This window comes from Colias eurytheme, chromosome 11 (genome assembly GCF_061535395.1).
Source record: "Colias eurytheme isolate Ceu_HAF_F1 chromosome 11, ilColEury1 Martin Lab GWU primary, whole genome shotgun sequence".
In the NCBI taxonomy this organism is placed as follows: Eukaryota; Metazoa; Arthropoda; class Insecta; order Lepidoptera; family Pieridae; genus Colias; species Colias eurytheme.
Genome location: NC_142990.1, coordinates 5713553 through 5771799, shown reverse-complemented (window position 1 = coordinate 5771799; position 58247 = coordinate 5713553). Strand labels below are relative to the sequence as shown.

Below are 58247 nucleotides of genomic sequence, written 5' to 3'. Positions count from 1 at the left end.
GCAGATTTGACGTATAATTAAAAACACTTTATCATAATCTTCTTATATATAAAATTCTCGTGTCACAATGTTAGTCTGCATACTCCTCCGAAACGGGTGGACCGATTCTCATGAAATTTTCTGTGCATATCGGGTAAGTCTGAGAATCGGCCAACATCTATTTTTCATATGTACCACGGGCGAAGCCGGGGCGGACCGCTAGTTTAATTATAAAATGATAAACGTGTTTTCGTTAAATTTATTATTAGAGAAAGCCCAACGTATGGCGGGTTACTTATTAAAAACGTGACAGGGCCGTACCCAGAGGCGAAGGATCGGTATGCCGTTGATTTTGTATGTTTAGTAAGATATTAATGTAGCAAGAAATTGTTTTACTATGTAAAGATGATATATAAATACAATTTTATAAGAATTTTAGGTATCGTCCTAATACTTATTTATTGTCAAAAAATATTAGAAACACTACTTCTTTTTTATCTTTTTCAGTTAGATTTGTTTTGAATCAGTGCTGTTCCGGTTTGCAGTAAAGTTCTTGGACCAAGTATATTCTTATTTTAAAATACACAAACAAAATTTAAAATAAACCACTTCCGTTGTGTAATATGTAAATAAGCTAATGTATAACACATGAGCGTATGCTAATTTTCATCTCCACGTGGTTTAAATTATTACTAGGCTACTTATATGTCTTTGATCTACGCTCTGCCAAATTCTCTTTGTGTGAAATTATAATTCGAAACAGAGCGGCCGGTGGTGGAACTTCATCAAAAAATATTAAAAAATTCAAAACGAAATAGATACCTCAGGGCAAAGATACTTATTATAATTTTTTAAGTTGGTACCTCGAAATTTTTTTTGAAAATTTTGGAGTATCGTTTTGTACTCTATTACCAAGTAAACTATAACACTATCAAATGAAATCCTATTACTAGTAATCATATCAGTCATTTACATTCTAGAAGAAAATTAAGTTCAGAAAATAAAATTGTATTTGCATCATCAAAACAAAATAGTTGGACAGCTTGTAGGTATTATTTTAGTATTTTATAATTCTTATAACGTTCCAATAAACATTCGAATTGATTTTAGTGAACCTCAGCTAAACTACAGTAATTTGTTTCGACTTTTCTCGTTCTTTATCTTCCAAATGAGTCGCTTGACCTTAATTAGGATCTTCAAACTAAGTACATCTAGTGAAAAACACGAAATACTCATAAGATACGCTTGATACACTGTTTTTGTTTTCTTATGACTTCCGTGGCCTAGTTTTATTTAGGTTTATAAGTCGAAGACGAATCTAGTTTATTGAATGAACTGGTTTAATAAAGATGATTTGTGTAGAATAAATTATTGAGACTAAAAATAAAACACATTAATATTCTTCAATATTTTATATTTAAATCTATTACAATCTACATTCTCTTTTATATTTTAAATATAATATGTACAATTTGTTTTAAATTTACTATATATCTAAACTTTATTATCACATACAATGTCAGTAAACTCGACAATATTACTATTAGGGAATATGTACAATTCACTGACTCTTTCATCACCGATTGGCACATCATCATCGCTGGGAATCCTTTTTGAAGTTTTTCTCTTTGGTGTTGGAGATATATTATATCTGTTGCCGTTTCTGTATGAATCAAACTCGCTGTTGGCTTTCAGTCGAAAGTGGTTTTCTATATTCGCCTGTTTATTTTGATTGCGTGCGCAGTTACAAGAGTTTCTTGAAACTTTCATGGAGTCAATCGGCGTTACATTAACGGACTTACGCATTGAGTAAACACTTCTCTCGTTTGATGAACGGATTGATAAAACTCGAGTTCTGTAAGATTGGCCATCCTAAAAATTGCATACATCATTATATAAGCAATAATTGCATATTAATATGCTTATTACATTTTAATAAATATTACGTAATATAAGAACATTGACCAATTTTATGAATACATAACAGATAAGTATTCTTATTATTACTTTAGATGTACAATATGTATTCTCAAATAGAACAAAAATTTTAAACTGAATACGTAATACTCAGTAATACTTAATATTACCAGTTGTAGTGCAAATGTGATACTAACATAAATCGTACTACAACCTCATTTGTGTAAACTTTATTCGTGAGTATGAAATTGACCCCAATAGGGATCGTAAAAGTGGTACTTTCCCGGCCCCACCTGCTGCGGACTTATCAGAAGTAGTATCGCAAAAGCACTACAAGAATTTTATGAGACTAGCCGTGGCCGAGACTTCGTTCGTGGGAGTGAGAGTTCGTGAGAGGTAAGCGATTTTCCCGCGTAGAGGGATCCATGATTTGAAGTCAAAATTATACCAAGTTTAAATAAAATTTTCAATGTAGATACATTGAATTAGGTTGAACAGAATTTACATTTCTGCAGATTTATGATATTATGTAAGAATTGAATGAATAATATTAGCACACCGTACACGACGTTTAAAGCGAATAAATTTATATTTACCTCGTAACTATCGTTGTTAAATCTGTTTCGTTTCTGACCAAACGTAAAGCGCTGCTTGAATTCCTTTTTGAATTTTTCCTGAAACAAAAAAAAAAAACAAAAAACGATAAATATGCAATCATATCCTGCCTCGTATTATATATCTCTCGTTCCTAAATCGGTTACTTTTATTCTATAATAATAAATTGTTGATTCGTACAGTGTGGAGTCCTTCTTAAAATGCTTATCCTTTTACAATTTATTTAGTATTAAACTATTATATTTTCCATTAATATAAATGTTAATTGTGATAAAATAAAGCAACACGCTTATGATCGTATTCTAAAGCTCCATTTCATCGAAGTTTAATTACTTACGAGCCGATCCCAGAGCAATTTTTCCACTACTCTAAACAATGATATTAAAACGCTTTTATTTAACATCTCATCTCAACTGATGTATCACTCAGGGAATACCTCCATATATGTTTCAATTCATTAATCGAACCTATGTTTATTCATGAATTTTGGTAGATAGTGTTTTTAAACTGTGTAGTTGCTTGCTCTGGATTTGCACTTCATATTATGTGTGTGAAAGGTGTGCCTAATGACCTAATAATGTTATTAAAGGCAAACATTTTACCAATATTAACCTTTATTAGGTACGAATTTTAATTTAGATCTTACAGATAAGATTGTAGAGACATACCGGTACTGCAATAACAATACAATGCTAGCAGTGGTTTAATATCTGTGAAACATTTATATATATTCTATAGAGTTTTCGATCTAATTTCCCGAGAGATTTTTACAACAAGTCAAGTTTTATCGTATCGTTGGAGCAACTTGTACTAAATCTAACATCATTTTAAATTACGTGTGAGGCTATCGGGATTATTTAATATTGTGATCGAAAGAAATAATGATAAATGAAGGAACTTAACCTTAATCCAAAAAGCAGATCATCGAAATCTATGTTTGAAATTTAAAGTTGCTACTTTTTACCATTGAAATGATCAATTAATTAAATTTATAATATTATTATTAAAGGAGTACCTATGGACGCATACTCATAAAAATACATAACACGTAACATACAATTAAATAAAAATATACACTGTTATAAACTACGACCAAAGTGTGCACTTCTATTAAATTTTCCTCGGCTATGCACTACATAATATCAGCCTAGTAGTAAATTTCTACGTCATTAATTTCATTCTGTCTGGTCGAAGTGTCTGGTCATAAAGATAAGAATATTCCAATCGGATTTTAACCCTCTTATGTCGTTTTGGGTCTTCATAAGATTCAATCAAGCTTTTGCTCGAGTAGGCAGAAAAGTTGCGTTTGTAATAAAACAATGTTTAGGGCAATATTTATCTATAAGCATAATTTGTCACTTACACAAACTAACTTATTCACTTTATATTAACATAAATTTATTATTTCCTTATTTCTAATTAAAATATACATCTTATCACTTTTATGCTCAGCATAGTTTATCAATGAAATAATGTATATACAGGTAAATTAGCTTGGAGAAATTTTTGCGTTTGTAGTAGTGTATGGTCAGCAAATAAAATAAAACAACATTTTATTTTTAGTTTTTATTTTATACAGGGTTACTTGTAAAACACCAGCAACCTCGCAGGACAAGATAGCTAACATCATAAGTAACAACATTTGTTCTACGACTTTTGGCATAACGCAATAAATTATTTTTAAATGATTTTTTAAACTTTTATTGTACTCTCCTTACATTTGTAAGTCTATGTTCTATTAATTATCGGATGGACGACGCGACGCCCCCTTCCCCCTCTCGTTCGCTTTTTGTTTACGTAATTTTTGGGAGGCGTAGAGTTTATAATATTCAGACGGAAAATTAAATGAATATTTATTTTTGTATGAAAATAAAATCTAACAAATTATCAAAAGTCGAAATGTTGTTACTTATGATGTTAGCTATCTTGTCCTGCGAGGTTGCCGGTGTTTTACAAGTAACCCTGTATATATAAGGGATTTTAAATTAAACTATATGTGTTTCTCCTCTGAAAAAGATGAGACTTTATTTTAATATTTGCACATTTAACATACATATAACTTTTACATTAACAATGTTACTAAAATGAAAAATTTACTAACCTGAAAAAGAAACGACATTTAAAGTTTAATTCTTTAGTTTGAGAAGTCAAAGGCTTGCCTCGACCATGTTTTAACACTGGAGCCATATTGAATTAACAATATAAAGTTACAACACTTACACACAAATTAAACACTAGTTATGGCCCTGCCTTCATACAAAACTGCTGAATACGCCGTTCGCACGGGAATAGAAATTATTATGGTCAAATATTAATTATGAAACAAATTATTATGGACACGATATTTTATTGTTTCACGGTAGTCGCCTTGTCGTTTGCTCAAGGACGTAAAATTGAATGATATATTTTTTTTTATAAAGTCAAAACCATTTTCTTTCAAATAAAAACTTGTTTTTATTGAAAACAAAAGTGTTGCTAGGAATAAGTATAAAATTAAATAGTAATGTTAGGATATCGAAACATTTTTGTATAGGCCAGAACGATATAGTGGAAACGCGCTCTAAGATCTGAGTAATATACACACCACTACATATGCAAAAATTTCTCCAAGCTAATTTACCTGTATTTTATCATATGTAGTAGTATAAAATCAATTTAAATATAATACTTACATTATATATGGCGTAGATAAATGGATTGTAACATGAATTGCTCATTGCGAGCCAGTCAAAGCAGAAGAAAATTACATTTATATATCTGTACCTGAAAGCAGATAATAGCTAAAATTAAGAAGAATTAAATTATTACAGAAAAAACAAATCGAATGTAAATTTATTTTATTCAAATTACAATATGTTTATGCCACATAAAGGTTATAAGCAATCTGATTCTATTCGACTGACGATCAATAAAGTCGGATGTAAACCCAAAACGTTAAAATTTTACGTACAAAAAAATGAAAAAAGTCTTCGTTTATTCAATGCCTGTCGTGTTTGACAAAGTGATCAACAAGGAAATTTTTATTTTCACGTTATTTAAATGATTAATCCGACAGCTTTGAGCATCACGACGTTCATTTATTCGACATAAGTACATATTATAAGACAAGGGTGAGACATAATACAAAATTGTTCAATACCAGTTCAGGAGATTGATTATTTTGGGTAAAAAAATCGAATAGTGTAAAAAAAATATACTTTTGTATCAGCAATTATATTCAGAGGTATTGAATAATATAAAACATATTAAATTAAGCTTAATGAATGGTTGCATATTGATTTAATAGAACGGTATTTCTCTCATACAAATAACTTACTCGTTAATGGATGGAAAAAATGTTTGCAGTAACAAGTAACTTTGTAAAGGGAGCCAGCAGATCGCAAACAACGCCACCACTAAAACCAACATTTTTATAACCTAAAACAAAAATTAATGTCTACAAAATATACAAAGGCACCTATTTATTTCAAACTTAAAATTATTTTCAATACAAAATGAAGAATACTGAATTTATGTCGCTATAATTATATGATCTATTTAAACAGATTTAAATCGAATAATCTGAAATGTGGAAGACAATTTATATTAGCAGTAGTACTTTTAGTTCTCTCAGTAATGAATGGGTAAAAGTTTAAGAATCTCTATCAGAAATAAAGATATGTTGTTTGAAAATGATACGTACCCTTTTCTTATTTTTCATGTGGTTTGCATCTCTCGTCTCTTGAGCGTTTCCAGGAGCTCTAGCACCCCATAGTTTCATAGCCATATGTGCGTATGCGAATGTAATGACACATAGAGGTATCACGTACTAAACGGTGAAAAAAAATACATTATAAAAAAAGTAGAAATTAGAAATACTCATAATATTTATATAATTAGGCATTTAAATCGCATTAAAGCATAACATAATTCATTGAATGTTAACATTCTAAATGCAAAAGTATAATAAAAATAAAAAAGGAAACAGAAAAACAGAGAACGCGCTGTGAACTCATAATCTTTTTAAAAATATATTTGAAAAGAAATTTCAACAGATTTTAGCCCGTTATGAAACATCAACTCTACTTAAAAGCTTTTAATACTCGTAGACAAGCGTTTTTGCAATTCACGAAAGCACACTTGGTATTTGTGAAACTTGTTAAGGTGTTTTTTGCTATATCTAAAGAGTTTAGAATCTATATGTTGTAAATCACTCATATTCTGGTAAATCCCTTAAAATATTTTCTACTCCGATAATGAACGTGGAAAAGCAAACTTGACCTACAACTCAAATCACTTCACGATCCCAATTAGAATATTTTCAAACCCTCTCATGCAGATAAAAATTAAAACTCTTACTTACTTGAAAAACGTACAGTAAAAGGCGATATATGGCCAGTGAATTGGAGCCAAATTCACTCGCAGTACAAAACGGCTTTTCGTAAAAAACTTTTGAAACTGTAATTAAAATTGGGTAAAGATAAATTTTGACTGGCATCTCAAACTAAGATCAATGGTCTTCAGTAACTTCGGACAAAATTAAAAAACTTTTTCCCAGAAGGCGAAAATGGGTATTGTCCAATTTTTTAAAAATCAATCACAAAATCTTTCTAACCAAAAGGGACATGGATTTTCTTTTGCAAAGGTATAAAAATATTTCAACTTTCCACTTTTGTATGTACTTGAAGCGGGTAGCCTTTTACACTCAATTTGTATAAGTTGGTACTTAAGTATCTACAAACGATTTTAATAAGATCCTTAAAATATATTATTTAATTCAAAATAACAGTGTTAATGTTACTAGATAATTCATAATTATTTAAGCATAATATAAGGATATCACATTACAACACGTTTTCAATTATGAGCTATCAATTAAATTACGATCTCAATTACATAAATAACAAAAGCGTTCGCCTTCCTACATTATATCTCCTTCACATCTAGAAATAACATATTATCTGCAAGGAACATAAACATAGAAGCGATCATATTAGTCGAACGTTTGAACGCCTCCTTGGTACAGTGGTTGACGCGTGAGCGTAGAACCAAGGGGTCCTGGGTTCGATTCCCGGTGGAGACGAAGAAAAAAGAATGTCTCGGTCTGGCGGGACACAGAAGGCTGATCACCTACTTTTCCGTAGAGAAAATCGATCAGTGAAACAGATGTGTGCATAATCATATGATTTATGGGATTTATTAGGGGCATATGCCCCTTACCCCACTTGGGGACACGGGACTTCACTTATATTAGTAGAAGATTTAATAAATAAAGGCTAATATATCACCTGGGTCCTGCTCCTCTTCCATTACGACCTCCCAAGACATCGCCATGGGTGCAGCGAGAGATAGCGCCAATATCCAAATAAATACTATTATCACTTTAGCTACTCGCTTCGATGTGTGTGCACTAGAAGAAAACAATTTATTGTGTTTGCTGTGTGAATTGAAGTTATAGATACGTATGAAGCATTGTTGAAACTATTTTATTAGTAAAGATTATAATAGTTTATGGATTTTCTCAAATAAGTCATATTTTATGAATGTGAATATTCACTTGAAGACTTTATATAAGATTTTGGTTCTTAGCTACACCACTTATAAATAACTACAAATTGTATTTTATAAACAATACAATATTTTTTTCCAGATATTATGATTGATGTTTAACTTCTTTTGTACATACTTGTAATCTAAAATTGTGACTTCGGGTGTCCTTTTTTACGAGGAAAATCCTCTTAGATTTGTTTTTTACAGGGGTTTGTTTTTCAAACTCGAGCTTAAATCAAATTTGTTATTCAGTTACAGTAAATTTTCTTGTTCGAGAAACGATACCAAAATAACTACGTCTTTAAGTTAATTTTTAAAAGGTAAATGTATAAGGATTACGACTTTCGTTTCAAGAAAATGGCACTCGGAAATTGATTCGATAAAATCTTTGAAAATAATATAAAATTTAAGCGTATCTTTTCATCAAAAATATTGATAAGTAAATTAAAGAGAGATTGAAAATTTTATGAAGATATTTTCAGAATAAGTCATCTTATAATTTATAACCATATAATAATATGTGTAGAAACCAGATTATATACTATTAATACGTAATCAAATATAGATTATTTATATTACGATGGAATACATATTTTGTTCTACAACGGCTCTATTTTTTTTAGAAAAAGAATGAAATAAGACCTATGTAGGTCTTTATGGTATGTAATACCATAGACCTCGGTAAAATAAAAATAAAAAGCTTTTTAAATATTTCCTTAACAAATTATGTAGGTAATGCTCCATTTTTTTCTATGTCTATCCAGAAAATGTGAAAAACTACTGGGAAAAGCATAAAATCTAGATCGATTACTATGAAAACGCCATAATAAATCAACTAATATAAATATTAGGCACAATAAACTTCAATACGAATAGGAAACGAGAATAGGAAGGGGAAAGTCATAAATTTTTCCGCTCTGGTTATTTAAATTCCTTTCACCGTATTGGTTCTATGATTGACTGGTGTGTTCATTTATCCATAAGTTTTCACACAGTATTTCTATGGAAAAATAAGCGATTAAATACAGTTATTTAACAATTTCATAGCAGGGCAAATTGTGTTCTATAAATTTAAATCTTGGTTTAGATTTAACAAAGCTTGGTTTAGCTGTTCTCAACGACTTAAATTACTGTATTAAAACCAAGGTGTTCCTTGTACGCTACTTAGTAATATATTATTCTAAAAGCTTTACTTGAAGTGTGCAATAAAGAGGTAAGGTATAAACTAAATTAACCTGGCCAGGTTTATTAGTGCCGCATTGTGCAGTTGCGGGTTTTGTGAAATATGTTTCAAATGATAATTTACTTCTAATTAAAACATATTTTGAAATGATATCTTTAGTCGACCACTATGATTACTGCAACCGTTTTGTATTCAGTAGGTTTATTTTATTTATTTATGGTAGGTATTAATAAACGTTATAAATACATATTTTGTAAAATTATATATTATTATACGAGTATGTATTTGCAAATGTCGTACTGAATTACATTCATTACATTCTGTGAAATGGAAATAGATTTTATTGTCTCTGTTTTTGTGGTTTGGGTTAACAGTAGCGTATCTTGTGTTGTGGAAGATTTATTTTATGGATCTTGTGATGTTTACGAACGAAACAATGATCTTCAGGAGTTTATAACTGCGGTTACTGAGATAATTTACAAGAAATAGTTAGATTTTTAGGAATTTGTTTCATTACAATAGTTTGATTTCAATTTATATTTATGTTTTGATATAAAGTTTGTAGTGAGTAAAGAATCTCAAATCACGTCCTCATCCATCTGTTTACGGCATGAAAGCTTCATTTTATCAAATAAAATATGTTTTTGAAATTGATATGCGTTCCATGAAAGGTAAAAATACATATTATCCAAGCAATATAATTATATATTATACGAGTAAAGGCAAGATCATGGTGATAATTTATTTTTATAAAATTGTTCTGACTCGTTAAATTTACCAACTAAGATTAGATTTAAAACGACGAACTTCAACATAAACCTAGTACCTACCTGATTTCTGTGTAAATGCATGTAAGTGAGGTTAGTTCTACTTTAAATTTATGCATGCAAAAGCATAAAGATGGAGATGAGTACAAGTATAATAGTACATAGTAGTAGTAATAGGCATATACATTTATGTTATAGAAGACTATTTTCGTAGCTAGAGTTATAATAAAATGCATGGAAGACAGAACGAATTATGAGCCGCTCAAAGTAGAAAATTTTACTTGTAAAGCTTTACAACGAAATTGAAATCCTCGACAACACAACGAAATTGAAAAATCGCAGTTACAAGTTACCTAGGAACAAAATTAATATTCATGACTGAGAAACAGACCATTGTCTTCTATCTTATATATATATAAATGAATCGCAAAATGTGTCGGTAAGCACATAACTCGAGAACGGCTGAACCGATTTCGATAATTCTTTTTTTATTATATTCCTTGAAGTACGAGGATGGTTCTTATGTAGAGAAAACGTTAACATGTACCACGGGCGAAGCCGGGGCGGACCGCTAGTAAAATATAAAAATATTATACAAGAAAATTTGGTCACGATTTTTCACTTTTTTGGTAGAAAAAATAAAACCATTCAATGCTATCAGTATCCACGGAAAGCTGTGGGAGTGTATTCTATTCCAATTTTTACTACAAGAGCTATCAAAACTTTTTACGGCACAAACTTTCCTTTAAACGATACACGGGGAATGTGTTACAGACTGTTGTACTGGAAATAATGTTATTTTGGAGTTTCATTTATTTTAACCTAACGCTTTTTCTCGGACAAAAACAAAAAACAAAAACCTACTAATGTGGAATTTGCTAAAACATATTTTATTGTATAGTATATTTGTATTGTATTTACAATTCATAAAAATGGCATATTCTTTATTTAAATAAATAAATAAATAAATATTATAGGACATTATTACACAAATCGACCTAGTCCCACAGTAAGCTCAATTAAGGCTTGTGTTGTGGGTACTAGGCGACGATAAATATAATATTTAATAAATACATATATAGATAATAACACCCAGACCCAAGAACAAATAATTGAGTTCATCACACAAATATTTGCCCTGACCGGGGATCGAACCCGGGACCGTCGGCTCAGTAGGCAGTTACTTTACCACTGCGCCAACCGCGTCGTCGAAATTTAGCTTATACATCTTATATAATATTTTAATAAGTTTTCACAAGAATAGCGAAGTTTGCGAATAGGCTACACGTAAGGATAATTAAGTGGAAACTGTGCTGTCTTTCCTTGTTAAGCCTTACCATTAATCTTTTCCTCTCGAGGGGAAAATTTGTTCGAGAAAGGGTTTGTCACGACTTGTGAGAGCTTATTCAATTTTTTGGTTGGATACAGTTACATAATTAATTTGGGAAACACGAAATATGAATGCCCGGAATAATGTAACTAAAAATTAGGCAAATATAACATATTCATATTCTAAAATAGTTTCTTGATAATATTAAATAACTAGGTAGGTAATCGTCTTTCAGGATGATTTCATATAATTATTTTGTTTGAAGTACTTTGAATGGTTATACAACGCGCTGAATAATTCAATAAGTCAATAATAATAATAGTCAATAATTCCTGAGCAATTCCAAAGATTATGAATATTTTCGCTTCTTTGATCAATTCATCGTCTCTTGCTGTCTAAAATTTTCTCTATGTTCATATTATACGCAAATTAAACGTAACACCACGAGAATAATTTTAAAGGTTTCGCAGATAACTCAATCAAAATAGTTCTAATACTAATTACCTCAGAGGAGTTATAATAGCCCGATGCCTGTCCACGGCTATAGCAGTCAGCGTAAAAACACTGACATTCACGCTCAGAGCTTGCACGAAAGGGCAGAATGCACACATGAAGTGAGGCAGCAACCATCGTTGTAACAACGCAGCTTGAAACTGCAATAAATCACATCTGGCAATGAAAAGTCAGGCATTACTGACCTGACGCTATTAACACCTTACCACGCATAAAGCTGAGCAGTTTTTCGTACCTAGCTCATTTTATTTATTAGCAAATTTTAATATACACCGCTCTGCATTCGACAACATCTAAATTCTGTGCACTTAAAAGTATTTATAACAGCAAAATTATTGAATAGACAACTTTAAACATTTACGGTCTTACTTATAAAATGTTACCCATTCGCTATGCAATGGATTAGTTATTGCAATAACCTGTCTTGTTTTTATGAATGACGTTTCATGTTTGCAAGAGCAGGACACAGCTATGGTAAGAAATGGTTGAAATTTATCCATTGTTTAACTTTTTATAAGTAAGGCCGTTAGTAAATTAAGCAAGTTAAAATTGATATTCACGTTAAACTAAATTTCATCATACTTACTTGGAATGGTATTGCAAATAATCCTATAACAATATCAGCTAGAGCCAAATTAGCTATATAACAATTTGTGACGCTTTGCATACGTCGCGACGTAGCAACTACCCACATCACCAAAAAATTTCCAATCACAGCCAATACTGATATCGATCCGTAAAGAAATGATAGCAAAACTATCATACCGGTTGGTACATCGTACAGCGTATCTGAAACAATAACATTAATTTTACTCCTTGTAGTCTTATAACTTTTGGCTTATACCTATTCCACATTTAACACATATTACCTACACATTATTATGTAGATTTTAACGCTCATTATACCTTTAAAAAATGTCTTAGATTTGAGCTTTCCGCCAAGCCTTGCTCGATTAATTAGTAATATGTATAAGACAATGCTGTTATCTTATATTCAAAGATCAACAACCGTCATAGAACATGAAACGTACACAGAACCATTAATTAAAGTTTTTTAATTAAAAGGCAATAGTGAAGAATCATTAAAATAGTACACTTCACCTAGCAATGTTCCCAGTTCCCAGTCTTATACACAGCATCTCAATGAAAGTTCATTTTCTAAGAAAGAGAGCATCCTCAGTCTCTTTATGTGAAGTCTTAGTCTTAGGGCATAAACCACAGACATAGATAGACTACGCAAGTACCGCGATCTGTATGAAAACCAAGCGTGTCATATTTTTTGTACTGACCTTGACGCGTTATGACGTCACGAGCGCTTTTTAGTGATGGTAATTTCATTTTACGCTAAATCGATTAGGACGCCACTCGCGCGGCGATTCTAGTATCGTCCTATCCCATCGAAGTAAATCGAAAGAAATCAGATCAAATTAGATCTATGTCTAAGAGGTAATTAAATAAATGAATCGTAATCGATTACTAAATCGATTCAAGACAGAAAAATGATAATTACCATAGACAGAGGAATGATAAAATAAATTTATAAACCTTTTAATATTCTAACAAGTAAACTAATGTGTTTTAGCTTTTTTTTTACATATGCCCATTGAGTTACCGTGTACTACGTACTAGAGAGGCCATCGAAAGAAAGTAATGAAACTGTCAATCAATCAATCTTTATGTCCCGTTGCATCAATCCATTTTTCTTTTATGTTCGGGTTACTTGGAAAACTGAAAAAACAAACATAGTCTAAGCAATAAGGAGTTTTCTTAAAAAACTCCCAAGATGACACTTTAACTAATGGCGTCCATGTCATAATATTTATTTTTAGTACCTTTGTATTAAAATACTTAAAAGTTCTAGGTCAAGTCGTATTAAATGACAAAAAAAATCTATGCCTTTTTTTCTGAAAAATTGCTCCTTCAAATTATCATTTTTCTGTTCGATTATAAAATCGATTAGAATCGAGAACTGTTGCATCAAATGAACATCACTAACCACAAAATTGGACAGAAAAATGAGAACAGAAAAATGAGAAGACGCTATTCATTGCTTGTTATCATACGACTCGATCTTTACCGTGCCAAGTAAAAGCCGCAATGTATTCCGAATCATTTCGTATGATTTGGTATCCGTGTTTGTCACGATCGTTTTCCACAGATATTCTTTATTTGATTTTAAAATAAATAGTGCATATTCTGATTAGAAAATTACTTACCGGTGGAAGGAAACATCTCTGCTAACTCGGCCACTCACAGCTGTGGAGTTTCTACAGTTTATAACGGCGTAATTCGGCATTTTACTTTATTCAGCTTCACGTCTTTCCTTGGCGAACTGCAAGCGCGGACTGAGTGTAGGCCAGCGTCAAGTAAGTTTCATAATCTTAGTTTGGACACGGGAAGTACATACACTCGCTTAGTCTATCTTGATACATGTCTGTGGCATAAACGCTTAAAACTAAAAATATTTTTAGTGAATGTAGTTTTCACAAATATTAACCCTAGAACCGTACCCTGGGGTACAAATGAAAAAAAATTCAGAAAATCTTCTATATCTTTTTTTCTAAACAACGGTTTCTTTTGCGCGTTCGTGTATTTGTCGGGGATGAGGAGACACGTAGATACCGTATTCGATCAGTGGTCAAGCTATTGAGAACACGTCGTACGAACCTGTCGGGGTACTCCAGTACCCCTGGGTACTACGAACGTAAGTATTTTAAGGTTCATTTATTTTATTTTTTCGCCTTTTGGTCGTTTTATTTTATATTTTTTATTGATAAATTTAATGTACAATTATAAGTTTACTTTACATTCATGTTATATACATACTGTTATTGTTAAATAGTGTAGGAATTTGTATTTTCAACAAATTTATGATTTGCTGCATGATTTGAATACCTGAGTTATTCATTTTCTTTTTTTGATGGCAAATGATGGATGAATTTTGATTTTTTGTGGGAGGTGGAATAACAAGAAGAGCTGGTACTTGGTGAGGCATCAAAATATGAACCTGACGAAAAAATTTTAATTTTTTATTATAAAAAAACTTCACCTAGAAGAACGATTTCAGTACATAACTTTGCCAATGTCTCTACAAATAAGTAATGGAGATATTTTAGAACAACAATTACCAATAACTGCAGGGACCACTGCTGTTTCAAAATCTGAGATGTAACTGTGAATATCCACGTTATAATTCCGTCAGTCCCGCACACAGTGCAGGAAGTGAAAACTTTTAATACATTTTGATCACCAACGTAAAGTGTGTGTAAATTGTAGAAAAAATATAAAAATGCCATGATAAATTAAATTATTAGGACCTAAATGAATGTTAAGATGACCTTAATAAGTCAACATTTAATAAAAGTTAATAATCTTTTTGTAATCTTGTTTTTTTCATTGGGGTACACTTGTACCCCTGGGTACCGTTAATGAAATTTTAATATGGGTACGGTTCTAGGGTTAAAAAACTAGCGCAGTTTAAGAAGCTTTGTCTCGCACCTATTGGTCTGTATGATTATAAACATAATATATAAAGCATTATAACTTTCCTCGATGGGCTATTTAACCCGTAAGATTTTTTCAAATCGGACCAGTAGTTCCTGAGATTAGTGCGTTCAAACAAACAAACTCTTCAGCTTTATAATATTGGTAGGTTTAGATTATAATTATTAAATAATCCGTTTCATATTACTAACATCCCTATTTGAATTCTCGTATATCGGTTTATGTGTAAGGTTTAAACTTTGCACAGAGTTTGCGTTCCAATAATAACCAAGATAAACGTGTTTATTAACTCTTAAATTGTTTGATGTTAGTCTAAAGGATAAATATTGATTAAGATGCATTGTTCAGTGTTCTATATTCTATACCTACATACCTATTTGAGAAAACTATTCTGAACAACGTCATCATTTTTTATAACCGTTAATTTAATTTTTCATCAAATATGTAAAGTAAAGCATAAATGATCAAGAGTTACATTTGCAGTAATATTTTACAAAATTTGCATATTCTATCAATTTACAAAATTGTGGCAACTCAGCTCTGAAATGAACCAAATTAATTTTCATTTCATTTACATGTATGCATGGACGAATATCTTTCTGCGATGTGAACCAGTAATAATTATTTATTATTGGTTTTCAACTTTGCATATTGAATGGGAAATATGTGGGAGCAAAAGTGTTTCCATTAGGAAAGCAGTTGTAAGTAAGTGTAACGTATGCCTAATAATTTTCAAAATTTATCGTGTTTCTTTTGCAAATCAAAAATTGGACGACCAAATGTTGAGTCGTTTATACGCACTTTAAATCCTTATAAATTAATCCTTTTAAAATGATTAATTTAAAGTGCGTATGTGTAAATAAAATTAACAAATTGGTAAATTTGTTCCGAATATTTTGAAAGGAAAATTCATCTTATCTAGGAAGCTTTCAATTTATCTAGTAGTTATCTAGGTGCATTATAAACAATAAACAATAAACAATAAACAATAATCTTTATTTCCAAAAAATATAAGATGCATAGAAATTGAAAACCCTTGCTCCCACACTAGGATTCCCTGTGTCGTGGGAACAAGTATCTTCCAGTGGTACATTTTAATCCTTATGCTAAGAAAATAAACTATCACATTAAAAATCTTCTATACAAAACAATTTTTTTATTTTTATTAAATACTTAATAACAATATAAATTCGTTAAAATATATAAATTCATGCTAACTACTATAATTAAACTCAATGCAAACTTAAACATGCGAGTGTGTGTTCATGTGTGGTGTGTGGTGTGTGGTGAGGTGTGTGTGTGTGTGTGTGTGTGCGTGTGTTTGTGTGTGTGTGTGTGTGTGTGTGTGTGTGTGTACATCAATATTGTAAATAATTTTCTAGTTGTCTCATGCTTCCAATTTCAAAAACTCTTCAGTCTGAATATAGTCAAGGCCTTGCATCCATACTTTAAGGGACTTTTTTAATTTCCATCTAGTCATTTTAAAAATATTTAATTTAATGTTGATTTTAGTATATAAGTACGGACCCAGGTAAGAGAAGAACTTATGAGCAAAAGATGTGTGAGTGGTAGGAGCTTTCCATGTAAGCCGTCTACTTTCCGGATTATTTATGGTTCTAGCAGCTGACTTGTGAAATTTTAAAATGAGCGCCATTAAAAATAGCTTCCGTACACTAAGTTGACCGGTTTCTAGGTACAATTGTTTTGTTGGAAATCGGAAGGGCTTTTTATATGCCACTTTTATTACCGCCCTTTGTGCCCTTTCCACCCTCAGCAGTATGGTTTTACAAGCTGCACCCCATGCACATATTCCATAACACAGAATAGACTGACACAGCGCTGTGTACACAATACGTATCGTTTCTGTATCAGCCACATTTCTTAATAGTTTGAATATGTACATGAGTTTGCGAACTCTGGAGCTTAGGGCACGTGCTTGGTTCTCCCATGTTAGTTTCCTGTCAATTATGACACCGAGATATTTGATTTCATCTACTATTTGGAGATTAGGGCACGAGCATATTGGTGTTCCTACTTTGCAGTGATGGATGGTAAACCTCATATCTACCACAGGTGCCGTTTTTTGTGTTATATGAAAACAAACAACTTTTGTTTTGTCGGTATTCAGGGTAAGTAAGTTATTTTGCAGCCAACTTGCCATTATTTGTAGACCTGCTTGGGCTACATCAACGACTCCAGCCCAGTCGCGCTCGTAGAATATAACAGCAGTATCATCTGCGAAGGCAAAAACTTGAGCCTGAAGCATGTTCAATGAGCAGAAGTCGTTAATGTAGACCAAGAAAAGGGTAGGACCTAAAACACTACCCTGTGGGACACCGAAATTTATAGATTTAAAATCACTACAGTACTTTTCTACCTTTACCCGCTGTAGCCGCTGAGATAGATATGAGGAAAACCATTCCAAAGGTAAGCCTCTAATCCCCGCACACTCAAGTTTCCTGAGTAGAATTTTGCGAGAAACAGTATCAAATGCTTTTGCCAGATCCAGGAAAACGCCAGCACACCTGTAACCACTATCTAATTTACCAACAATAAAATCAACCAATGATGTGATGGCATCCTCCGTGGATCTGGCAGCTCGAAATCCATATTGGTTCGGTGACAATATATTTTCCTTCTCCAGAAAGCGTATCAGTCTGCTGTTTACTATTTTTTCTATAATTTTAGATAGTGAGCTAAGAAGAGAGATTGGCCTATAGTTAGATGGTGTAACAGGGTCACCTTGTTTAAAAATTGGACAGACATTAGCAAGTTTGCAACAGCTAGGAAAAGTACCGGATGAAAGACTTAAGTTTATTATAGAAGAAATAGGTGGTGCAAGAGATAATTTGGAATTTTTAAGAATTGTATTAGTTATGCCATCCATTCCCGGAGCGGAGTTTGTTTTTAAGCAACTGATGACTTTCACTACTTCTGAAGGATCGGAAGGTGTGAAAGCAAGTGAGTTTGATGGACTTTTTGCTAAGTTAGTGTAAGTTCGAGCTAGTTCTGTTTCGGATTTATCCAGATTGTCTAAAATTTTAGTGGCCAATTTTTCACCTATTTCTGAAAAGTACTCATTTACTGTATTAAGGGAATCTATAGGATTGTTAGTCTTGATGTTAAGAAGTTCATTATGAGATTTTTTGGTATCATCAATTTTGCATATACGTTTAACAGTTCTCCATAGTTTTTTACTATCCTTACTAGTATCTCGTAATATTATCCAATCAGGATTTGACTATTGAAGTGCTCTTCCACCTGTCGCGGGTTTGTTATTGATATAGATTTGAGGACTTATCTATTATGAAATTGTGCCATTATATTTCTACCTTTTAGGAGGGAACAGTGGACATATTGACATACATTCAACCACTAAATATTATGATGCGGTTAGCCTTAAGTATGAATGTCGGTACGATGTAAAATTCAAATATACTAGTTACCTAACTTAAAAAGCAATTCCAAATGTTTGTATATTACATCTAAAGTATTGGGTATAGTAAGTAGTTAATAGATTTAGCAATTATTTTGATATTATGCTATTAGAAATACATATTACCTAAGCTGATAAGCTCATTAAAACGTATTTAGATTTTTCTACGACCAACTATTTTTTATCCACTAATTAGTTTGACTTGTTATAACGTTCATTAATGAAAAGATCGCCAAAACTTTGTGGAATGACTAATTACCTTTAATGATGCTAATGGGAAATAGCTTATTCTAATTTAATAAGTTTTTTTGAGCTTCAGTATTCACAATGAATACGAAGTGGACATTAATTTACATACCAAAAACTTCTTGAGTGGAGTTTTGACCTAAATAATCTTCTATTGTTGCATTTCTTGACCAGTCCGCGTCGTCGTCTTGGGCTGAGGTAGTTGTACTGCAACAATTAATATATATATATATAATAATCATAACCATCAACTCATATATGCCCATATCACATATGTAGCTGGGACATGGGCCTCCTATGAGAGTTGATAAGTAAAATATGTTTCTTATATTACTTGAAGCATAGTCATAGATGAGGGTTGATATATAAAATATTATGTTTGCTTATATTTGATTTGATTGAAGTTCAGAGTTCAAACGAATTCTAAATAGAAGAGTAATTATATTAGTAGAATAATATTAAGCTATATCTAATATTAAATCCGATATTCATTTAAGGTAAATCAATTAGTTTGGGATATTGAGAATCGCAGATTTCATTCGATTATTCCGACAAATAGTATTAACTCAATATCTGTGTCAATACATTCGTAAGCTTTAAATCTTTCGCATTGCATAACAATAAATGCCTTGGAACACTGTAACTTATATATTATAACAAAATTGGTGTTAATGTATATTAATTATGATTTGATACAATACATTGAGGTATGAGGTATCTAATATAAATCATACACCATGCACACCTTATTTATCTTCAATTTAATTCTCAATTTACTTTCTAATAAAACATCCACGGATCAAAAATACATAACGATAAATTTTTTATGGTTATTGCAGAGGAGTAAACTAAATCTAATCTTCAGGTATGAAATGCGGTAGTATAATATTTGGAAATATTCGCAAACAGCAGGTGTTTAATGTTTATGCCAATTCCTGTTTTGGTTCATTTAAAAGGCAAGATATTAAAATAAATGAAACATTAAAATTTCAATAAGATGCGATTAGAAAATGGTTACTGATATTTTCTATACCAATGCATTCAGATTATAGTAAAACTGATTAAACCAAGAGTTAGTATTGAAGTTAAAACTTTTAATATACCTATACTTCATATTCCAAAGAATATGTGTGGTACGAAAACTATGCATATAATTCTACTTTTACGATGACTGCTAAAGTTAAATCCTTTGCGTTAAACTATTGATTTAACGATAGTTACAGAATAAAAACTATTTCAACCCTGTCCAGATTTAAAAGCTTTCCTAAAAGCCCTGGTTAATATAATATTCACGCTAAAACAAATATATTATAGTATATATATTATTAATTCGGCTTCGGGAAAATGGGAACGGTAATAAAATCTGTTCATATGCCGAAGCTTCATAATTTTTATGCAAGTGGTTTTTCGCAGTGGATGAATATCGCGATGATAATAATGGAATGTTTTGTTGGCTAGTAAATGTGTTTCCTCGTCTGAAATATACCTTTTAACACATTGAGAAAATGCGGTGACAGAGATTGGGAAAGGGAAAATAAAAGAAAATTAAATGTATTACTACGACAAGTTCTATACTAACTGAGGTAGTAGAATAGTTATTATTAAACTACGTAGGAAGTAGTTATAATTTTAATGATATTGAAGTATTGTTTTATGTAGATTTTAAAAAAGTTAGGTACCATGTAAACGTTTTTTTTTTTTATAAAAAAGCTACTTTGTGCGTTTTAATATTGACGTATTTTATCCTAACATAAGCCTTTGTTAGTAACTTAAGCTTAACAGCTACAATCCATTATCAATCTAAAATAATAAAGCGTCACTAAGCTTTTCATGCAGAAAATGTTTCTTAAACCATTTAATGCATTTTCTCAACTCATCATTTTTTTACATACGATAAACACTGCTTTAAAATAAATATCAGAATGTTAAAATCCAAAAAATAAAAAATGAAAATATGTTTGTTGTATAAGAATGACTTGCCAAAATTTTATAAATTAAAAGAGAAAGACTATACCTTCCCAAATATGAAAGTATGGAGACAAAAAAGGATTATAATACATACATTTTTCAATTACATTGTTTTGGCATATGTGTAAGTGTGATGAATTAAGTACATCCCAACAGTTACACCTGAACATATTTCGTCATATAAATTTGGTGAATATTCTGGAACTGATTCTGCATTAATTAATGTAAAAAATGTCCGATCATATTACTTCCGAGTAAATTTAAATGTGAATGTAAAAGGGATAATAAAAACAATTAAATTTAATTGAAATTGTAAGCAAAAAACAAAGCCTTTGGGGGCCTTTTTAAATATTAAGGGGGGTCCCCATAGTACGGAACCCTTCTTGCGCGAGTCCGACTTACACTTGGCCAGTTTTTTGGGAAAGTCTTAACTTTTAAACCAGTGTCAACAGTCAAATACATGATGTATTAGAGCATATTCTACGTTCTATATTTATGATTCAAACGAGGCTACGGGAAGGATAATTTATAACTTTATTTCAGGAAAACTAGGTTTTAAATAGTTGAATTTCATTTAAAGATATCGTAAGTATTCGCTTCAGTTCAACCGTAACGGCCTATTTGATATTTTGCCAAGACTTTAAATGTAAAAGAAAATGAGACGAAGTATTCCTTTCTCGGAATTTTTTTTATTTCACCCTTGTTTACTTTGTGAACTAATCAATAGAGCATGTCGGGGGCTGATTACTAGTCCTGTTGTTGATTATTATTTGATGTGGTTCATTTCGTTTTATTTTAATTAGTTTGAGCATGTTTTTTAATAGGCATTCGTATAAGATTAAAATTAAATTAGTCTATTTATTCCGTTTTAAATTTTAAGTAACTACATGATATCCTGCTTGATGTTGGAATTTTAATAAATCAGAAATAGAGTTTTTAAAGTATTTTCATTCCATCTTTTTCGCATGACAGTCATCGGATTGTTCATAAAGGATTAGTTGTAAAGAAACAGCACAACCCTTTTTCAGTTATTTAAAGGCCAATTTAAACCAAAGCGATGACCATAATTGGCAAACATCACTATCACTACATAGTATAAAACAAAGTCGCTTTCTCTGTCCCTATGTCCCTATGTACGCTAAAATCTTTAAAACTACGCAACGGATTTTGAGAGGGTTTTTTTAATAGATAGAGTGATTCAAGAGGAAGGTTTTAGTATATAATTTATTAGGTTTTAGACCAAGCGGGCAAAGCCGCGGGCGGTAAGCTAGTTTAAAATATGAAAAAAAAAACACAATTAAAATCCTTTTTACAACAAAAAATATATGAACTACAATAAAACAGCTGTATTTCTAGGAACGGACCTATGTGTGCAATGTGCATCATACGTATTGTATTGTTGTAGGTTCATATTTATATATTCATTTTACTGGAATATAAAATAGTAATGGTAACAGTAGTAAGTATATACAGTAGTAGGTACCTAACGTAATCATAACGTAGATTTCATTTTGTGTAATAGTTCTGGAACATAAGCTCTTAGCGTTATTCCGCACGTGAATACTCCCTGTATATGATTATTTAAACTGTATTGTGTAACTATTAATGAAGTTTTGTTATTGTAGAGTATCCCTATAGAACCTACTCCAATATCTCGTATTAACTTCGTGTTAGGCGGTGCCTTTGAGATCAGCGTTGTAAATGTTAAGCGTCCCCAAGCTTAAATAGTTAAATTTTCCAGCCACGTTCAGTATCGATCCATTTGATTCTCGTAAATATTCATCGACATGACTATGTCACTGATTACTACATCATATAGACTATATTACAGATAATATAATACCAAACTAGGCTATACTAATTAGTTACAAAACAATATGACTAGTTAAATTTTCAAATTCATTTGTATTTGGCGCATGGTAAATTTATGATAGATACAATATCATTAATTATATTTGCATAAAAGTCAGGTGTGATCGTAAGTTGAAAAGAGGGATTTTATGTACGTGAAGCATAGGAAAAAAAGTAGGTACCTACCAATATTTCAAAATATATCATAGGTAGTACTACGTATACTAAATATATATTTTTTTAGCCAATACATATTTTTTTTAGGTTTAAGGAAGTATCGGAAAATCTCGGTAATATTTAAAAAAATGTTAAATGTTATATTGTGCAGGAAAATTAAGAGTTTCTCTACTTATAAATATCTGGTAAAGCGGAAATAATTGCAAAAAGGTTCTAATGGTGAATTCTTTTCAAAGTAAAATAATAGAGTCCACAATCAATGCGTAAAGTTACGCATAAAGTTGAGTAAAGTATAAGCGAGTTATAACGCTTTTTGAGCTAAGCTCCTTTGAAATTTATCGCCGTGACCGAAAGTCCTTTGAAAAGAATTGGGTATAAGTCATGCATACAAAGAATTCGTAAAATCACTTATTTATTAACTTGTTTATTGAAAAAAATGTTTCGTCCTTATACTTAGTAAAGTTTCTCATTCATAAGTAACGTAATGCCACCGAGAAAATATGACAATATTAAAAATAATTGCTTTTTTTTATTATAGATAGGTTCCTACAAATTACAATGTAGAAGCAACCGTTTTTTAATTTATGATTTTTTAGGTAATCACTCAGTTCAAAAGGGCAGATGTTTTAATAAGGTTTTAATAAAAATCCAGTTTATAACTTTATAATGATACATTTTTTCATTTCCTCTTCATTTATCGGTTAACATTAATTATCTCGTTATTTGCGCATTCAGTTTTCCCTCTAAAGAATTGAAAATGTACTTACACTTGTAACACGTATATTTCCATCCACCATTGTATTTATTTACATAAGTATTGCTCTTTTCCAAATTATCAATTAGTTATTACATTCACATATTATATCAAACTCCAATGCTTTTTGTCTACCAGTCTGCTCAAGTCCCGAACAACACTGCCGCAATGTTAGCCGTTCCCAGCACAGATAATAAAATAATAAAAAAAAGACGGGTTGCACTCCGGGAGTGCGGGCAGAAGTGAAAACTTGATTATTAACGTTGAGCATGTTTGATATTTTGGAATGGTATCCGTCTTACGCATGGAATATAAGGGCTAAAAAAAAATCCGTCTTACGCTTTTTCGATCAGGCCACGTGTCCTGGCGCGAGTTTAAGATTTTATACCCAACGCCGCTAATGTTATGATGATATTGCCCAAAGGGTAGATCGACAAATGCTAACACTTATAATTTCTACTTATTTCTGTTATCCTTAAATCAAACTTAATTCAAATACTGATATAAATCTAAATTAATTGTTAAATTAAGTACCAAAACAAACTAAACCCTAAAGAAAAACTTTGAAAATTTACTTCCACGTCCAATAATACATGCCATAGATTGCGTGTTTCAATGGAGGTTATTCGATCCAAATTTGATTAACCTTTTGGTTTCTAATCTACATTAAAGTAAGGCGAGTATAAATGAAACCATTTAAGCTTCTGATCGTTGAGGAGATTGCGGTCAAAGCTGACACGTAATAAACTCTCTTGATGGCAGAGTAATTCTTAGCTAACGAGCGGATAAACCACACGCGGTTGGACTTTGAGGCAATTTTATGAAATTCCCAATATTGTGGTTAATATTGCTACCAAGATCAATGAAATTGTTATGCTTGAGTAGCCCTATCTCGGTCGCGGGCTTGTTGATGTTTCACGCTTGGTTAATCATAGACAATCGCGATTATTTGGGGGGATATATATTGTCAATGTTACGGCTTGGAACGTACGAATTTATATTTTCATAAACATACATGTTACTTACTATATCTGTACTATTAACTATTCTATTCTATCCTACCGACATGTAAAGTGCAGAAAATTTTTGTATATGCTTTAGAAGGAAGTAACTGCTAATATTGACGAGTAAATTGTAAACTGATTTTTTTTAAATATTTAACACATAAATTGTTGAAAGAACAGATAAGAATATAATAAATAATAATAATAAAAAAAGTAAAGCAGATTAAAAAAAATTGCATACCTGTCAGTTCGAATTTCAAAATTGCGGCCCGGCACCGAAAAAAAAGTAAAACGTTCTACTTTCAAACTTTTCCTTTAAAAGCCATGTCTTAGAAGGAAATTGGCGCGGAATTGTTTATTTATTTCTTTTAATATTTGTGACCGTGTAGTTTACCCGCGTAGAATGCATACCGCGACTAAATAATAATAATCAATGCAAACGCGGTTCCAAAATCTTCCATGAAAGTTATTGTGACCACTGAATGCTGACTTGTGTGCCTCGAAGCAGTTTCTTTATTCATATTTATCAGTATTGTTTAGTGTTAATAACACAATATATTATGTGTTAAACGAACGTACAATTATTTATAACAGTCTTCTACTTTGTTGCGTATTAAAAAGTGAAAGTGTGTTCTTGATGTTTCATTCGAAAAGGTATGGTACCCTGATATTCATTAAAATATACATTTATAATGCTGTTTCTAAAATACGTATCAATTGATATTTGTTATTGGCAGATACTAGAATCTAATATATAAAATATTATTAAAATTTTATAATTATAATAATTAATAAAGCGTCATATTTTACCCACCGCCATGTTCAATAAACTTGACCTGACTCTTGCATTTAAATCTGAATACAAACGTATTCTTAAACTATTACTGGATTTTGGTAAACATCTATGATAAAGCTAAAAAATTATTGAAAATGTATCGTAAGTTAATTTGCTATAGCAAGAAGTTTCATCAAAAGAACACATTGAAACAAACACATTGTAAGCATATTTTCATTCGACTGTCATATTACCATCGGCGACAAGCGATAATGTAAAAAACAAAATAACATGTTATTTTTATAATGAATGGGTGCATACAGCACGGGGAGTTTTTTTTTATAATACAGTATTATAGTTATGGGTAGCATTGGTAAAACGACATCATATTATTTTCTTTAATGTTGTTTTTAGACTTCGATTTTAAATATGTATTATAGATGTAGCGTTCCTGAAAATAATGTTTTACCCCATTGAAAACAATGTTAAGTTAAGTATGCTCTAAAATTATTTCATTCTTCTGTAAATACAAATTTGATTTGCCCCTTTAAAGGGCAACGAACTATGAGTAGATATGAAATGTGATAAAGCAAGAAAAACATGTTTTCCATTGCAGTAAATTATTTTTACACGAAAAGTGCTTTACCACGTGTGCGTCATTGAAAAACAGGTCGTGGGCGCAATACAAATAATATTTGGGTTATATTGAGTACCATTATCGTTAATATATCTGCTGTATTGTGTTTTGTTAATTTATTCTCGTATCCACTTATCAGTTAAATTTATTTTGCACAAAACAATCTTCTTGTATTGTTTTGTGCATACACATCTCTCAACAATAAAATTCTAGTTCTACTATCTGTAGGTGCAAAAAAAATATTAGTATTGGTAGGTACTTACACTTAATGTTCACAATGTGTCACCACATAATATAGTGATGTTCATTATAACACTTTAGAATATACCTATGCAATGTATTATACCTACTATTAAATCATTTTTCAGATTTTATCCACAATATCTTCAAAATGGACCCCTAAATGAAATGTCAAGTATGAACCTCAACCTTATTCTGCGATACCTTACAAGTTGAGGTAGGTAAATTTCTTTTAATTTTTTATTCGCACTTTCAAGCAAGTGCTTATTATAAAAGGAAATGATGGTATTATAATGACATCAAAAGTAATTTACGTTCAGTCCTCTTTCATCATTTAAAAAAATAAACAAAACGAAAAAAAAAGTAAAACCAATGTCGATTGTATAGAACACATTTGGTTCTTGTACGCAGTCTTTCATGAGCCGGGTCAAATAATACTCAATGACCTTTAATTAACATTTTAGCATATTCATTGTATATTTGTTCACAATTGTTGGCTCTCAAGTATAGGAATAACTTTTTGTGTGTTTTCCCATATTCCTGTTTTAGAAAGCGTGTGTTTTTAACTTTTTAATTGTTACGCGTTGTTAAACTTCTTATAAATGCCACATTTAAATTTATTTGACGAGGATGTCAGCTGATCCCTGACCTTTATATCTGGTCAGAGCTCATTAAGGTTGTCACAGAACTTTAACCGCCAACGGACCGTTGATTTCTTAATCCACTTATAGAAAGGTTTGAGCAGCAGCAGCACACGATGACAGCACGTAATAGACACAAGTGAAAAGAAGACACTTTCATTTTTCCTTACAAAAAGATTCAAATTAATTACGAAATTAAAAATAAATTTGCATCTTGAAATTCGATTGTTTTTTGCACTTGTCAATGGTATTAATTTTTCATATAGTCAATTTATAACATATTGTACGAGTGTGACCTTATGGCATACTCACTTATAATACCACAAGAGCTTCAAAATTATCGGGTATTTTCCTATAGGTTCGTTGCAAACAAATGAAGGAGTCAAGTTTTTAGTCAAGGTTAAAAAATCACGAGCGCGAAGCGCGAGTGATTTTTCCTGAAAAACTTGACGACTTTATTTGTTTGCAGGGAACCTTGAGGGAAATGCCAGATAATTTTGAAGCTCGTGTGGTATTCGGGAGATTATTTTTCCGTCCCAAATGTCGGCCAATAATTTCACAATTGAATTGAACCTGTCAGTTTGACGTCAACGACCAGAGAAAATTTTCAAAAAATTATCAGTATAATACCATGTAGGTTGTACCACGTGACGTCGAATGGTGCAATTCTATTGGTCGATATTTGGGTCGGAAAAATAATCAAACTTATTTCATGCGTAATAAAAGTGCTACTTCACAATGTAAAAGGTCTAATATAAATATTTATGTTTGACATTAGATGGTTTATCTAAAAATCGTACGAGTTCGATGATGTAATCTTAAAACATGTACTTTACGTTATTTGACAATAGTATCGTGATATTTTAAGAGGACGTACATTCCCAATTACGGAATAATAAATTTATTTATTTATTTAGTTCTAATATAAACGGAGCATTAACTGACAAAAAGTATATAAACTTCCTGAACATGTACCTATTGATGAACATTGAATTACGGCTTGAATTTTGAGACGTACCTACCCTCAAAGAGCATGTACCTCTAGCAATAAATTTTAACGTCATAACTCCAAAAAAACTTCCCTATCACACCCGCAACACTCCACATGCATGATCGAATTGCCTCTTAGCGTAGTCCCGCGGGTAATAAAAAAATGATGATTTTATACAGATTTACGTCCCCCATTTCACCCACTTACAGGACGATATTCTAAATGTTCAATCTTTATACATAATCTCTTCGAATATTCTAGAATGATTATACACACATCAACAAAGTCTAGGGATATTTGGTATTGCATCAAATTTTGGGATATTGTAAATGGAAGGATTATAGCTCATTTTAACGTCTTTATATATAAGATATTTGATGCAATACCAAATATCCCTAGACTTTGTTGATGTGTGTATTGTGTTCTGACTTCCTCACTCCTGACTCCTCGAAGAATGAAAACATAGAAGTAAATAAGTAGGAATAATATTTATTGGTAAAAAAGGAAGAACAAAATTATAAAGATATCCTTATTACGTTTCTTGTTGTAAGACTTCATAAATAGGTAAGGTAATATTATCAGTACGAGTTCGAATACTGAGTTTATTTTAATTAAAAGCTTCGTTTTACCGATCGCTCCCAACAATGGCAGCTTCTATAATCAAGTTAAAACAAAGTTAATTTAATGCAATCATTTAAGTGAGCGCGTACGTGCTACACAAACGAAGTTGGTTAATAATATTAAGTTCTCACTAAAATATATTAAATATAATTATTATTTACTTAGGAATTATCATAACACTAATAAACATAAATAAAACGATTTGTAAAAATTGGGACAAAAACGCATTGGACAAACGTTTACAGTGCGTGTTTAAAACACATAACTATCGCTGATGTGCTTTGTGAATGCTTTTTCTTTTATAGCGGACTAGACAGTATTATAGAAGAGAATAATAAAAAATGTTTCAAAACTTCCGTTATCAAAATTAAATATACTAACAACTCCTACGATTATTCTAATCATATACTGGCAATGATCGATTCCGTCTTAAATTTTGCATGCCTGTACAGTTAACATCTTAGGTTAACATCATAGTTCAAGTTTAATCGACATATTCACTATTCAAGTCTTATCAGCAGGAAGTTAGTAACTGGAAGAAGTTTTATCTAATTTGATTCATGGCGCAAAATTTGTCGTGTGTAGGAGTAAAGCCGAGATCAGCTCACAGCTGCTTCTGATGTTACAGATATCAGTTGACGCAGCAAAATGAAAATATACTTTGTCATCTTATAATTCAAGTTCTAACCAAAAGAAACCAATGTGTTAATGCAATCTGTAATCCATATTATGGTTATTCCTCTGAGTACATCCGGTTGTCTTGAAGAAATCGCTATTCAGCGAAAAGGCCGCCGTTTATTACAATGTATTTTTGTTATTATTAAAATTTATCTAATGCAATAAAGCATAAATAAATAAATAATTGTCAATATTACCCGTTCAGTAGGTATCAGCTTGAAAAAACAATCTCACATCCCCTCAAACTTCCGCGTTTATAATAGTAAATAATTTGGAAAATCCAAAAGTGCACGCCTCATAATTTTTTTTAATAAATATTTTTAATTATTATTTTTGTTTATTTAATAACAATTAAACCACATCGAATCAGACCCTGAAAAATGAAAGGGTTCTATTCCTGAGCATACTCAAGCGTAAGAGAAAAAAAAAGACTCGATTAGTAAAGTATTTCGGTCGCTATCGTGTTAACAAGAAAAAGGATCCGCACATACAGACACACGGACGTCCAAGACAGAACTTTTTTAAACTGTTTTTTAACTAGTTTAAATAACAAAAATGACATCAAAAATATCATGAACGTTAAAAATAGTGTTTTTTCTTAATATGTGTGTGTATGTATTATCTTACAAGTGCAATGTATGATACATAAAGACATTTTAAGTTTGAAAAATCAGATGTTTTGCGCGAAGCGACAGTAGTACCCACCTCAACGCTTCGCTTATGAGGCGTGCAAAAGGATTCGGTAATAGTGAAGCTGTCGATGCAAACATCTATCAACTATAATAAACACTGTCAAAACAGGAAATAAAGTGTATACTTTATTTCGTGAAATAAGTGCTCATTTCTGAAAGTGAAGGTTCCAAATTTTTTTTACCCGATATCATACACATGATCTACATTATTATTAGTAGGTAGAGTTATTAGTACTCTACAGAATATAATAAAATAATTGTTTCGTTCAAAATTAGTCAGTTAGTTTATTTTGTCCTCAAACTGTATCCAGACTCGAACCAACCTCGGATCTTCTCACTCATAAATTAGCGTTTATTATAATGCGTATGTAGCGTGAGGTCATCAACTTAATACTTTATTGGTAATACTTTTTTCGTGTAAAAAATAACTTTTTTGTTTGACCGTCTTGAGCTATTACATAGTTACAGTTCCAGAAATATCGTTACACACTCATGTAGCAGTTTCGTAGCGACAGCCTGCTACAAGCTATAGAAGATATTAGTTTATACACAGTTTACAACCATCATGGTAATTGACATCATTAGATTGTTTACGAATATTTTATTTGTGGGGTTTTTTTGGGTGAAATGGTGGTATTAAACCATTAATCGCTAATAGATTTAACCATAGCAATCAAGATACCAATAACCTTAAGAACATATACTGTCTCAAAATAAGTATAAAAAATTGTACCTATGTTGAATTCTGTAAGTTATTTTCATTATTTATAAAAAAAATATAACAATAAAATATTATTCCTTCATATACGGGAACATATTAATCCCGTGTAACAATAGAATAGTGGATATATTCAGTAATATCGTACTTTAATACTTTCTATGTCCAAGTAAATTCCAATCACGGCTAGTCGCCAATACAATAGAGTACGCGTATGTACACTATAGCTTAAGCTCTGCTTGAATATGTATGTGTACGTGCACAAAATTATCTTTTTGTTGGTAGTTTAGACATGTGGTGATTAATTTTCAATTATTATATATCATGCGAACGTAAGCTGAGTACAATAAACGTTTATCATACATAAATAAATAAATGATTTTATATTAGGTATACCTTTCACGCCATTGGAAAAATCTTTAAAAGGATATTTGCTATTTTTAACATGAGCAATTATCAGAAGATTACAATTAGTAAGCATCCGTCTCAAGTTCTCAACACATAACCAATTTATATGGAAAAGCTTTTGAAAATGAAATGATGATCAATGTTAACCGCCGTTTTGTGAAGGCGTCAGTAGAATGGAGTGGCATTTGTATAAAAGAACGTGCTGGCTTTATATTGCGAAAAACGGGTCTTTATAAGAGCAGTGCGCTTCATAATTGACATTTTATATAATAAAACCAATTTTTGTACCATAAAGAAATTATTTTTAATGAATCACATTACTTTTAAGAACTTACGTTCGCATCTGAATTAAATTTAACTGAGAAGAAATAAAACAAAAATCATTTCGAAGTTGAAAAGTCTTGCCAAATAGTGCGATTGAAATTGTATAAAATTACTTGTAGCCTGAAGGCAACTTAAATTATCAACAAGAAACTTTAAAGAAATCAGGTCTTGGCATTTTTTTCTTCAATAGTAATTAATAAAAAATAGACTTTTGCTACTTGCTCGTCGTTAAAACAGAGAATGTTCATTGAAATTAATGTAGTTACAGAATCAAGTTTTAAAAAAGATTTTTAAAATAAAATTATGCCTTCTGTAACATCTCAATAGAAACATTATCAATATTTTGATGGCATAATACAACAAAAAATTCGATGCAGCCAACTTTCTATAATACTTAAACGACGTTTTTGTTATTAGGTAACCGTATACCGTAATGTAAGAAAATCGACGATCTAAAACGTACAAATCAGTTGTTCCTTGTTGTTCCTAATATAAAGGCCAAGGAAGAAGTTAGTTTAGCCGGCACTGGGTACGGGTCACATTTAATCTCGATTACATGCCTCAGTGGGCTTTTCTATGCAGACAAGGACCATTAACAGCTCACTCAGATTGGTAGTTATTTAACCTTTTATTTGCGGGACAAATACAAACAAATAAAACAACCCCTATTTAGTGGGTCTAGGAAAAATACACTGAACGTAATTCCTTTCTTATGTATTCCATTTATTCTATCGTTTTACAGAATCTGAAAGAAAGCCAAGCCTTTATTAGCCTTTTAAGAATTTTACCCGGCAAAAGCTACATTTTCAATATTTTTAAAAAGAATTCATGGCTGTGCAACGGTGACAGTAATCGTACAGGCGTTAGCTGCCATAATGTATGGATTTTTAACGACTTGCTGATATACAATGTAATAGGTATTATTATGTGTTATTTTTAGGTAACTTGTACGTCATTGACATTTTTGTTAAATGCTTCTTTAAAAAAAGTCATTTTCTTCACATCTACGTATTTTGTAATCATGTTGACCAAGAAACAAATATTTGTTTGAATAATTCAAACGTATTCTGAATCACTTGAATTAATTAACAATAAATAGTCAAAAGCATAATATTCCAAAAGGTTACAACATCTTTATTTTTTGCAAATTCTACATTATTTAATATTCACTTCTCATTCATCTTCTGCTTCCAAAATTGTAATAAAACCTGACAAAAATAACATTTTTGATAGCTCTACCTCATAAATACTTCTTTATATATGGTTAATCATATTTCATTGTTGATGATTGAGCGCGTGTTCTTTATCATGCTTATTCATACGGTAATCAAATACTGTGTGATGGTTTTCACGTGATAAAAGCGTAAACAAAGAATAATGCGCGATGCATTAACGTAAACAGACATTTGTCTGCGCTACACTTATGGTTGCTGTCAGCAGAATAAATAGACTAAAACTATTCCCTTTTCTAAATCTATTTTGTATAGTTTTATTTGCATTTAGAAATAATTGAATGAATTGGATTTGTTCTAAAATTATAACAGAAGATGTTATGAAGAACCACGTTTGTAAATAGGTATAATTGGAAATAGGTATACCTATTGTAAGATTTTTTGAGAAAAGATTACCCATTCAATTGATTTCCTTCTTTTGTATATCAATCATTCTTTAAATCATATTGTGTATCTTCTCAAATATCGGAAAACGTGTACCTTAACTACCTAAACCATGTAATTTTAAACATCCTTTTTGATTATATTTGTTGCCGATTGTTTACTCGAAGATGATTAATCAAAATAGGATCTTAATTGAACGAAAACATTGCTTATTCAAGAATAATATTTATGCAATAAAAATGTTTATTTCATAAATATAAAACTCAAGGTACAAATAAAAATTAAGAGCGCGAAGCGATGTGTTGATTGAATTTAATTTTGAATACTAATCTTATATAAAAAAAACTTTTGAGGTAATAATAAACTAAGTTTATGCACGGAACCCAATATATTATATTTCCGTAACCACTGTTAATTACACGTATTTAAATTTACAACCATACAAAGAAGATCGATACTAATTACTAAGTCATTGATACAAAAGTGTGCTCATTCAACATTACTGTCCGATATAATTATCACAAAACAATCATATAATGTGATCTCAGTGTTACTTCATTTGCATAAGATAAAATACTTATCTGGTATTGTATGAAAGTATATTTAGAGTGCATCTTACACTTTGTCTATACTAATATTATAAAGAGGAAAGGTTTGTATGTTTGTATGTATGGTTTTCACGCATAAAGTACTGGACCGATTTTGATGAAATTTGGCACAGATAATCTTTAGACCCTGAGAAAGAACATAGGCTACTTTTATTGCGAAATATGTACCACGGGCGAAGCCGGGGCGGACCACTAGTAGCTTATAATATACATATAACAATGAATGCTATTATATATATTTAATATAAGCCCAGATAATATCTTTATTGCATAACATGTAGTCTGTTTCAATATCAAAAATGCATTTGATTTCAAATTCGAAGCCAAAAATTTTAATATTTTGAAATTTAAACAGGATTATGAACTATCACAACACGATTTCATAGTCATGACTCATGACTCATGACGTATCTTTGTTTATATTTATGATTAAAAAAACAAAATTTGAAAGAAGGGGAAATAGGCACACAGAATTTTTTAAAAAGCAATGTTCGCAATTATTAAACGCATTATATTTTTGCAATACAGAGGGAATAGAAACAATGTTTAAATAAACAGTAACCAAACTGTGATCTCGATAAAGAAACGGAACATGGACGTGTTTTTCTTATTTTTTTTTAGTTTTTATTAAATCGGATATTATTTAATTTATGTATGTTTTATATTGTTTTAAAAATAAATAAATATTTGATAAGTCATCATGGTTATGTTGTATCAAAATTAAAACGAATTCAAATACAGGAAAGATTTCTTATCTTTACAAAACGGGCCGAAAGAATTATTTGTAACATAACACAAATATTGATTTTGTACAAATTGTAATATTTACACAAGTTCCTTGAATCAATGTTTTAATATAGAATAAATTTATGCACTTTCTACATACCTTGTGTCCATTTTTGGTTTATTGTAGTCTTATGTGGTGGCGGCCGATAGCGTATATCTTTGTTCTTTATCAGGTAAGACCTTCTTCGTTCACTGTGCTAATAAAAACGGCATACAAGTAGCAAACAGCACGACGGCTGTCTTATGGCTTGTTTGTAAAACGATTAGCACGCGTGTCCCCGCACCCAAAGTTGACATAGCGCATTAAATGATTTTTCAACCTTGCTGACCAGGAATTTCAGAAAACTTGACTATATTCATTCGCATCACTACACTAAAAGTGTTTATAATCACACCTTATACATCCACTGTATCACTATAGATTGTCACCAAATATATCGTTAGTTTATTTTTACAGAATTTCCTTTATTGGTACTTAAAGAATTAGTTCGAGGCAGAGTTTAAAAGTTAAAGTTTAATATGGGTAATTTCGTGTAGTTTTGAAATCGCGAACGTTAAAAGCGGCTCGTGATTTCCGCGGCCGGGAAACTTGTGAAAGTTTCAGCGGCAAATACTACGAGAGGCGTTACGCTGCGCCGGTAGGCGGGAGGCGAATGCGCGTTCTATGATGCTTCTATGTACACCAACCCTAACACAACACGAAGACCTACGTCTTTGTCAACAGCACTATTCATGCATATTTAATTAACTAGTATTAAAATTGTGTTAACAAGCGCTGATAGCGAGATTAGTTGTAACGACGTGATGTTATTTAAACTCGTTCACACCAGTATTTCTTATTATAAGGCTTTACTTCTAAAGATTCAATGCTGTAGAAATTTTGGTAATTCTTATTCTTTTCTTCTACGAGTAGACTGTAGATAGCTGAATTATAAAATAATAAAAATGCGTTATTTATGACACATAACAGAGAATAATATGATAAATACAATATTTTTTATTACTTGTAAGCAAGTTGTAAGCTTGGATAATGGATACCTACTTCTATATTGGTTTTCAATCATATTAGAGTAACTTTGCCTCTATGAGGTGGACCGCAATATTATGAAAGTGATTTATGTTTTATCACTTCATCACTTTGATTTGTCCAAGAGAGGGACAATTAAATATATTTAATTTTCGTCAGTTTCACAAGGTAATGAAGGTAGGTACTACATAGAGTTACCTAAATCTAAATTACATAAACACAGATTCATACAATTTAATCCTGTATGTTTTGGTCTACTGATCTACTGAACTTTACTGTGCAATTTGTTCATCTAAAAAAACAAATACATTATTTATTTGTGCGGAACCCTTAACAGAATTTCATGTGTGAACATTTTGCAGTTTTCAACAAAGAGGTATAATTTAAGTTATATTCCGCTTCAATCCTTTGAATACAACTTTGTGGTATATCAGCTGCTTCAATTATAGTGATATCGAAGACAAGTTTCTCAAGAGATAGTGTGCTGTGTAGTCACACACATGTAGAGTTGTAGTTTGATAATGTCTAGCTAGATTGTACGTCTACTAGCTACGTCATGAAATGTTGGTAATTTTTATGACCATACCTAATATGGTATGAAAGGTGATAGAGAAGTCTTGCTCTTTTTTATGAGTTTTTTCCGCCTTTTTTCCGTAGAAACTGCTTTCTGAACCGGAGGTAAATAGTAGATAAAAAGGTGTAATAATATGTTATATTATAACGATTCAAAAGTGCTTCTAGAAAGAATCTAATTAAATAGATAAATTTTTGAGTTTAAATTTGTGGTTATAGTATCTAGTAGATACTAGATATTATACTATTTAAGTACTGAAAATAACTGTAAACGAATCTAAACCGCCTCATTTCTAATTAAGAAACACCTATCACTGCGAAATAATAAACTAATTAAAATAATAATAAATAACAATTTATACAGTAGATTTCAATTTTGAAGGAATCAATTTGGTTACTTTATTATTAAGAAATACCTATTGGTAGGAAACTCCAAAGAACTAAGAAACAGCCTACAGGAGCCAGCTATATTATCTACTCCATTTTATATTCCGAGTGTTAATTTGTTTGAAATTTAAACAATCGTACTTTCTGGAGAAAACTTGGCAATGTGATTGTGTATCTTTATTTATTTGAGTAGACTAAGTTTCCATTCCAAGGCGCCTTATTTATACAAAGGTTAATACAGAGAATAGTGAAATGGGAATAATAATTTTTCAATTAAATTGGAAAAAAGTACGGAAGTATGTATGTATTATGATAGTAAATATATTGGAATATTTATTGAAAGCAATATGTTTTAGATGTATCCCTTCATAGGTTATATCGTTATAGTTTTATAGGCTCTCTTCACATTGGGCAGCGTTGTTGGCTCAACAATTAATGTTCGTCGACGTTTGCCGCGGCGCGGCGATTATGAGTAAGTACATTAATTTCAACACTGTATATTGTGAAGAGGGCCCAATAAATTTATCACCAGTAGAAAATAGAACTTCAACTAAGAACATTAAAGAGTCAGAGTTAGAATCTGAAAATGTTTGATTACGATAAAGTTTTGATCAAAGTTAGCAAAAAATAAGAAAATTGCTGGTCCCAGTAAAATGAAAATTTGGATATTTTTGCTAATCGTATAGGAGCTACCAACGTTGACAAGTGAGCATTTTAGTATAGTTGGTTCTTTGATATACTGTTCCTCTTGCTATTTCGGTTAGAGTCCGGGCTGTCTGGCTGGTCGCAGTGGTTGCGTTTTTTAGTGCGCATCTCATCTGCACAGGATAATTTCCCTAATTTGAAGTCATTTTTTAACGCGTAATTTTTAATATTTTACCTTTAGATAGATCCATCAGACATAATTTTTTTATTGCAAGATGTTTTTTTCGTTGTTAAATAGGTGCCAGACGCAATTTTTTATTTCGTTTTTATAAAAAATTCAAATTATTTTAGAATGTCTGTAAATTTCATATTATGTTCTTCAAACATAATATAATCTAAAATTAATTAGCCAGACGCTAATTCGATTGTTAAGTATTAAATAATGTGTATAAATAAAAAAAAAGTAATGAAGCATGCAGCTCATCAGCTAGTGTATTTTAACTATGCGACAGGAAATAATTGCAAGAATACAATATTATTTACACTTGTTCTTATAAATAAAAGCTAAAATGAAAAAAAAAAACATAAAAGTGAAAAATAAATTAAAGTTACCATACATTGAAAAGAATGGAATAAAAACCAATGAAGGTTAAACAATTACATTGTTAAATTTAAAAAGCCATCTTCATAATCATCATCATCATCATCTTCCCTCACACTGTCAGAATTATTTATGTTATCGTCTAAGGAATTGTTATTGTTTTCCAATATTCCATCATCTGTAAACAACTAGAAAGTTTGTTTCAATATTGATGTACACACATACACACACACAACACACACACACCACACCACACACGACACACACACGTGAACACACACACACTCGCATGTTTAAGTTTGTATTGAATTTAACTAAAGTAGTTAGCATGAATTTATATAGGTAGGTATACTAGCGGTCCGCCCCGGCTTCGCCCGTGGTACCTACATGTATAAACTATCCTATCTCTCAAGTTGGATCGAACTGCACATGGTGTGCGAATTTTATTATAATCGGTTAAGTGGTTTAGGAGTCCATTGAGGACAAACATTATGACACGAGATTTATGTATAATATATATTAAGAATTAAGATTAATGAATTAATATTGTTATCATCATCACTACATAGTATAAAAAAAAGTCGCTTTCTCTGTCCCTATGTCTCTTTAAATCTTTGAAACTACGCAACGGATTTTGATGTGGTTTTTTTAAATAGATAGAGTGATTCAAGTGGGAGGTTTATATTGTATAATAACATCCATTAAATAGTGGAGAAGTACCTACTGTTATTTTTGAGGTTTCTAATGTGATTTCGTAAATAATTACAATTTTTCCACTTACACTGCAAACGGAGGCACCCTACGAGTTTTATCAAAATAATGTACTAACTACATTGAAAAGGTCTACAGAAAAGTCCGTGATGGTATATGTCTATCTCTTATGGATAACCCACAATAACTTTTTTTGTCATTTACTTTTTACGACAAATAATGGCTAATTTTCGAAGCGATTTTAACCAATACAGCATTAATCCTTAACCAATTAAAGACCTTGAATACATTGTTCATTTAATATAGATCTATATGGCCCTTTACACCGTATGATCTAAGTGAATATTTTCGAAGATATTACAGATTTAAAAATTGCGGGACGTAGCGTTTGCGGCGGTACCAGCCGGCCGCCCGGCTATATATTTTTTACCCGTGCGAAGCCGGAGCGGGCCGCTATGTTTTTATATTCAACGTTCACAGTTTTTCTGTAGTGTATTTAGTATCAGCATTGCACCCGTGCGAAGCCAGGGCCGGGCGGGTCGCTAGTTAATATTAGATATATATTAGAAAATTTAACTTGTATTGGCAACACTGTATTTTGTTTGTGGTTCTTTTTCTTCTTGTACGCGGTGTGTAATGTGTGGTATTATGCTAGGCGTCCATTACAGGCGGATCGGGCCGGGCCGCATCGCAACGCAAACACACACATTACACCAATGTGCTATTGGAAACAATATACATAACTTTATGTAATCGCTGTTTTCATTTAAACCCATAACTTAATAGTTAAGTAATAAAAAAATTGTTTTGTATAGAAGATTGTTGATGTACCCTAATAGTTTATTTTTTAGCCTAAGGAATAAAATGTACCAATGGAAGGTACTTGTTCCCACAACACAGGGAATCCTAGAGTAGGAACAATTCAATTTCTATGCATCTTAGGTATATTTTCGAAAAAAAAAAGTTATTTTTTATTGTTATTTAATTTTCGCGGCCGACCCTTTCTATCTCTCTTGCACTTTAAACTATCTCTCCATATATACACAATCATCAAATTGTTAGGTATACTTACCTACTTTCACTACGTTTTTATTTGTACATATTTAATACTTAACAATCGAATTAGCGTCTGGCTGATTAATTTTAGATTATATTATGTTTGAAGAACATAATATGAAATTTACAGACATTCTAAAATAATTTGAATTTTTTATAAAAACGAAATAAAAAATTGCGTCTGGCACCTATTTAACAACGAAAAAAACGTCTTGCAATAAAAAAATTATGTCTGATGGATCTATCTAAAGGCAAAATATTAAAAATTACGCGTTAAAAAATGACTTTAAATTAAGGAAATTATCCTGTGCAGATGAGATGCGCACTAAAAAACGCAACCACTGCGACCAGCCAGACAGCCCGGACTCTAACCGAAATAGCAAGAGGAACAGTATATCAAAAAACCAACTATACTAAAATGACTTTTTTTTTAACGTTAATAGCTCCCGTACCATAATGGAATAATGTATTCTATAATTCAGTTTGAATAATATAATTATTGTCTCGGCCGTCTCGACAAACTGTCAGTTTTTAACACAGAGAGACGTGGCGTAGAGAAACACTCACCTTAAATTAAATGGGATCTTTCTTCAAATGGGCTTCTTAGATTTTCCAAATTTTTCGTAATTACAGCTTGGGAATTTTGTAATTACGCCTTGATGTTTCATTATAGAACACGACGCTTTATGTTTTCCTGTGGTGCTGAAGTTGTTATCAAATGCAGAAGCTGCTATATTTTAATGTAACTCATGGAGAAAAATTTATGACAGAAATAATATATAAAGAAATTTCATAAGTATCCATTTAAACACAGTCGACATCAGACTAACTCCGACCGTAACCACATATTTCGATACATATACTGCTAGATATATTACAAATAACCAAATAGAAAATTAGGTAAATTACATTGAAAGCATCTGTAAAAGTAATTTGCTAATTGCTTACCATAAATCAAGGTAGAATTTTTGTTACTTGTTGGTTCTTTACTTACATTAATCACTCAAGAAACCCTGTTCATGCACGCACGGGTTTTTTTTTTTTTTTTTTTTTTTTTTTTTTGTGTGGTGTCTCTCAATGTTAGCCAGAAGGGCTTCTACATTTTAACGCGGACGCGGGGGTGAACTGAAGGTTCACCCTGGTAGCGACATGCACAAGGGCGTCCCCCCTTGACGGGGACCACGAACCTCGGCTTGAGCTGTCGCTTGAGTGGAGGAGGCCAGAAGGGCCCTAATCGGACGGGCGCACGGGTTGCAACCACAAGAGTGTTAGATATTGTTTCTAGAAAATTAATTTACGATTAAATATAATTACAGTTTAAATAAATTGCGGTTAATTACACTAGTTTTTAATTGCATAATACGAGTTGTTTCGTAGGTATACTACGGGAACTTATATATAAGCTTCTAATCTAACGAACACTATACTTTTAATAAATTTAGCTCTGTTTGAATGAATTGCACGCCTCATAAGCGAAGCGTTGAGGTGGGTACTACTGTCACTTCGCGCAAAACATCTGATTTTTCAAACTTAAAATGTCTTTATGTATCATACATTGCACTTGTAAGATAATACATACACACACATATTAAGAAAAAACACTATTTTTAACGTTCATGATATTTTTGATGTCATTTTTGTTATTTAAACTAGTTAAAAAACAGTTTAAAAAAGTTCTGTCTTGGACGTCCGTGTGTCTGTATGTGCGGATCCTTTTTCTTGTTAACACGATAGCGACCGAAATACTTTACTAATCGAGTCTTTTTTTTTCTCTTACGCTTGAGTATGCTCAGGAATAGAACCCTTTCATTTTTCAGGGTCTGATTCGATGTGGTTTAATTGTTAAATAAACAAAAATAATAATTAATAAATATTTATTAAAAAAAAATTATGAGGCGTGCACTTTTGGATTTTCCAAATTATTTTATTTTAAAATATTTCTAAATTAATTCATTTCTGTAGATAGTACATAATTACATAATTCAAAATGCGTATCAATTTACTACTCTGATTTAATTATTATCTATGTTATTTCTGGGCAAAAATAATATTAATTGTATAAAGCACATTATTATAGGCATGGATCAATATATTGGGCCATGATTATAGGCATATTATAGGTAACGTATTTCATATTTGATTTATACATATACCTACTTTTTTCAATAGTCTGTAATATCAATTTGCAAATAAAGTATGTTTGGAAAAGATAGAATAGACTGAAATATCGTATAAGTTTATCTATTAAAATGATGTTTGGAGTACATTTACAAAGACTAAGACGAGCGTAAAAGTATTTGTTGCTAAAAAAACTTTTGGTACCTTTTGTGATTTATAACTCCTATGTACACAGTAGTTAACGTCCAAGGTTTTACGATGGAAAAAGGACTATTTTAAGATTCAGTAAAACTAACCTTTGTGAGTTATGAGTTCGTTCCTTCAATCCGTTTGTCCTTACCCTATTTTTTCAACTTTAATGGCCATAAAAGTAGGGTAAAATTTGGTTTGGAAATAGATGGTATTTTCAAGAACAATAAATTGGCACATATATTATAGTTATAGGAATAGGTACTTTGTATTCTACAAATTAATCGATTGTTTTAATACTATGAAATTGTAACTATTAAATCCTCTGTTTTGGCTTACACACTGCACATGGGCTTATTTGAATAGTTCACAGAATAGTTGCTACTAAAAAAATATTCCATTTTTTTACTAATGCTTTCAAAGAAAAAGACTATAACAATTATTTTAGGTTGCAAATAAAGGTAGATGACGGCCATAGAACACATTTCGGGATTTGAATCTGGTGTCATAATATTACTTATATCGATGTCATAGGATGCGTGATTTATATAAAATTGAATGTGTGAGGGATGGTTTTCCGCGGAATCTCGGTAATACCTTTGTTTTTGATGAAAAAGGTTTTTTCTGGGATAAAACCTATGCAAATCTATTTATCATCGCTGTGAAATATTTTTATAGAAAATGTGCAATTACACACATCAGGAATTTTAACGGAAACTTCTCACTTTTTAAGATTTAGTCAGTTTAGACAATTATTATTTTTTTATTTGTAAGGGCTTTTTCTTAATTATTTATTTAATTTGCCTCAATAATTGAAGATGAAGATGAAGATCCATGAAGATGAAATTAATTGGTACCTACTTCGTTTTTTATATTTTAGAAGAAATGTTACAGAAAGTACTGATTTCAATATACATTATGAAACTACATGTTTAGAGGTATTATATGATGTAAAGAACATAGGTACTTTATTTATTAAAAATATCTTATTTCTAGAAGCTTTATATTGATACCGTTCGTCGTATATTTTCAAGAGATATTTAAGTATCTCTGGTCATAAATATTGTTGATAAAAATAAGTGTAAATCGGAATGGTCGCCCTTAAAATTGAATATTCTAACCCAAAATACCCTTGAATAAAAGAGACCCGCATACTAAAAAGTCAAAGGCGAGATGTAACAATGAAATTAGAATATATTTCCTTACTTTTACGACCCATTGCTTACCAGACCCGACTCGATTCAAAATGTTGTTTCAATTTTTTATTGTTATTACTTGACAACATCCTATCGATAAAACATTGTCCATTTCTTTGAACATTATATTTTGCCACTATTATATATATTTACAATAATCTATTTATTTTACAATATTTCTTGATTAATTAAAGACTTTTTGTTTTGGCTGAAACTTGAAAGAATGTGGAGAAAACGTTGTTATATACCTAATTATGTTTTAATAATATACCGTCATCATTACAATAAGGTTATTTACCTATATCCATCGTGACGCGACGCAATTTCCAATTATATAGATTTTTGGTAATATCCTGTCAACAATAAATATTTAATCATGAATTTCAATAGAGATTACACAACAGGATAAGCGGAAACTTTGCCTAAGCTGACCTTTGTTATTAATCGCTTCCATATTGTTTGTTAACTTGTTAATACAAATATGGACAAATCGTCGTAATTAAATGGTATTATTCTATTGAATATAGACAAAGATATTATTAGAAGATAGAATAAAGAAAGAAAAAGATAAAAACCAAAAAAACTGTATGTGTAGCTAAGTAGGTTATGCTATCGGAAGATATTCAAATATTTGATTGAACAGAAAAACTTCTTTAGTTTCGAAATCTAAAAATGATTTACTTTCAGCGCTCAAAACATAAGGTAATAAAGCATGTAAAGTTACATCTCTGGATTACATGAATATACTCACCTTGGCAGTTGGGATATAAATTCAATATCCCCGAAACATACAATTTATTGGAAACTTTCCGAAAGTAGAAACGAGAGCTTTGTGATAGCGTTTCTCGAAATCTTTATGAATAATGTTTCGTATTTGCCGGAGAAGCTTCCAATATTACCTACGATTATATCTTATATCTGAGCTATTGTATGTTATCATATCGCTATTTACAGTATATCAGAGAAATTCATAGTGCATGAATTTGGTTATATTGGAATATTGGTTAAACCTAAGATTTTGTAGCCATTTTGATAACAAATTCAAACGCGATTTAAAATTGATATATTTATTCTTAAAAGTTTATTTATGTATTTTACATTGACATTATACAAGAAAGATAATAAAAGGTTTGTATTAGCGATTAAATAAGATATTTAAATAGATTCCTATCGAAACCTCTACAAGCGGACACAATCAATTCAGTTAACTGGTTAATTATACAATTGTAATAAAATCGTAGAGGGCACTATGCAAAAGGCAAGCAATGGTATCACACATATTCCATATTTGTTTGTTTTGTCCTCCAAAAATATGAAACGTTTATTCGAGCGATAAAACTAAATACAGAGCCCACGAAAACAACCCGTATGCAAAATCGATAATCCAATTCGTATTGTAAAAATATTATTTTAAGATATTTTGCACAATATTTTAAACGATGAGATCATGACTAAACACAAATTTTCCATCACCTAAGCATTCACGTGAAAAATTTTCAATTTGCAAAACATTCAAAGGCATTTGGGTGTGAAATAATTTTGAAAAAAAAAAAAGAAAAAGTTCTGACAAATAACAAAACCAACTTTTAAACGCTATTAAAAGTTTAACAGCTTTAACTGATGCAGTCATAACATTCCGTAAATCATTTTATACTGTGGTTATTTTTAGATATTGTATTATTATGTATTGTCACAATATTGTATTGCATATGTCTCATTCAGAAAAGCAATTTAAACTAAACATAGTATACAGTAGTATCTCGCGGTCAGTCTTGTTGTTGTGTAAGGACATTTTCTGAAAAGTAACATGAACATTTCAAGGTTATTGAACACGTTACAAATTCTCGCTTTATTGGGTACGTATTTTACGTTCATATATCGTAAATATTTAAGAGGGTCTTTTTAAGAGCGCTAGAACCGTTTCGTATAAAATTAGCAATCTAAGAATATACGGTGCGGATAATGTGAAATACTTAATAGTAATGGTGAATAATTAAAGGCTTTTACAATCTCAATAGGATCTAGTTTCATCAATATTCAATAGGTATATTTTTAAGCTTGTTTGCGCGTAGTTATAGTACCTACTCAGTACCACGTAAATGTATACGAAATACTATCTACTATTTTATGATTTAAAATTACTAATTCCTTTGAAACTCTGGCAAAAGAGCTTTGAGATCAATGAGATAAAGTGTACAAAACAATTTTCAAAGCTGTTTTATCAAAAAAAATTTTAATGCTTATGAATAAAACGTTTATGTAGAGCACAATTTAGATTATTATTTCTAATTTGATTAAAACATATAATTATTTATCCGTAGTATAATTTAATAATATTAGATATAAATATTAAATAATTTGGAAAATCCAAAAGTGCACGCCTCATAATTTTTTTTTAATAAATATTTATTAATTATTATTTTTGTTTATTTAATAACAATTAAACCACATCGAATCAGACCCTGAAAAATGAAAGGGTTCTATTCCTGAGCATACTCAAGCGTAAGAGAAAAAAAAAGACTCGATTAGTAAAGTATTTCGGTCGCTATCGTGTTAACAAGAAAAAGGATCCGCACATACAGACACACGGACGTCCAAGACAGAACTTTTTTAAACTGTTTTTTAACTAGTTTAACGCCGTTAGTACACCGACGCATTCGCGTGCGGCAGCGAAACAACGAAAAATCTGTCAGTAGTATGGCAGGTTTTCGCATATGATATGTCTCACTCTAGCACATAGATAGATGAAACAGTTGCGTCCTTGTCAGTATTGTTTCGCAAGGAACTGCGAAATGGCCATTACACAGACGCATTGCGAAAAAGTTGCGAAAACATTGCTGTTTACTAAGGTTCCGCAGATATTTCGCTACGCAGTAGTTTCGCATAGATTCGCTGCCGCACGCGAATGCGTCGGTGTACTAACGGCGTAAATAACAAAAATGACATCAAAAATATCATGAATGTTAAAAATAGTGTTTTTTCTTAATATGTGTGTGTATGTATTATCTTACAAGTGCAATGTATGATACATAAAGACATTTTAAGTTTGAAAAATCAGATGTTTTGCGCGAAGTGACAGTAGTACCCACCTCAACGCTTCGCTTATGAGGCGTGCAATATCCAAAAATAAAGATTCAAAATAGAACCTACAAGCACACATAGTTACCTCCATACTCGTGAAACATAGGTGTTATGTCTTGAAACCCCTCTCATTTGTTAGTCTGCTAGATTAGCCGTGTAAGGAGAAAAGATGTATTTAGTATTTTGTTGTAACGTTTCCACTGAAAGCAGTGAAAAGTAAGGTTCAAGACCAATTAGAAACGAAACGACATAGTAACAAAAGAAAGCAATTATCTGAGTCTCAATCTTTTATTGTTCGTAGCACATTACTTTTTGACTAATAAGGTACAAGCTCGTTTTCTGATCCTTTTCATTAAACGGTTTTCTATATCTTCTATAATATAAAAATGAATCGCAAAATGTGTTGGTAAGCGCATAACTCGAGAACGGGTGGACCGATTTCGATAATTCTTTTTTTATTATATTCCTTGAAGTACAAGGATGGTTCTTATGTAGAGAAAACATAAATATGTACCACGGGCGAAGCCGGGGCGGACCGCTAGTTAATTATAAAAAGAATAGAAGTGATGAGTATCTAGCGTTATCAATCATGTTAAAGAATGGACCCATTTAACTGCTAATCCATCAATCAACTTTACGTAATATAATAAGGTATGCATGCTAATGAATATTTATAAAATACTTCTATTTAGGCGAAATACATACATATATAGCTAAATTTATTTTATACCATATTACAAATTAAAGCAATGGATTTCCTTTCAATAAAACTTACTGCTATAGGTACTCTTTCCAGGATTCAGCATTTTTATATTTAAAACATAATTTCTACAAATAACTTCCCGTTCTCACAGTTGCTCTTTTTGGAATTTCGCTTTAAGTTATGAATTTCAAGCTGAACTTTTGTAAGGCTTTGAGGTTCAAAAGATGTTATATATATATAATAATATTAAGTATTATGTATACTGTAGAATATTATTACTGAGAGGAAGAGAAATGTAATACGATTTTTTCTCTTTTAAAACGAAAAAGTAATATTATTTTACGATTTGTCCCTCTATTCAATATTTCGACATAATATTACGTACACCAGAAATAAGTGATTGTTAATATGAGTGCTGTCGTGCGTACCAACCGAAATCGTTTCGGGGATAGAGTAAAGTAATTTCGGGAATGTTTCACAAAATTAAGTGCAATATACATTTATTAGGACATCATTAAATACACGTTCGTGAAATTGAGATTTGCTTTGTAATAAATCAGGATATGAGTTCTAAATTAGAAAATTATCTAAATATAGAACCGTACCTCACCTGACCTTTAAAATAAATTCACACACTAATTGAACCATCAGAGCCTTAAATTTTATCGTAATTCTAGGTATTTTGGCACTTTATTTCGACCATGCTAACGATGTCTTGAAATCGAATAATCCCCTATTGCAAGCAAAGCAAAATTCCATTCGATCTTACAAAAGCGGAGGTATAACAAATCGTTCAATCAGTGTTGCAGATAGAGGCACAATGCTCCCTCACTCCCTGTGAGGTACTCCAAATATTAACGAGGAAAACTAAACCTGGAGACGCGGGAAATGAAGCTTGTGCCGAAGACTTGAAGTGGCGGCAATTGGATCGACGTCTGCGAGCTATTGAACAACCTGGTTTGTTGTTTATCGTAATAAGTTCTTTGTAATATTCTCGCTTGACATAAAATTACAATACAAACTGAGGGGCAGTAAACCGTGCTCTCCATGTGCTCTCATACACTTGTCAAAGTCAAAGTCAAACTTACTTGGTAATTTGAACCTTTAATTTATAATTAGATAATTAATAGATTACCCAGCCAACGATTGATACATTACCCTGCCAACGAGTATCTTTATACCTAAAACTTCTACCGCCCAAATTTTGCCTGGTGAGTAATTTAAAAGTTAAATGACGTGAATGCATTAGAGCATTTTAAGTAGTCCCGTATAATCCAACGTGGAATTGGAAATCAGCTAATTAATCACAAGTCACAATCAAGCTTTACGAAGCCATCATTACGTGTACGGAAGTTTGAAGTCGGCGTAATAAAACAACTTTTCAGCCATATACGTCTGTTATGTCAATGTTAATATATCATGCTGCTTCAGAGAAATGTATATTTGATGGAATAACAGATTCTCTACCGCCTCTTTATTTGTTTTTTAAAGCTTTACAATTTGCAGATTGTATGGTATTGACTCTACTGATGCAGTTTTTTAATCTGGATCTTTATGAAGCAGGGATATTGAATAACGATGCTATCTTGTAATTAGAAAGAAATTTACTCATAATTATTACGAATTTAATATATATCCTGCATTGAAAATACTTGTAACAAATACAATCTCATTTCTATTTCATACATATTACAGTGTTTAACTGTTTAGTCGGCGCCAAAACCAATAACGCCGTTTTATATTGTGAAGTAATCTTGTGTTAATGCCAAATTGCCGAAACTAATGTTTAAATTACACAGATATCATATATTTCTTCAAGTCCATTAACATAGATAAACTTATTAAATAAAGATTTAATTTATGTACTAATAGATTTTAAACACGATTTATTTATACTGAAATAATTTAACCTAACCACGGCCACGCTCATTGTATTCAAAACGTCGAGATAACAGGCACAATAAATGAATCGCGTTCTAAAGGGTATCTTTCTATCACTAAATAAGATGTTTAGATACTTAAATAATAACCGCGTAGATAAAAACAATAAATTTATAATTAGATAAGGCGTTAAGGCGGGTAAATACAGAAACCAGCGTAGGCGATAACTTTGAAACTTTGTTACTGTGTTTGTGTTTATCTTGACGCTTTCTATGTACCATAGTAATAAATCATTTAACTGCAACTCATGGGATTTAACCATGATTTAAGACTCCATGTTAAGTCAGAGATTAAAGCAAACTTTGACAATAGGACATTAAAATAAAGATCGTAATTAATATGTGTACTCTTTTAAAGATTTTAATTAATGAATCAAATACGATAATGAGAAAAATCGCATGGGTATACAAAGTATAATAGTAAGATAAATGAAATAAATATCAAATAATAATTATTTATCGGTAATGAACATGCTTTTTTAAAATTAGATTATCTTTACCTACCGACTTACCTAGTTACTTACTTCAGTAACGTTCAACCATAGTATAAAGAGAACTTATACTTTGCTTTAACCTTAGCTTTGTAAAGTACCTAACAAACTTTTAATAGTTTGTCATTAAAAAAAGGTCATAAAAGGTAATAAATAACTCTACAGCAATAGTTCAAGTTCGTTTACAAAAAAAAATGTGTTAGCATGAAAAGGCACATTCCCCAAGAATAGTTGGCTGAATAATATTCATAACTAGCGTGGCTCTAAGTAAAACTTCATTTTAATGTCGCCAAGTAATAAATTGACCTTCTACTAGGAATTCCGATAAGGGTTCATACATTACCGAGGAATTCTGGCACTTCTCTGACTGACATAAAAGAAAATAAATTAGATTGTAATAAATGTATACGTAAGGTTTTATGTTGTGGGTGTAATTAAGTTTGGATGACGAAGAAAGATATTATTGTATTTCTACACTAATATTATAAAGAGGAAAACTTTGTTTGTTTGTTTGCTTGATTGTAATGAATAGGCTCATAAACTACTGGACCGATTTTAAAAATTCTTTCACCATTCGAAAGCTACATTATCCACGAGTAACATAGGCTAGGTTTTATCCCGGAAATCCCACGGGAACGGGAACTATGCGGGTTTTTCTTTGAAAACGCGGGCGAAGCCGCAGGCGGAAAGCTAGTAGTTAATATTATGAAACATGTGTTAGTCCAGATACACCTATGAATATAAAATACAGAATTATTATGTATAAAATCAGATGCCACAAATTTGACCATACACATTTCTGCACGATTAAAGTTACCATTTTACGCGTCATGCCAATATGACAATCTTCCTGTTTTGATAGTTAAGACTAGGGTTTAAGATAAGAAAACTGTAACATAATCTTAAACCGATTACGTTTCGCTCTTTCTTCGATCACAACTTCTAACGTAATCTCTATTAAGACAACTGACAGATGCCAACATATTCCCTTTATTTTTATTAACATTTGCTTTTGCTTTCACTTGCAGCGTGGACAATAAGCTTATCGCAATCTCGGTGGCGTCAATGCTCGAAAAGTGTTTGCAGATGTGACGCTTCCCATCGATCTCTGAACTGCTGGCGATCCGGGCTCACCTCCTTGAATGCGGATCTCGTTGTTCCAGTGGATATTTACACTATGTTGGTTATACTTTTACTACTACTACCTATGCATTTAGACATACTACCTATACTTACAGTTCAAATTCTTGATTGCATTGTACAGTCTGTACATTTGTTAATAAGAATTATTGTTTCTTTATAGCGGTGTTCCTACAGAATTTTAGTTTATTTTATGTACTGAATTACAAATAATTATTATTAGAAATTCTTATATTATATAATGGCCCTAAAATTATTATAAATAATTCCCATTCATACTTAGTAAATCAAAGCTTGTAAATGTAATCGTTTGTCAAGAATATAGAAACGAAATAATTAATTACTTAGTTACTTTCAGTCTCTCAGTATAATAGCGACCTATTCGTTTTTCTTCGTTTAATTAATTACTTTCAACCCACATTCACTATCGGGACCTTAAGAGCTATTGGATTTACTGTATCGCGATGGTCAATTAGGCTATCGTACTCCTATTTGTTTAGGATTGCTATTTCGTAGAATCAATTGAACAAGATGGAATCGGATAGCTCCCATTTTATAACTCAAATAAAGTTTTATGTATCTATTACTTATGCAACTATATGCCATACATATAATTTATATAAGTATCTAGACAGTTTCGTTTATTGAATTATAGATGAAAACAGATACACATTATTTATAGATTCCGTCTTTATTGACGACTCCAATATTCATAGATATTGAATGAATACAAGAGGTTCAATCGAGAAAAGTGAGTTATGAAACAAAAAGGCCTTTGTAAATAAATATAAAAATAACAGAGACAAAGCTATAAATACTACATAAACTTAGATATATATTAACTACGAAACACGAAATATGATCGATTTCTTCTGATGAATTTTTTTAAGCAGATTTGCTTGAAAAGGCGAGAAATAAAATCAAGTGTGTATATTATCAAATACCCCTTTTTAATGAATACAACAAATTTTATCACAGAAATGAAATTAAATCTGAATTTTATTCTTAAATTGTAAATCTACTTCTCTATACGTTTTCAGCGATCTAGGAACAAATAAGTTACGAACGTTACACAAGTCAAGCTTCAAAGGAATGCGATCGCTGACAGAGCTGGATATGTTTGACAATCATGTGGAATACCTGCCTTCTGGAATTTTCGATTCACTTATCAATTTGAGGATTTTGTGAGTATGGTGCAAATTTCTTATGTTGAATTTTATTGTCTTCTTTTTCTAATAATAATAAGAATAAGGATTTATTTATTTAGGTGTTATACCTATTTGTTTAAATATTTCTAGCCTCCAAAAATGTTAAAGTTGAATATTTTCATTAATAAAGGGAACGTTAAATCCCTTAAAAGATAAGACAAAAAAATACTGATTATATTTTCTTTGCAGGCGTTTACAACGAAATTACCTCGAAGAGATTGACAGCGAGGCTTTCCGATATACAAAAAAGCTCTTTCACGTTGATTTATCAAACAATTTTTTGTACACGCTACCAGAGCGATTATTTGCCAACAATACATACTTAGAAACTGTTGATATATCGAATAATCAAATTGTTTACATACCATCAGACACGTTCCTCGGATTACGTTCCCTATTAATTCTCGATTTATCGAATAACAAAATACAACAAATTCAGAATGGAACTTTCCATTTGATTAATTTGCAAATATTGAAATTGTCAAACAACCAGATAAGTAACATCACAGACACAGCCTTCGAAAGCCTTTTGTCATTGGAAACCCTGTTAATGGACAAAAATGACTTACGAATTATACCGACAAATTTGTTCTGTAATCTCTTCTGTTTAACGTTTTTGGATCTGTCGAACAATAATTTAATGAGCGTGAGTAAATTTATATTCATGATTTAGCGAAATATTTGATGTAGGTATACCAGGCCAACATATTATACTTTTGAAGTGAAATTTCTGTAGGCGTGTTGAAAGTAAAATTTCAAGGTCGCGTTATGGCAATACCGTCACGAAATGGAGTAAGGCGACGATTTTGGTATCTTTGAATCTTGCTAAAGAAGTTTCACTTTTGACACGTGTACTCGGACACATGCTCTTTTTTTTCTGTTTGCTATTGAATTACTAACATAATAAAACATTGCCTAATTAACATTCTTCTAGGAGCTTTATTTTGACCTTTTCCCTAGAGATAAATTCTGTTCAACTTTACAATATGTACCGTCATTCGTTTAAATTTGTAGAAAGATAATGTAGACCAAACGCTGAGATAGTCGAAATTAAATGCATAAATTTCTTTTTTCTGGCGTAAATAGATAAGGGTCGCTTACGTGAGGGTCTAATCTATGCATTCTCTCCTTACCCTCTGTTTTAAAGGTTTTATTAGACACAAATTTAATTAATCACCTTTTATAACTCTTTTATAACTTTATTTAGAACTCATTAAAACATAAATCGATTTATAAAGAAAAGTCAGTGATATTGTATACGTTCCCTTAGAGCGAGCGCGCACGAGCAACTTTGTCTCCGCAACAATTTTGTCTCCGCAACTATTTTGTCTCTCCAGCCATGGGCTAGTATGAAAGTGCGCGTACGTAGCGACGCAACTCCCGGGAGACTTTTTTGTCCGCGGGTTCGGAGACAAGCCCGCGACGCAACTGTCGCCCTATCTATTGGTTTCAATGCAAGTGCGCGCACGGCGACAAAAATGTTGCCTGTCGGCGGCCGCCGGCCAGTTGCCGCGTAACCGGCGTAGCGATAATACGTATTTATGTCAACGTATTTATTCTCGTACACAGTAGTTTTAACCGACTTCAAAAAAAAGGAGGAGGTTATCAATTCGGCCGGTATATTTTTTGTATGTATGTATACCAATTACTCCAAGGTTTCTGAACCGGTTTACGTGATTCTTTTTTTTTTTGATGCGGAATGGTGTGGAATTGGTCCCATAAATTTTATTCGGATAAGCCCAGTAGTTTTTATTTTATGAGCATTTTTGTCTGGTCTCGATGACTTAATTGAAATGTAGCAAGTAACTTTGATTCATTTCCAGGTAACCGATTGAGCTGAAATTTTGTATACGCATGTAAATTGGATAACGATGAAACATTATTATGACATAGAGCTGATTTGATGATGGAGTCGGAAGGTGGTCATAGGAACTTAGTAATATATTGACTCAACTTTATCGAGTTTGGGCTCGTTTGATTCGTGTTGAAAAATACACTAAAAAGTATTAAATAAAAACTAATTTACTTTTTACAATTACGATTACATATCTATACTAATATTATAAAGAGGAAAAGTTTGTAGGTATGTATGGTTTTCAGTTTTCACGCATAAACTACTGAACCGATTACAATGAAATTTAGCACAAATATAGAGAGTAACTTGGATTAACACATAGGATAGGTTTTATCCCGGAAATCTCACGGGAATGGGAACTATGCGGGACAAGAGCACAGACCACAACCGTCTCTTCTAAAACCATGTTGATAAATGAAGAAAATTTTAAAGAAAAAGTTGCGTTGCTGTCGCTTTCGTGAGCGCATCGTTCAAAACTTTGCGAGGAGACAGCGACAGAGACAAAATAGTTGCCGGGCAACTAAGTTGCTCGTGCGCGCTCGCTCTTAAAATAAATCTCAAAGCCTTTTCCGCGTTATTGACGTGTCTAATTTATAATATCGATTACATACGCGATAGGTCAGTGCCAAATTTTAAAGAAAAAGGCCGGTAACAGTAGTAACGGTAGCAACCAGCAAGGAGAAAATCCAATCTACTTTACCAACTAACCAAGTATTGGTATTGGATCCAGCTGGAAATTACTAATGAACACTATGCGCTTTTGGTTTTCTTCTATATAATTTATTTAAAGAAAGTTTGTTTATTTAAATATAACTTAAAATAAATATAGATCCCATTACGTATTATGTTTACCTAACACTTGACGTACTCAGCTACTTAAAAGTAGTCTTGAATGGGACTTGTTTTTTTTTTTCAGTTGACTGGTCTTGAATTCAGGCATCTAAGATCGTTGAGATTTTTAAATTTAAAAGAGAACCTTCTACAAGAGCTGCCAGATGACGCATTTGTGAATTGTTCCAGCCTCGAAAAACTCGATTTGTCTAAAAATAAGTTGAAATTCCTGAACGTCACCACTTTCCGGGGATTGGAAAATTTAACTTCATTGATTCTATCCGATAATCAGATTTACGAAGTTCATTTCAAAACATTTGCAACATTTAAAAATCTTACAACGTTGTAAGTCACATTTATGCTGCATTATAATATTTAATTAGGCAGAGTGATTCATTTAAATTTATTATAACGGACATATCTCCCATTCATTACGATAAAAAAGGTAAAAAACCGTTTTATAACTCAATCTTTGTAATTAATACGCTTTTCATGAAATATATTTCACATCAACACAATATGAATCCGAAAATGCTTTCGTATAAAACAACGACACAACAAAGTTTTAATTGGGGTTTCTAACTCATTTTTATTTGATGAAATGCTTTATTCTGTATGTTGACAGATACTTGGACAACAACATGTTCCCCTCGCTGCCGTCGCGAACTCTCGACTACATGCCGAAACTCGCTAATGTCAAATTGTCGAACAACCCTTGGCATTGCGATTGTCATGCTCTTTATATTTCAGCGTATGTAAATATTTACTAACTTTTGTCCCTTGATGTTTGGGAGTCTTTTGTGCAAGTTTAAAAATCGTTTGCTGAATGTTCAGAAATTGTATGAAGCATAATTTCACGCCATGTACTTGAAGCTTTATAACGACCGCGACGTAATAAGGAAAATGACTTGGTATTTACATACTATTTTAAGAAAATCATCTATTTCAATTTAAGTATGGTCTTATTTTTCAGGTGGGTGCGCTTAAATGAAATGAAAATCTGGGATTATTCACCCACGTGCGTATCGCCTTGGTATTTGGAAGGACATTTTTTGAAGAAATTAAAGTTTCCGGAACTTTGTACTGGGCAGTGGGCCAGCATGGTCAATTTGTCGCCTCGATTACCAATGCAACAGCTTTTAGCCCTTAATGTCACTGTTAACAGAAAACCCCAAGAAAGTATGGAAGAAATACACGATATGGATAATTGGCAATAAATCAAAAATCTTTACATTGATTGTCTTTTTATGTACATAAATCAGTTACTATATTCTCCTTTTGATACAATAGGAAGGCGAAGATATCATAGATGAATATTCCTTATTTTAAGGTTTCATCTAATAGTCCTCCAATCTTCGATCGTTGTCTTAATCAGTTGTGGCTTCTACTTCATTGGATTAGGGTAGACTGGGTACGATTGAAACAAAGGACGGTTGAAACAACACGAATATCTCGCAAACCGTTGGTGGGGGGGTTAGGGGTCCAAGGGGAAAAAGAAGCGCACAACTGTTCTAAACACGAACCACAATGTTGCGTCGATCTCCGCGCGCTTCAGCTGATTTTATAAGACCCTATTGTGTTTTTATGACCAAAAGTAAGTATTTTTGCTTGGAGATTTTTCCAATTATTGGCGTTTCTATTTAAGTGACAGTATTAAGTGTGCGTTTTTGTTTGAAGTGAATCTTGTGGAATATGACATTGTGACTAGTTTTTGTGTACCATTGTTGTTACAATTACTATAACTGTATTTTACCTAAAGTAGGAGTTGGGGACGGTTGAAACATTTTTTTTGGGTACGGTTGAAACATTGTTTTAATTATTTTTTGTTTTTTTAGATGCCGTTAGTACGTGTAAGAGAGATTTCAGGAAGACAAATAGACTTATCGAAGTACAAAGACGCATATGATCAGGTGAAAACCGGAGAATGATTGCGAAAAGCGGCAGAGAAGCACAATTATTCGCTTCTAAGGTAAATTCGAATGCGAGATGACTCTGGCGAGCAAGAAAATCAAAAAATGGGATATAATAGAGGATATAACAATATAAGGTATAATAATAGAGGGCGAAAAATCAGGAAGTCTACTATTTACACTGACACACCAGATAAGGAAGAGATAAAAAAGAGCAAGAATTAATATTGAAACGAACAAGAGCTAAGCAAGTGAAGAAACGATTGGATAGAGGAAAAAGGAAGATATTTGATGGAGGAAAATGTAAAAGAAACACCATAAAAGCAAAAAAGAAAAATGTACAAGAGGAGATATCATCACAAGTTGAGGAGTAGGTTCTTCTGTCTTGTTTTTATGTCACCATATTTAGAGAGCAGACCTTAGTGTAAAAGAGTTACTTAATTATTATTAGATTTAAAATAAACAATCAATAAAACATATTTTAATACTATATTTTGTATTATTCGCATATTTTTCAACTGACCCCAATCACTGTTTCAACCGCCCCTGGTATGGGGACGGTTGAAACAAATCGGATTTATTTTTTAAATTTGATCTACTATTTAAAATAATACACCTGGAACTAAAACCACAGTGCCTATTAGTAGACAGATACATGCTCTTTTATTTAACATATATTTTTCATCGCTCGGGTTATAAAAAGCAAAGTTATGGTCGTTATAAGTGAAATTGTTTCAACCGTACCCAGTCTACCCTACTTAAAAATGTATCATAATAATGCTATTCCTATTCTATATGTTTATCACGATAAGAACCTTAATACTGTGACTAATACTAATTAATCATTGTCTCATAATTTTGGCAAACTGTCCTAGTTTAGAAAGTCCATCAACGTGACCTTTACTAACTTAGGTAAAAGTCAACAATCCCGGTAACATTATGCGTTTTAGATTAACAGGTAGGTAAAGTAAATTTTTAATTATTTAAGGGTCAATATTCAAAAGTACCTAAAGAGAATTAGGTTTTTTAGTTTATATTATCTGAGCTGATTCCTATAAGAAAATCAATAAATTGCAAATGTGTAGCAAACCTCAATAGGTTTAGAAATTATATAAAATGATCGAACACATAGTTATAGTGTACTATATTGTCACCGTACACCAGGCTTATCACCAATATAATTATTATTATACACTTAGATAGGTACCTACACAAGATTCAGTTCGTTCGACAAGGAGATGCTGTGGGTAATAAAATAAGGCTTCTAGCAATTTATCTCTGTTGAATGCTAGGTTTTAGTTTCGTCTGTTATGTTTTTGTACCAAAAATGTTGAGATTAATATCCAAAGCTTACAGTGTATACACACTACACCATAGTAAACGGTACATGATCATAAAAGCGAATCCTCCGGTTTTATGGTTTTGCTTCATTTAAACATACTTAAATTTTTACTTTCATTGCTTAAAATATGGAAAGATCCTTAAAATTTAACAACACATTTAAGCATGTGACTTCTTATCTAGATAAATGTTATGAGAAATATTAGATATATGATCCTCTTCAACCTCCTGAAGCCTTCGAATCCAACATAACATTATATACGAGTAACCATAAAAGTAGGGTAGTAGCAGTAACCTACAGGTTATTACGTATATAATTTGTAATAGACCTTACACGTGTCTTCACTTTGGTATACAATGTTAATGAAAATATTATACTTATTAAAAGCATTAAAAAAGCCAAACAGTCGTCATATTGCTCAAGCTTAAGCTATTCCTAAAAAGCACTTAAAAATAAGGTAGCATTTACTGGGTCTCCAACAGCTGTGTTTTATTAAATTCCATTTAGGACTTAATGACAAAAAACTAAATAAAACACTGCGGAGGTTGAGAGGTCACCGCCTTTCATAAAGCCAATTATGAAACGTAATTTTGAAGGATTTTAAATACAATGTTATCTCAAAATGATTTTCAGTGATGGCCCAAATGTAATTTCTACTGAAAGGGAAATATTAACATGAATTTATGTTTATTGAGGCCCGAGGGTCATCAGAGTATTAAGTCGTGTGTGTTAAAT

The 58247-nt window shown here is 31.5% G+C and overlaps 2 protein-coding genes across 2 annotated transcripts; one reads left to right on the top strand and one right to left on the bottom strand.

Moving 5' to 3' along the window:
• Positions 1-1418: 1418 nt before the first annotated feature.
• On the bottom strand, positions 1419-35127 carry LOC149904588 (RYamide receptor-like). The gene is made up of 11 exons (XM_090106904.1): positions 34609-35127; positions 19132-19226; positions 12420-12622; positions 11825-11973; positions 7779-7900; positions 6854-6948; positions 6194-6319; positions 5828-5928; positions 5184-5274; positions 2493-2570; positions 1419-1851 (listed from the first exon to the last, which is right to left on the bottom strand). The coding sequence occupies exons 1-11, from the start codon at positions 34617-34619 to the stop codon at positions 1474-1476; spliced, it is 1449 nt and encodes a 482-aa protein (XP_089963030.1). The 5' UTR covers positions 34620-35127; the 3' UTR covers positions 1419-1473.
• Positions 35128-44818: 9691 nt separating this feature from the next.
• On the top strand, positions 44819-55477 carry LOC149904587 (uncharacterized). Its single transcript, XM_090107069.1, has 8 exons — positions 44819-44867; positions 47597-47752; positions 50255-50405; positions 51407-51550; positions 51764-52220; positions 54346-54605; positions 54886-55011; positions 55234-55477. Exons 1-8 carry the CDS (start codon positions 44819-44821, stop codon positions 55475-55477), a joined length of 1587 nt encoding a protein of 528 aa, XP_089963195.1.
• The last annotated feature ends 2770 nt before the right edge of the window (positions 55478-58247 follow it).

Excerpts from the sequence above, each read along its gene's own strand:
- LOC149904587 (XM_090107069.1), top strand. The coding sequence starts at position 44,819 with ATGAACATTTCAAGGTTATTGAACACGTTACAAATTCTCGCTTTATTG. Across the intron at positions 44,868-47,596 it reads ACAAATTCTCGCTTTATTGG|TGTTGCAGATAGAGGCACAA; the intron begins GTACGTATTTTA and ends TCGTTCAATCAG. Across the intron at positions 47,753-50,254 it reads GCGAGCTATTGAACAACCTG|CGTGGACAATAAGCTTATCG; the intron begins GTTTGTTGTTTA and ends TTTCACTTGCAG.
- LOC149904588 (XM_090106904.1), bottom strand. Across the intron at positions 5,275-5,827 it reads TTTTTTCCATCCATTAACGA|GTACAGATATATAAATGTAA; the intron begins GTAAGTTATTTG and ends ATCTGCTTTCAG. Across the intron at positions 2,571-5,183 it reads TTATCTACGCCATATATAAT|GAAAAATTCAAAAAGGAATT; the intron begins GTAAGTATTATA and ends TTTTTGTTTCAG.